General features: G+C 34.2%; 2 protein-coding genes across 2 annotated transcripts; both read right to left on the bottom strand.

Annotated features, from left to right (window-relative positions):
- Positions 1-11,987: 11,987 nt before the first annotated feature.
- LOC149561746 (flavonoid 3'-monooxygenase CYP75B137-like) lies at positions 11,988-14,420 on the bottom strand. The gene is made up of 2 exons (XM_089823833.1): positions 13,325-14,420; positions 11,988-13,127 (listed from the first exon to the last, which is right to left on the bottom strand). Exons 1-2 carry the CDS (start codon positions 14,264-14,266, stop codon positions 12,450-12,452), a joined length of 1,620 nt encoding a protein of 539 aa, XP_089679959.1. The 5' UTR covers positions 14,267-14,420; the 3' UTR covers positions 11,988-12,449.
- Positions 14,421-25,454: 11,034 nt separating this feature from the next.
- Positions 25,455-28,964, bottom strand: LOC149561745 (peroxidase 57-like). Its single transcript, XM_089825288.1, has 4 exons — positions 28,705-28,964; positions 28,007-28,195; positions 26,590-26,752; positions 25,455-26,329 (listed from the first exon to the last, which is right to left on the bottom strand). The coding sequence occupies exons 1-4, from the start codon at positions 28,909-28,911 to the stop codon at positions 25,890-25,892; spliced, it is 999 nt and encodes a 332-aa protein (XP_089681414.1). The 5' UTR covers positions 28,912-28,964; the 3' UTR covers positions 25,455-25,889.
- Between the last annotated feature and the right edge of the window lie 31,984 nt (positions 28,965-60,948).

Below are 60,948 nucleotides of genomic sequence, written 5' to 3'. Positions count from 1 at the left end.
TTTATTCATGTGTTGCATTACCTGAAAAGGCCTCTATAAAACTAGTTGTACTTCATCTAAACAAGACCAAAAACCCTTTGAAGGAAGAAGTTGTGTCATCCAAGTTGTCCATGTATGGCAATTATGTGGGTTTAGAGGAACTAGAAAAGAAGAGGTCTCGGCCATTGTTTTAGAAGGTGTTTGATTTTTTTTTTGAATTCTTGGTTTTCTAATCTAAATGATAGAAATAATAATATAAAGACCCCCACAATGGAAAAAACCAAATTCTAGATGCCAGAAAGAATGTGTATAGAAACAAAGAGAAAAATAGATTAATTTGAGAATAACATGTACATTTGAAAATTACTAATGAAAATAACTAAGAATTTGTAAAGTGTTTGTGAGGAGCTTTCCGACACTTCTTTCAAATCAAAAAATGGAGCTCAAATGAGAAAGTTATGCCCCACAGAATGTAGAAAGTGTAGTGCCTGCCCCTAGATCGCATTTCTGTTATCATTGTCAAATTCCTTAGGCTGATATTATGCATTGATTAGTTTTAGAGATACTAGATTTGTAATATTAAGATATTATTTCATTACTTTGATTACAAATGTATTAGTTATTATTGCTTAGTGGATTTCATTCATTTGTTGTTAATGATATTTTGATGATCCTAGTTAGTAAATGTGGTTTCTTTTATAAAAATGTTAACATGATGTCTTTAATGATGATTATGTTGTATTGATAGAGATGCAATTATTATATGTACGCATTTGATGTTAGACTTGTGATTTTTACGATACTTACCCCATACTTGCATGTGTATGGTGCGCGTGTTTATTTTATCTTTCTGTCTGACGTGTTTGATGTGGTTAAGAGAGGGAGTCGTAGTCACCTGCTAGTCGAGATCTACATGATGAATCACTCCTTGCCATTGTCTGTTTAGTTTAGATATCTTATATACATGTACATGCTCGTCTTTTATGCAAGATGCAGGTACCGGGCATCGACTTCCCTGAATTGCCAGGATGAGCGTGCCCTATTACAAATACTCAAATGGTGAGAATGGGAAGATAATGATCAGTTCCAATCCTAGCCATAGCTTAAAATACTTGTCCTGCAAGGAGGACTTGTAACAGACTGTCAACCCTTTTTATACCCATGAGTATTTTGTGCATATGTTGTTTTGCGAGTCTTTGATGAATTTTCTGTTAATTAAGTCTAATTAAAAGATTAAATTAATGATTTAATTTAATGGAAATTATTATGATATTTTGAATATTTAATTATATTTAATTAATTAAGAAATTAATTAAATATAAAGAATTGAATTTGAAGATAAAAGTTTTAAGAATAAATTTAGAACATGATAATATTTATTTAATTTAATAATAATATATTTAGAGTTCATTTTTAAATAAATGCTAAATATTATTGTTATATAAGTTAATAAATATTTATCAAATTAAACGTTCAAAAATAAATAAATTAAGAAGTTAAAATATATTAATTTATGGAAAAGATTTAAGTTTGCATGAATGAGTTTAAAATATAGAAATTAATTTAAAAGATAAAAAACATGTGAACTTGAATAAAGATATTTTAATAATGTGCGCATGAGATTAAAGTTATAAATTTACTAAAGTAAAGTAAAGTGGAAAATTAAATAAAGTAATTTAATAATTCACTTAAAGTGCATGAAGGAAAAAAATAAAAGAATATCTTAATTAAAAAAAAAATAATTGTGCATGAACGAATTAATTAAATAAAATAATTATAATTTTAGACTGGTGGTGACAAAAACCCTAAAAGGTAATTAGATTCTATATTAGAGGTTTTTTTGGGTCATTATGGGGGACACAAGTTTTCAGACATAGGTTTCAGGGAACACACTTGTGGAAAGGGGAACAAAGAAATCTTTGGAAGCTTGGAAGGGTTTGGATTAGCAAGGGTTTCACCAGACTATTAGCATCAGATCAAGGTAGGGTTTGTGAACCATTCTAGAAACACTTTTGGATCTCTGTCTTCTTCGTGCTTGTTGAAAATTGTTTTCTTAAACTTCGTTGTATGAATCTTGCCACCCTTCATTCTGAATCTTTTGCTATTCGATTTCATCAATGAATCCAATTTTTTTTTAAAACACTATTTAGAAAACCTCGTTCTACAATTGAAAGAAATTAGTATTAAATTGAGATTCGAATGGTTAGTATTATTTTCTTGATCAAATTATAATTGTAAATTTTTAAAAAAAATTAATTAATTAAAAATAAAATTAAAAAAATTATTTATTTATTTAAAATATTATTAATGGAAAACTAAAAATTTATATATATATATATATATATATATATATATATATATATATATATATATATATATATATATATATATAGTGTTTGAATTTAATTTTTATTAAATCTTAATAATACTTTAAAAAATAAAATAAAATTATATATATTAAAAAGGAGATGGTGTTGATTTTAAAAGAATTTTAATATATATATTATTTACTAAATTGGGGGAAACGTTGTTTAAAGTTTTTTTAAATTAAAAATAAAATAAAAATATAATTAACTTGTCCAACTTACCTTATTCCCTCTTGGTGGCAGTTGGCGGCCCCCTCGCGTGACTAACCTGCATTGGGGGGCGGGTTTAAATTAAAACTGCTGCACGGTTTGGCTTTTAAAAGCCTGCGGCAACCTTTTTAAGGTTGACCGCAGGGCTATAAAAAGCCAGCAACTTTATTATATAAAGTGCTTGTTTTTTATTTTATAATTTTGTTTTTAATTATAATTTTATTATTATTAAATTTTAATTAAATTAAAATTTTAAATTATTAAATTTATATTAAATTAATTTTAATTTATTAAATGATTTTTAAATCATTTTAATTTTTTTTATATAAATTATTAGATTTAAATTGTTAAGTTTAGATTATGTTAAATTTAAATTATTATTTGTTAATAATTTTATTGATAAATCTTATTAACATTTAATAATTTAATTAATGATAGTAATATAATTGCTATTTTATTTGAGATTGTTAAATAATGGTAATTATTTAAGAAGATGTGAATTGATTTTATTATTAATTAATGACATTAATTTTTAATAAAATCACAATTATTTTACTTAAAGATCAATAGGTATTGCTGTAATAATTTTAGTAAATAGTTATGCTAAATTATTACTGAAAATTGATTTAAATCAATTAGGGGCAATTCTATACTTTATTCGAATAAATGATTGGGTTAAGTTATAAGGGCGATACTGAGAATCTTGTATACTTGAAAACGTACATTGAAAACAAAACTAAAACTTTACTTGTAACTCAAACTATAAAACTGTATTGTTTTGCTTGTATGGTCCATGCTTTGGGATTTTGGAGTCATTTAGATGTCGACCAGTCTAGAGAGTACACCAGAGGCTTTGTGAGATTTCTTTTATACCATTTTTTGTGGCTGGATGTCATGATGTGTTTTGTGATTCATATTGAAATTATATTTATGAGATTTACTTTGTGGAGCAATTATGTGTACTTGGGTTTGCCATCTTATTTTTGGGTTGCCCGTTAAGGAACCGAGTTTGATCTTTATGAGTGTTGTGGTATGGGACACAACTGTGTTTTTATGTGCTTAGGAGAGGTTGTTTAGGTACGTGACTTGGGAGTGGCTTGCATAGGGGTCCGAGACCCAAAGTGGTCAGTACCAGGGTAACCTAATGCAAGTTATGTAATAAGCAATAATCTAGTAATTAAAACTTTTGGGGGGAAAACACACTAAAACGATAAGTTAGAGATTTTTGATCTACCCATGCCTTGAGCGCTTGTATAGACTAAGGATGGGAATGAGATGAGTGCCTCGTCTTCTTGAGAGGGCTTTCTAGTTTCCATACGTGTGATGTTGAGGGTATGGGGTTCAGAGTAACCAGTCCAGGGTAACTCAACGCTTGAGGGTCCAGGGTCTATTAAGAGATCAATCCAGGGTAACTCAAGTAGCCATGTGATGACACTCCCTGGTATGTAGCCTGAGTCTCCTCTGTAGATTTGTGTACCTCTGGTGGTGTACTTATTGCTGGTGGTGTATTTATTGTTGGATGTGTCTATTATGGTTATTTACTTTCATTGATGATGATTGGTGATTCATGGATGTTGTACTTTTGACATGTGGGTTTTGACTTGTGGTGATCATCTTTCGTTGACTTTATCTTATAATCTTGGTATTTGGTTTATACTTGGTTCGTGTATGATGTTTGGTTATGTGGTGTCGGTATTGGTTTGAGTGTTCTTACTTTTGGATTATTTTATCTTCTTAAATAGCATGTGTTACCTTTGAGGTAGTTTTGGCTATTAGGGGTACCTTGCCTAGGAATGTTTTATATTTGATAGCCGTATGTGGATCGTTCATTATCTTCCCTGCACGGTGGGAGTGGAAGCCTGACTAGGTAACCACGTGGTCGGGAGGTAGTGCCTTCTTACCATTTGGGTTCCCCTTCACATTGCCAGCTATTGGATGTTCGTTGCAGAAGATGTACCTTTATCATTCTTATTTCTTATATTGGAGACTTCTTTTCAGATGATGTATATATGTTATCATGTATTCTGATTTATTGTATCTATTTTCACATACCCTGCGACGTGTGCAGTGGATGTTATTAATTGGATGTACTTTCATTGTGTTAGATATACTTATGCATTTGCTTATGTGATTATGTATCTGTTATTTCTTTATGATCTTGAGACATTGTACTTGGAACTTAAACTAATTAATTTAAAATTATTAAATGTGACTCAACGTAAAGGAATCCTTGAGGAATTGAAACTATATCTGTAATTGCAAATGTGTATTTGATGTGTATGTTCTTATTGCTTCCGCATTAATGTTATCTTGATGTAGTTTAAACTTTAAAAAATAAAAAAAGTTCAGTAAACATTGTAACATGATAGGTTTATTTCTCTTGGGTTCTCGAGCGGGGCGTTACAGAAAGAATCATTGGACTTTGACTAAAAAATGGGTACCAAGAGGAAAAAATTCAAAAAATACCTTCACCACCATGTTGTCTTGGAATCAACTTTTCGACAATATCTCATTTTCGCAAAAACACCTCTAGATGTTCAAGTTAGAGCCAAAAAACCACTAGTAGCCTGAATTTACAAAAAGAAAAATTTGGGCTTATCCTTAAGCCTCCTTGGCTCCCACATGACTACATGCTAAAGTGGGATGAATAGAGAGAAGCAGAGCAACATTTTGAGTGGAGGGTGGTGCTTAGGTGGTGCATGGTCTATGTGTGGATGAAGGGTGTTGCGGTGATGCATCAATGGTGGAAGGGTGGCACACGATGACCACTAGAGTTCAAATAAACCACCAGCGGTTTTGTTAACTACGGCAGTAAAAATAAAACTCCCTACATTTTTTAAAGAATTTTTAAATTTAAATTTATTTTTGTTCCAATTTCTACAAATTTCCATGTCAATTTGCGTGCCAAGGGTCATACGGTTTTGGTAGGCAAATTTTTTTGCCTCAAAATGCAAAGTTGACCAAAATAGGCATGTTTTATATGAAAACGAGGGTTTTGATGTCCTCTAAATCCAACCATGAGGTTTGTTTGACCTTAAAGTGCTCTAAATTGCAAAGAATCCTCTATTTTCACAACAAATACCGGAACATAGCCATATCTGTTCTACCAGACCCTAGTTCCTCTTTTTCTCCAAATAAGAATAAGCTATAGCAGACCCGACTCTAATATCATGAAGGATTTGATGAGAGAAAATCCACATATCCAATAGAATACCTGCATGCAAGAACCTGTCATAGAGAAGAAAAAGACAAGAGAAAGAAAGGGTTTAGCTCTAAAAATATGGAAGGATATATAATCAAATTGAAAAGAATAATTGAAAATACAATGAATCAATCATAATAAAGGAGATTGTAAAACCCTAATAGGGAAACCCTGAAAGGTAAATGACATTTAATTATTAAATAGAAATGCATGTGTGCATAAAGTGAAATCTTAAGAAGGGAGTAAAGGTAATTTAATAAATTAAATTAAATTAATCCTTTACTCTAATAGTTTGTATGCACATGTGGATACAAATGCTTGTGATAAAATATGCAACAAAAAGGAGCATAAGGATGTTTATGATTGCTTGTGAAATAATATAAAATAATATTGAGTATATAATATCCACCACTATAAATTCTATGATTATCAAGTCATAATTAAACTCTATAATATAAGACTACAAGTAATATACATGTTATAATTATTCAAATAATTTGGAACAAGATAAATTCATAATCAATTGATTTATGAAGATTTGCAAATACATAAAATAATACACAATTATATTGACAAAAAAATAAGTTGCCATTATAAAATCTAGTATTATATTTATATTTTATCATTTAAATATATGACCTTACAAAATTGATCATTTTATTTTGTTCAAATAATTTAACAAAAGCTAGATTGATGGCACATTAATTCGTGAAAACCTACCTACACATTAGATGATACACAATGACATTGAGAACAAACCAAGTCATATTGTAAAATTCATTATTATTTTTGTATTTGAATATTAAAATTTGAGACTCTAGCAATAATAGACATTAAAATTGTTCAATTAATGTCGAAGTTAAATTAATGATAGAAAATTGTCTTTCTATTACGCATAATGGAGCCAAAAAGAGAGATTACATCGTTAGTGAGTTCCTAGCTATAAGGCAGTTTACGAGAAACATCATAACCAAATACAAAAATATCATAATAGAACATAACCAGTCACTAGGGTAATACCGTAATCTACCATATTACAGGGAGGCTAACCAAACCATCTACTAGAAAAAAAATCAGAAGGAAGGTAACCAATTCCATCATTCTTATTCTTCTTCATCACCAGAAGGCACAAACTATGAGGTTGTTGGAGAGATCTACTCCCTAGTTGGGATGCTACTTGTTGCCATTTTTCTAGAAGATCAAATGCCCCCCTTCTTCTTCTAGTTTTTCTTGTCTTTGAGTTTCCTTGTGGATTCATTCAAGGTCACATTGAAGTCCTCTTTCTCTTTTCTAACTATAAATTCATAAGTTGCTTCTTTCTTCTCAAATTGTTTGCTTCCATCTGAAAGAAGCTTGATTTAAACATATTCTCCTTTATCTTTGAGAAAAAAAAGTATGTGAAAAGATGAAGTAAGAAGCCTTGGCTTACCTCCCAATATGTCATTTTTCCCCATTTTCTATATCCACCATAATAATAGACAGTATGTGAAAAGATGAAGTAAGAAGTCTTGGCTTACCTTCCAATATGTCATCTTTCCCCATTTTCTATATCCACCATAATAATAGATAGAAAAGAATAGACCAAAAGGTGTTATTAGATTTATTGTTCCTAAAGATACTTATAGAAACTTTACTAACAAGTTCAAAATCAAGGTATGGAGTAATCCCAAATAACTTCTAGTATCCAAAGCTATGGAACAATAAAACAAGACATGATAAAATGACTCTAGCTGGTTACAGAATTTGTAGATGAACGGTTCACCATTACGTTTTTTGAAGGGAATTTTGTGTAGGAGGGAGCACCACATGAAACAAAAGATTTTGGGCTCCACCAGGATTTCTTGAAGCTTAATCAAATTCTTTTTCTAGCTATCTATAGAGAGGTTTAGATTGTAGACTTCATTAAGATGAGAACGAATATCATTATCTTGGGTTAGCCTGTTGTAGACCATTTTAACTATAACATTATGCAAGGGGATAGTGTCTGGAGCCAAAGCAGAGAGAAGGACGATCCATTAGTTTTACAACATCTCATGGGAAGAGCTTTCTTAGAAAAGACATCTCCAACAATGGCATATATTCTCCAATGGGTGGAGGGAATATCAAATTCAGCTTTTAGATCTTCCCAAGGAATCAAATTATTATCTTTTGCAATGTCCTTGAAGGTGCCAATACATTTGGCAGCCCATTTTTTGGGTGAGCAACCTTGTAGGAGTTCCAAGGGTTTATCACTTTTTTGAGATTCCACCTAGAGTGGTTTGTTTCCACACATGAAACCATCTAGTTTAATGCATCCCCTATCCACAAATAAGTGTCTAATTTATTTCCATAGTTTCCAGATAGACTTAAAGACATTAGATCCCTTAACATCAATATTAGCATCAACTGTAAGGAGATCAAGAGTGTTAAAGCCTATGAAATCTTTACCATGGCAGGGTGAAGCCTTAGACAGTTTGTGCATGATAAGTATCTTCAATGGTTCATTGTTGAGTGTGGCCTTCTCTATCTACTTAAAAGCTACAATAATGCCTTGGATCCTAAGACATTTTAGCCCAATACCACCCAATTCATTAGCTTAGGTGATGAAGGAGTATCTTGGGTTTGCTCGATGGCTAATTTGGAGTTCATGGGAGGAGGCTTGGTAGTTGCTTTGGAGGGTTCTTGGACTAATACTCGGTCAAAGAAGAGGTGCTTGGTTGTCAAAGGAGCTTGACATAGCTTGGGACATTCGGTTGTTGAAGGTGCTCGATGATCCTTGTGGGAACGCGACACTCACTAGGAGCTTGGTGAAGCTTGACTGCAATATTTCCCAAGTTGCTCAGTCAATGAAGGGACTCAATTTGCGAAGGAGGAACTTGTCATATACTTGGGAACTTGGCTGGTTTGGTTACTATGTTGATCAAGTGGCTCGGTCAATGAAGGGGCTTAGTTATGCTTGGATGATTTTTTGATGTGCAAAGGTTGTTTCTAACACTCAGTATTTTTGTTGTCCAATTTTTCTATGTTCGGTCTCTAGTGTTATACAACCTTGGTATTTAATTTAGTTATATATATTTAATTTCTACTATGAGGTGGCTTGTGGCTTGCATGGGCATTTAATGTAAGGGTTTATTTAATTTGTAATGGGCTAAGCCAAGCTGTAGCTTAGTTGGGTATAAGTAGCCTGGGGATTTTATGGAGTATTAAGTCATTCATTCAGAGGAGTGAGTTATATTTATTCAAGGAGTGGATCGTAAGTTCAGCATGGAATAGCAGAAGAGAGAAGTTTTCTTAAGTGTCTGGACAAAGCACCAAATATGAGGTAGTTTACACCTAGATCTTGGGTAAATTTTGAGAAAGGCTAGTAACTAAGACTTGGGAAACAAGGATATTTCTTGGTGGGCTTGCGGGCATAAGTTTAGATCTTCTTTGGACATTTCAACTAGAGTGTGAATATTGACTAGCTAGGGTTTGGTTGGATCTTGAGGGATCTTGTAGAAGTGTTACTTTCTTGGTATTTGATCGTAGTCGGGAAGGCCTTATAGCTTGGCATATTGCATGTAAACAATTATTTTATGAATAAAGAGTTGCATTTGGTATCAAATTGTGTATCTTGTGTTGTGTTTTCGTTGTTTGGTTATTTGCAAGGATCCAGATTACCTCTAGTAGGGGTACCCTTGGATTCTCACTACATCAAAAGGAAATTCCTAATAGATTTTTGGAGAATTTCAAACTAATTCATGTTGAATATCCATGTAGAGGAGAAATACATAGAATACGAGGACAAAATCTTTTGACATATTTGAATCCTCCCTACTAGTGAGAGGTATTTACAATCCCATAAATATTAAGTTTGGTTTCAATTTTAGTTTTGATCCAATCCCACATACTCTTTAGATTAGAGTTGATAAGTACATGACTATGTGGCCTAGATCCCCCATTGAATGTCCATATTGCTGCCCAAGTACCTGACGAGCCTTACAACTTAACCTCTTCAATCAGGAGACAACTACTAAGGGGTATCCATTCCACCAAATTCAATTGGGTCACAATCTCAACCTCATCCCTTTTTAATGGCACGACCTTACACTCAATAAGTACCTTTCAACTTCACCAATAGACCGAGGGATCATTGATGATAAATTATATATTATGTTGTAAAGAAACTGAGATATAAGAATATTTTTTAGACTCGCTTTGCAATCCATCATCCCTATAACTTATCAATTAAGATATATACATAATAAATATTTAATAACAATATAAATTTATCAATTTCAAATCATCAAAGACATCATCAATAAAATATGCTTATTAATTATATTATATAAATTCTTAATATTTAGTTGCAATATAAATTACATAGAAGAAATCATCTATACAACTTGTGAAAACTCATGTAAGGTAAAGTTGAAGTTGAGATATCATTTAAAGAAAAAAAATCTTTATATGCATTATACACTTAAGATCACAATAGAAAACAAGTGTCATGGAGTGGCTAAGTACTTGCCTCTAGTTAGACCATTATATAGTATTATAACATATAATATATAAATAAGAAAAATACAATTTTGTATTATTGAATTCATTTGTACAAAGGTGAAATAGAAGTGTGCAAATATTTAAAGTAATGTCATGTGAATGAGAGTTTTATTCAAATAAAAAATAATATTAGATCATGCTAAATAAAATATATTTATAAAATAAATTATTAGCATTAATATTATAAATTACTTTTGGGAAATAAATTAAAAGTTTAAACCAAAAGTTGATTAAAGTATAATACAAATGATCTCTAATGTTCACACTACGATTATTTGCTAATAATTAGGGATACGACATACCCTCTAGAGTGGAATATGAGTTAAAAAAATATTTTCTAAAAATATTATATCTTACATACACACAAATTTGCAATTCATCCAATTAAAAAGAGAAAAATAATATACAAATTATTAAGTTAAAAATTTGGCATGTATATTTTTTTAAAATATAATATTTATAATAAAGTATGTAATATAACTCATTTTAATTGGTCAAGTGATTCATTTAATAACTAGTTAAAATGAGTAAGTCACAAAGTGGTACAATAGTACTTAGCCTTCCAACAAGTACTAATAAAAGAATAAATAAATGTACTAATAAATGAATAAATAAATCTATTGCAATTATCATTTTGAAAATAAATAAAATGAAGCACTCATTCTTAAATATATATTTTTTAATATCACAAGAAAGAAAGAAAAGGATAATATTAGTATACTTCACTGCAAATATTGATAAGGATGAACACCAAAATCTTAATTAAATTTTCTAGATGAAAATAAATTAAAAATTAGTTTGTCAAATATCTTTAAACTTTTGTTGCACTATCTCTATCTTTATATTTCCACTTTTCTTGAGAAAATGAATATGGTAATTCTAACACCCAATTATAATAGACTAAAAGCAATGATACATAAACATAGATACCACTATTAAACAATGATAATATTGTAATATATTTAACATCACTTTCAAAATATTAATAAGGATAATCACCAAAATATAAAAATAAATCAAAAATTGGTTGACAAATATCTTTATATTTTTGTTACAGTATCTCCATCTATCTGTATCTCTATGGAGATATTTCTATTTCCATTTTCTCGAGACAAAATGAATAAAAATCAGTTTGTCAAATATCTTTAGACTTTTGTTGCACTATCTCTATCTTTATATTTCCACTTTTCTTGAGAAAATGAATATGGTAATTCTAACACCCAATTATAATAGACTAAAATCAATGATACATAAACATAGATACAACTATTAAACAATGATGATATTGTGCTAAACTTAACATCACTTTCAAAATATTAATAAGGATAATCACCAAAATATAAAAATAAATCAAAAATTAGTTCGACAAATATCTTTATATTTTTGTTACAGTATCTCCATCTGTATCTCTATGGAGATATTTCTATACTATTTGTATCTCTATGGAGATATTTCTATTTCCATTTTCTCGAGACAAAATGAATAAAAATCAGTTTGTCAAATATCTTTAGACTTTTGTTGCACTATCTCTATCTTTATATTTCCACTTTTCTTGAGAAATTTTAATCAGTTTGTCAAATATCTTAGACTTTTGTTGCACTATTTCTATCTTTATATTTCCACTTTTCTTGAGAAAATGAATATGGTAATTCTAACACCCAATTATAATAGACTAAAAGCAATGATACATAAACATAGATACAACTATTAAACAATGATAATATTGTGATATACTTAACATCACTTTCAAAATATTAATAAGGATAATCATCAAAATATAAAAATAAATCAAAAATTGGTTCGACAAATATCTTTATATTTTTGTCACAGTATCTCCATCTGTATCTCTATGGAAATATTTCTATTCCATCTGTATCTCTATGGAGATATTTCTATTTCCATTTTCTTGAGACAAAATGAATAATAATACTGATTTAAGTACAAACGAACGCTCACAAGAAGTAGATAGACATACATGGCAACGTCTATACAGCCACGAAAATGCACTTTCTTACGAAGGAGAGGACTTTTTTTTGAAAAGTTAGAAAAAGTAATGTAAAGGAAGTGCATTTTCGTGGCTGTATAGCCACGGGCGACATACTACACTAAAACCAATAGGAACAATACATACGTGAGCTTATGAAGTGACGCACGTTGAAAGGAGTGTACAGCTATTGAAAATAAAACATAAACAACTGTACGTGATCCGCTCTTTGTGGACTGTTATAAAGATGAGTCGGAAGACGAGGAGTGGCAAAGAGTTTCAGAGGAACTATCCTGTGAATTGAAACCTCATATTTCTCACCCATGTCCAAATCTTCAGGTTCCTGACCGTGTGGAAGCGACAAATGAAATGCATGAATGAAGCTTGCCAGTGCAAAATGTATCATACGGAGCCCCAGATTATGTCCCGGGCACATTCTTCGCCCTGCGCCGAACGGTATTATTCGAAAATCCCGTCCATCCAGACTCACCGGATTCTCCACAAAGCGATCCGGATCAAACTCCAGCGGCTTCTCCCACGCTTTCGGATCTCTCGCTATGCTCCACACGTTCACCATCACATGCGAATTGGGCGGAATGTAATGCCCCATTATTTCCCGTGATGATTCTGGTGATGTGTGCGGAAGCATCAGCGGCGTTGGCGGGTGCAGACGGAGAGTTTCTGTTACAACCGCTTGTAGATATTTCAGCTGAGGAAGATGCGATTCTGTTACTCTCTCTTCCATTCCGACAATTGAATCCACTTCGTCCCTCACTTTGTTCATCAGATGAGGATGGCGAATCAACTCGGCCATCGCCCATTCGACCGTCCGCGTAGCCGTGTCGGTTCCCGCCGCCATCATGTTCTGCAATTTATCAGGAAAATAAAATAAAATAAAATTTAACGCTCTTCACATAATATAATAGAGTCTACAACATCATGGTAAATTGTGAATCTTTCATGGAAGAAGTTTAGATTTCGAATCTACTCAAGTTAATATATAAGAATAATAATACATAAGAATAATAAATGAATAATAAAAAAATCTAAGCTTGCCCATACAAGTAAGATCCCTTTGATATTAGCCTCGGAAAGTTGTGCTCCCTCTTCGGCAGAAGAAGATTTGAGTTCATAGAGAACTTGCAAGAAGTCCTTGGTGTCATTTTCCTCATCTCTAGAGAGAATGAGGCGCTTCTGTTCAATCATCCTCACGAGAAACTGGTCAAGGCGGATCTTCAAGCTCTTGGCTCGATGAAGAGAGCCGCCCAAGCCAATCCAATCTAAGAAAGGAACGAAATCCCCAATCCTTTGGCTAAAAACTCCTCCACCTTCCGCTAAAAACTCCTCCATCAACACTCTGAAATGAGCCGCCTCTGCATTATTGTCGTCAAACAATCTCATCCTGAACGTCATCTGTCCGATGACATTGGAAGCGAAGACATTAACGAAATCCCCGACGTCTACAGCACGATTATAATTTCCCTGTTTAAAGATGTCGGCGAGCAAGAGCGCCATCTCTTGTTGGCGGAAGTGCTGCCACTTTTGAAGACATTTGGGGGTCAAGAGATGGGAAATGCAAAGCTTTCGGAGCATGGGCCAGTGGGTCTGGGAAGACGTGACTAAATCGTTTCTGTTGTAGAGCAGAATATCCGTAGTTGCTCCCATGTTTTTCGGTCTGTTAGCGAAATCGGAATCGAAGGTCTTGAGAATGGCAGTTGCGGCTTCCTTGGAGGAAGCGATTATGGCCGGTTTGCTCCCCAGTTTGAGAAGCATAAGGCCGCCATAACGCTGGGAAAGAGCGTGGAGAGACTGGTGGGGATTCGAACCGAGGTCCAGCAGGTTGCCCAAAACAGGTAGCCCTCGTGGCCCCGGAGGCGGCCTCTTTAGCTTACCTCCGCTCACTAGTAGTGAGTAGAAACAAGAAGCTATGATCAGAGCCAGGGTTAGGGTTGCAGAAACTGAAAATACCGAGGAAAAATATGAAACAAGCATTAACACACCCATATTGGCACCACTTGTAGCGCTCGGTATATGTAGCTCAAGATACTATGGTCAGTTGCAGACGTACTGAAGCCTCACATGAATTAAGAACAATTGCCCTGGGACTACCTTATATCGACAATTGTTGCTCTTTTTCTTCCACACTTTTAATCATGCACAAGTATTCCACATAACGGAACGTACAGATGATTACTGGATACTACTTTCCAAAATTTTTGAAATTTCTAGAGTTTTATTGACAAAACAGACCAGTATTTTTCTGAAAATATCAACGTGCCTCGAGGATATACTACGGTGTAATATTGGCATGTCGGATGTTTTATAGAAATTATTTGTATCATTGTAATTATGCTTTGGCATGTCATTACACTTCATTTTTGGCTTTAGGGCCTCGGGCGGTTGCTGGCATAGGAATAGAAAATTAGAATAGAAAAATGGAATGGGAATGGAAATGAATAATGGGAATAGAAATAGGCAATTTCAATCATGTTTGGTGCACTTGGAATTCGATTTGGAATATGTTAATCTGTTGTTTGGTTGTACAAAAATAGAATAGGAATAAGGTTAAGTTTTGTATTTTTTAAATTTTTTTTCCTAATTTTTTTTAAAATTTATTATTTTTTTAGTTAATTCATTTTCAGTTTCATTTTTTTTAAAAGATAGATATAATTTTAAAAAATGTTATTAAAATTTTTTTTAAAAAAAAAATTCAAAAAGTAAAAGTAAAAAAAAAAAATTCAAAAAAAAAAAAATCGAAAAAAAAAATTAAAAAATAAAAATTTTTAATGGAAAATTGGAATGGGAATGGAAATGGCCTATTCCAATAACAGATATTTTTTGGCATAGACATATGCTCATTTTAAAGGCAAAATTGGAATATGTCTTCCTATTCCCAATTCCGATTGAGCTTACCAAACAACGAATATAAAACATATTCTAATTTCGTTTTCCTATTCCACTCATATTCCAGCAACCAAACGGGGCCTAAAGGTGCTTTAATTGTTGATATATGTCCTTTGTATGGCAATATCATGGTAATCACCCTTTATACTATTATCTACTCTTGAGAATCATAAACTCGTGTTTATGACACTATGTTACATAATCGTAATGGTAGTATGTTGCAACTCCCTCCAACTATATATATAAGAGTTAAGGTTATTTTTAGGGTTACTTCTTTCATTATAGTTAACATTGGTGTTATTATTACACATCATGTTAGTGCTAGGGTAATTGTCAAGTTATTTTTTTATGTGGGTTAGTGCTATTATAACACCTATAATTAGTGTTATTGGGAGACCTACAACTAATTTTTTTATAGTGTATTCTCTCCCTCCCTCTCTGTCCCTCTCCCATCCCTTCTCTCTGTGTGTGTGTGTGTGTGTGTGTGTGTGCCTCCCTTTTTGATCTCTAGATATGCCCCCCAATCTCTCTCTCTCTCTCTCTCTCTCTCCCCCCTCCCACTTCGTATTAAAAATATAATATTATTGCTAGTTAGTAGTACAAGTATAAATAGGGTTAGGTTAGGTATATAATTTACTAAATCCTCTAGTACAATCTCATATAGAGTTAGGGTTAGAGTTAGAATCCAAGGTTTACAATTTTATTTATATGACACTTAGTGTTATGGTTAGGGTTGAATAAGTTGTTAAGTGTTACACTAAGATAAGGGATGTGGTTAAGTATGAGATTTAGTTGTAGTGTTGGAGTACTTGGAGTAGAACTATGGTCAAAATTGGGATTTAGATTATAAACATAACTTGAATAGTGAATAAAATTTACTTGTATCTTGTACATGAAAGGGGAATTATAAGTCCCAAGACAACTATTTGGATGATGTAAAAAGTGTGAAAGAATACATAAAAATCAACTATATGGAAAATATTTCTCTGTAATTAATTATGTTATAACACCTATGATTAATATATTATGACAGTGAGATTGATTAGATTTCTGTAATCCATGCTAATGCACTTTCAATTTCTAGATTTGATTTTGTATATTTTTTTTATCATCAATGTTTTGGATCTCTCTCTCTCTCTCTCTCTCTCTCTCTCTCTCTCTCTCTCTCTCTCTCTCTCTATATATATATATATATATATATATATATATATATATATATATATATATATATATATATATATATATATATATATATATATAATCCATCATCATGATGTTAGAGAGGAAAGACTCCCTCCCTTTCTCCCTCCATCTCCAAACCCCCTCTCTCTCCTAATCCATAGCTACATTATCCATCATTAGGATGCTAGAGAGAAAAGAGCATATTATGAAACCTACAATTACTCCTTTTATAATGTACTCCCTCCCTCTCTCTCTCCCTCTCCAGACCCTTCTCTCTCTCCTAATCTATAGCTAGATTATCCATCATCAGGATGCCACAAAGAAAATAACATATTATGAAACCTATGATTACTCTTTTTATAATGTTCTCTCTCTCTCTCTCTCTCTCTCTCTCTATATATATATATATATATATATATAATCCATCATCATGATGCTAGAGAGTAAAGAACATATTACGACAACTATGATTACTCTTTTTGTAATGTACTCCCTCCCTTCTCTCCCTCCCTCTCCAAACCCTCTCTCTCTCTCTCTCTCCTAATCTATAACTACACTATCCATCATCAAGATGCTAGAGAGAAAAGAACATATTATGAAACCTACAATTATTCTTTTTATAATGTGCTCCCTCCCTCCCTCTCTCTCTTCCCCTCTCCAGACCCTCCTCTCTCTCTCTCTCTCTCTCTCTCTCTCTCTCTCTCTCTCTCTCTCCTAATCTATAGCTACATTATCCATCAGCAGGATGCCATGGAGAAAATAACATATTATAACACCTAGGATTACTCTTTTTATAATGTACTCTCTCTCTCTCTCTCTCTCTCTCTCTCTCTCTCTCTCTCTCTCTCTCTCTCTAGCTATATTATCCATCATCATGATGCTAGAGAGAAAATAACATATTATGACACCTAGGATTACTCTATTTGTAATGCACTCCCTCCCTCTCTCCCTCCCTCTCCAAACCCTATCTCTCTCTCCTAATCTATAGCTACATTAGCCATCATCAAGATACTAGAGAGAAAAGAACGTATTATGAAACCTACAATTACTCTTTCTATAATGTGCTCCCTCCCTCCCTCTATCTCTCCCTCTCCAGACCCTTCTCTCTCCCCTAATCTATAGCTACATTATCCATCATCAAGATGTCATGGAGAAAATAACATATTATGACACCTATGATTACTCTTTTTATAATGTACTCCCTCCGTCCCTCTCTCCCTCCCTCTCCAAACCCTTTGCTCTCTCTCTCTCTCTCTCTCTCTCTCTCTCTCTCTCTCTCCTCATTAAAAATATAATATTATTGCTACTTAGTAGTACAATTATAGGTAGGGTTAGGGTCAGGTACATAATTTACTAAATGCTTAGTATAATCACATATAGATGTAGGGTTAGAGTTAGTATCCAAGGTTTACAATTTTACTTATATGACACTTAATGCTATGGTGAGGGTTAATAAAGTAATTAAGTGTTACACTAAGATAAGGGATGTGGTTAAGGGAAGTATGAGATTTTGGTGTAGAGTTGGACTATTTGACATAGAACTAGGGTCAAAATTAGGATGTAGGTTTCAAAAATGACATTAATAGTGACAAATATATATTATATCCTATTCATGAAAGGGGAATTATTAGTCCCAAATAAAATAGTTAGATGATGTAATTAGTGTGAAAGAATAGATAAGAATCAACTATATAGAAAATATTTCTCCATTATGATATCAGAACATTAAATATTGTTGAATGTTTAATAATACTACTACATGTTCTATTATATTTCTTACTAATTATATTCAATAAATATGCCTATCATACATCAATGTAAAGTCATCATATTCTGTTAACGTTCGTGAAATAAGGGTTACAGTTGGAGTAAAGATGTTTCTTAGAATTAGAATACGAGGTTTATACTAAATTTAGTATGCATCATATATATCTAAGATGTCATTTTTAATTAACATATTTAGTATCCATGTCTATTTAAGACATAAATCATTTTTCTCTTCTCTTCTTCACAAAGTTACATAGACCAATGGTGTTAGGATCAACCATAGACAAACATAACAATTACATGCAAATATAAAAAATATCATAAAATAATAAACCACATAGAAGATAACACAAGACACAAAGATTTAACATGGTTCACCCAATCCTTGGGCTACATCCACCAACAATAAGTCCAATATTATTATTATTCAGTTATTACAATCTGCAATCCCTTACAACTCAATACTGCTACAAGAAGGTACAATCTCATCATATATATTAAATCCCTAACCCTAGATAATTTATGCAAACTTTTTGCCACTTACAAAACTAAGGCTAGAATAAGTCATCCAATAGAAAAATAAAAACCTAGGCCTTTTACAGTACAGTAAATTCATTTTTGGCTTTGGGGTCATTGCCCCCAAAACTCTCGTAGGGACATTTCCCCTCGACCCACCCTGTACTGCAACAAGGAGCACACCTAAGGCGTTGCCCAACCACCTCGCAAGCGATGCTTCCCCTTGACCTCGTCTTAGGGGCATTGCCCCCAAACCCATATAATAATCTAGAGGGGCAAACACGTTGAATAAATGAGGAAACATTAACCTTCAAGTCTTATTAGGCTCAACGTCACAACAATCTCCCTGTTGGAGACTGATTTGACTACATGCCAATGATCTCTCACTTGGAGGCTGATCATAGCACTACTAAACTTGTAGCTCCCACTAGAATATCAAACCACCCTGGACTCTACTATTATTTTATTCCATTTAGTCTAGAAGACCAACTAAAGCCATTTAGAGGAGTTTAGCTTCTCCCTTGCTAGTACCTTTGTAAACATATCTGGTGGATTATCATCTAATGTATCTTATCTAGCTTTAGTTGGACATCCTCCAAAACTAACTAAATGAAATGGTACCACAACTGTATGTGCTATGTCTTTGAATGTAGAGAAAAATTCTTGGTAAAATGAATGGAACTCTAGCTATTTGCAAACAAATAATTTCCCATCTGAGGGTGTCCCAACTCTTTAATAAAGAATTGAAGCCACATCATCTCCTTGGTTACCTCTATAGCAACAACATACTCTGCCTCTGTAGTGGATAAAGTATCAACCTTCTGCAACCAAGAAATCCAACTCATTATTGTCCCACCAACAATAAATAAATAACCTATAGTACTCTGCCTATATCAATATCCCCCACCAAATCTAAGTCAACATATAACCTTGTAAATCAGTAGTAGAGCCCCCAAAAATGTAAACACTTATTGTATGTTCATCTCAAATATCTAAGAATCCATTTGACTGCAATCCAATACTCAATCTTTGGATGACTCGTATACCTGCTAACAACACCCACTGCATGTGCAATATTTGGCCTAGTACATACCATAGCATACAATAAACTTCCTACAGCTAGAACATAAGGTACCTTGGACATCTTAGCCTCCTCTTCTGATGTCTTTGGACACATATCCTTAGTCAATTTTAAATGACTAGGTAAAGGTGTTTTGACAACTTTAGCATTCTCCATAGAGAAACATTGCAACACCTTCTCAATATAATGAACCTGAGATAATGTTAATTTTCTGTGCTTCCTATCTCTGCAAATTTTCATACCAAGGATTTGTTTTGTTGTCCCCAATTCCTTCATAGAAATTAAATGTGTTGATTTATTTTTTAACCCCTTAATGTGATCCAAGCATATCATCAACATATAAACATAAAATAGTATAACTATGTCATCATCTAACCTCTTATAATGAACACAATAGTCAGAATAACATCGAGTATAACCATGTTCATTCATAATACTATCAAATTTAAGATACTAATTCCAAGGTGTTTGCTTCAAACAAGGACTCATTTGTCATGCCCAAAATAGCAGGGCAAAACACACCAACAATTTTTTCTTTTAAAGATTAATAACACCACTAAGTTTGATATGTTTATCTGCACATGTTAAAGTATAGGTATAAAATAAGATAGATACAGGCTCTCCTAACAATGTCCTGACATTCTATTTAAGTTTAATACTCAACGTGTAGGAATAGGTCATTAAGCTTGAACATACATTATTAAATTGATTTCGATGTTTGTTTCATTATACATTAATTTTAAACAATATATCATTTTGCATATACATTTCAATGACTCATACGTAAACCAACAATCTATTTACTAAAAAACATAATTGGCAACTACCTTACAGTAGCATGAATATGAATGTTATAACATTATTTGGTCCAAATATTAATAACGATATAATTCAATTATTCTAATAACAATATAAGTAATTGTAACTCTTATTATTCGAGACATTTGAAATAAAAAGAACTCTCTAAGAAAAATAACATCTAGCATCCAATCTCTTGACTTGATTTTTATACTAACATAATAATACCATCATTATTCTAACTTATAAGGCTAAATAATAATTCAAATAATACATCTTGACTAATACTCTAACACTATCTAATTGATTAAAATTAAATTAAATATCTAACATTCACTTAACAAAATGTTAACTAATAACAAAATTAACTTATTTAAATATAATCCAACATTACATTATTCTAACTAAAATATACTAAATAGAAAATATACAAAAACATAATAATCAAAATTACTTAAAATTTAGACTAACTAAAAACTTTACTAAATTTGTAACTTATATCTTAACATTAAACTACACTATTAAATCAAAACTAAAACTAAAAAAATCTTTTAAAAACTTTAATCTAATTACTCACTGTACTAAATTACACTTTAAATTGAAATTAAACTAAATTAAATAACACTTTAATTAACACAAACCTAAACTAAAACTAATTAAAATAATCTAACCCACCTACCAAAGAAATCCTAACATATTCTAATTTAACAATTACAACAATCAAAATTCATAAACTTAACTAACCTACAAAACCTACAACTCACCCCTAACTCTACCCATCATATGCTTTTGGAAATTAATATAATATAACATTAACACTCTTAACTAAGACTTATTTAATACTAATCCTAGAATACTTATTAACACTGACCAAATTTATTTTCAAACTTCTTAACTTTTAAACATGACTTAACCAACCACCTAACATACTATCCTATCACTCACTAACCACTAACCTAGCCCTTATCCCTAGCTATCCACTTCCCTCCTATCCTAGCTGCCTCCAAGTGGGGTTATACCTTCCCAAGTAGAGAACCAAGTTGGTGGGGGGTGGGGGAGGGGGGCGGAGGGGCAAAAGGACTACACGTGGTTCAAGGGAAAAACCAAATCAGACTACACACCAACCAAAGGAGATTTGACTAAAAGACTACAAGGTGAAGAGGCTAAAAGACTACAAGGTGAAGAGGTATGTTTTTAAAAATACCAATGTGATGTGACTTAAACCTTCCCCAAAATACATGTTGCACCCAAGGTGAGGAGAGAGGGAGGATGATGTCAGCGCATCATGATGGCACTTTTCATTCAACACCTAGAATGGAGGGAGGATTAAAATTTTAAAGTTTTCTTGGTGAGTAGAAAGGTAAGAACCAAAGGGTTTTTAGAATTTAGGATTTTTTTTTTTGAATAAGATATTTTGAAATATATTTTATGTATTATATATTTTGTTCTTTCATTTTAAAAATATATAATATGCTTAAAGGAATATTTAGAGAATTCTTAAGATTCTCTATTGAAGTGAACAATTAATTTCTTTCCCCATATAAAATCCAGAGCATATTTGGTCTTGGGGAATTTTTTTTTTTTTTTGAAGGCCATTTTTTTTTCCAAGTAAGAAATTTCAAATTTATTTATTAGTCGGGGGTGGGGTGTATTTTTTTTTTGTAAAGTTGATTTATAATGTAGAAGTTAAATGTAATGCTTGAACATTTGAAAAGGAGCTTTATGCTACCTAGTACTCACACAATTTACAAAGTGAAACACCAATCATATCATCGAATTCTCTTTAACATATTTGAACTTTTAATTGCATGATCGTTTATCATCATTTTATCTAATTAAACTAAATCAAATGAATATGATTATAAAACATAAGAATGCCTCTGTAAGGTGAACATCATTGCAACTAATTTATAAGTACATATGCAAAATTGAAACAAACTAGAAATATCATAAGCAAGGATATCACTCAATCATTTTTTATTGACCACCTGATTCAAAAGCTCAGTTGGAAAGAACCAGGAAGAAAAGCCAACATTGTTGTCATTTCCACAATAAGTTAACAATAATATTTTTACACAGGATTTCAATTCTGAGGAGAGATCTCCCAACATAACTGAATATCAATAACAATCTGAATTTCCTTCTTGGCCCTTAACAAGGGATCCATTTCGAATTCTACAATACATCTCGGTGATCATGGAGAGAACAAAAATTGATCGGGAGACAACCAAACATAACATGAAGATGAAATTCAAACATTCACTCCCATCCAGGTTTGCACAATAGGTTCGACATTGAACCAGACTAGGGAGAAGGTGGATTTTCTAACAAGAGACGTCAAAGACAACACCAAAATAGGTGCCCTTTTGGGGCTATAAACTCAAGAACTTTCGTTCTTCCATTTTTACATTCCAAAACTCATACGTGGTTTGTGTTGATGAGTAGGGGTCCATAACACCCTACCCTCTCTCCCTCTTCTTGTCTTGAGAAGAGACTCTACATTGTCAGAGTCCAACTAAAGACCTTCTCCTGTACATGGGCACTTCTGCCCTATCTGAGGGTGAGTAATGCCAATACACCCATACAATCTCTTCAAAAAATCAAAACAAAACACAAAAGAAAGACATTTAAGAAAACCAATTTCCCATCCCTCCCAAACATACTCAACACACACACGTACATACATATGCAATAAAACTGAAACATAAAACACAACATGAACAAAATGAGGTGAAGTATTCCTACCTTCAAAAATTAGGTTATGGCAAATGAACAAATTTGAGATGAGTTTGCTTCCCTCTCCTTCTCCTTCAATTCTGAATTCCACTTTAAAACTAGAGGTTGGGTGAACACCCAAACCCTCTCAAAATCACCTCTAAATAAGATCCTAAATGCAACCACTCTAAAAAGCAATAACTGCCCCACTTGCCTAAAAGTTCTAGAGTCTTCTAACTCAAGTAGACATAGGCTAACCTCAAGGTGGAGTTAAAGTTATCCAATGCATGATGAAATCATTCAATTTTCGCAATAAAGCAAAAATGGGGTTTTTGAGTGACCATAAAAGTCAACAAAAGGGGCTAGGGGGTGGAAAATGCCCCCAACCCATACCCATACCCCTTAGGTACTTAGATTTCATGATTTTTGGTTTTTAGGATTAATTAGGGACCTATCAAAAGCTAGAAAAATTCTAGGACTTTCTAACAACCTTCAAAAATGCAGATTACTCACTAATCCTTATTAGGGTAATTGATCTTGATTACTAACTGATTAGCAAAAAGGTAACTATCCTAATCCAACTTAGATCTTTAGGTTACTCGATTAACCCTACCTATTATGCTAGAATGCATATACAATTTATGAGTGTCAAGCGGCACTGAAAAAATCACTGTTACAAAACATTAACATTTAAAGATTACAAAATGATACATTTATTCATTTCATGACAAAAATTAAATATGAACAACGGGGTCTACATCTTTCATTAGATTCAACCCTAGTTTTCACAATGGTACATAGGGTTTAGTTTGGTTTCTCTGTTAGATTTTCTCTGCTAAAATATCCTACACACTCATTGCACACATCAGTAGCTCAAGAAAATCACATACATATATTCAAAACTTATCTAGATAGTTACATAAATCAAAACATGAATCTTCCATATAATTAACTGTTTAATTCATTTCTACTCACCATTAATCATCAGTAAACACATAGTCAATATAACATAACTTATTCATTAATTCAAATTAAAATACTAGAATAATCATCATTAGGCATGCATATACCTAACATCATAAACATCACCAATTAAAGAATATTGAACTATCTGAAAGCATAAAACCTAATCATCAAGGTACCAAAATCAACACCCTTATCATCAGGTGAAAACGCCTCATATCATTGTTAGTGAAATTTTAATGTTTAACAATCGAGATAATGTAGTAGTTTTTGAATCACTGAGTATTAAAACATGGATGTATCAACTACTCTCAATTTCATTAGGATATTCACAACATAAAACATTTCTTCATATCCGTTCAAATCTCCTACCACATATTTAACAGAGAAAATCATATTTAATAAGTACATGTGAGGAGGGACCTTACATCATTCCACCATTTTGGATAAATACCAAGAATTATTCATCCTTCATCCACATGTTATCAAATTTAAAGGGGCCAAAAAAAAATTGATTTCCCTAAGATGTCCAACTAGATGGGGAAATAGTTAAATCAAAGGTGAAAGTAGTCAAGTCACCTTTCTAGAAGAATTTGTCAAGCTTTTATGCTATGTGGTTGAACCCAAATCTTCTATTATTCCTAAATGTTCCACTTTCGATCTCAACCTCGAGGAGGCTCTCCTTTGTCTCTAACCTTTTAAAGTCAATTTATGGTTGGAATTCTTTTTGAATGCCTCCTCTTTTTTCTGAGATGAACAGTGAGACCCCCACCAATTAGAATGTTCCTTTATGACCATGTTCCAAAAAGGCTACTTATCTCTACCCACACCTCCAATTTCTTCTTTGTCAAGATGAGACCATAAACATTTATTACAAAACTCCAAATTACTAATCAAGCTTTTAATTGTTCCTCCAAGCCAATTGACTTTGTCTTCCAAATTTTGAAAATCAACTCTACCTATATTCCATATAATTATCCCTAAAGACTTTATAACTTCCACTGATTCTACCTCCTAATTGCCTATTGATCTATATTCCATATAATTGCCCCTAGAGACTCTATGGCTTCCATTGATTCTATCTCCTAATTGCCTATTGATCTATTGAATTTTCTAATTGACCATTATTTTGTATAATTCAATTATATTAAAAAATGAATAACATAAAAGATATATTATCTATTATGAAAAGCATACTAATATACAAATGCAATATTTTAATTAATAGAATATAAAATTAAAATTAAAAAAATCACTACTAAACCAGACACACAACATTTAACATTTATTAATAGGGGAAACAACTTTACAAATTACTAGGGATAATCCCTCATCATGGCCTCCCATTTTTTCTAAAGGTATGCTCTGGTTGCCATGTCAACTGCTGTTACGTAACATGGCCGTCCAAATTCAAAAAAGGTTGCAGGCTCAAGACAAACCAATATTCACAGGGAGACAAAGCAATGTCAGAATGGTCACGGGCCACAATTATTTTCACCGCCGCCCAAAAGATATCCAATCACGAGAATCCTCATCAAAATGTCATATCAATCTTTCTGCTGCAATCCATTCCATTTGGGTACCCTTCTCAAGCAAGCAACATCGTAAAACTCTTCGTTTCTTTTCTTTCCTTTTTGGCTTTTTTCAGTGATTATTAGTACTAGAGGTGTTGTTTTCAAGCTTGAGAAGGATACCTAAAGATTACAGTTTTACAACCCTACAGTTTTTCCTGATAGTTCCCTGTGTTCCAGTGAGAACTCCCAAGTTACCCATTTTGACCATGGATTGAGCGAACTGCTGGCTAAAGTTGAGAGAAGGCCGAGAGCCGATTGGGGATCCAGCATAACTTCTGACAATGGCGGTAGTAGTGGTGTCCTCAAACAGTTCTTGATCAATCTGTAGAATGCCTCTCCGGGCTACAATCTGCTTAAAAAAGCTCTCATCAAAAACAGATTGTGTTCCTTGATCCAAAGCAACTGGTGGGTCATCGTTAGAAGTTGAAGTTGCAGGATCAGGACATGTTTTCTTCAGTGTGGCGACCAAGGTTCGATTCATGGTGGGGTCGGGTTTGCCCGTGCCTTGGAAATTGTATAGTCTGTCATTGAAGAAACTACAATGCGTAATGCCAACGGTATGAGCCCCTGCAAAACAGAGCATTCCGTGGGGACATTAATGGCTGTATGTAATGATGCAGGGTAGAAGGGCTGAAGGCGGAAATGTAAATTGAAGCGAAGATAATGGCTTATAATGATAACAGATTTTCACAATCTGTGATATTAAATAAGATTGTGTATAAGTTATTAGTATCAATGTTTTGGATCATATTCAATGATCTGTCATCAGAATGAAAGAAAGAACAAAGAATGAAAAGAAAAGAAATTATTGAAGAGATAGGTAGTACCTAATAGAGTAACGAGGTCAAGAACAGAGAGACCCTTCAAAGCAAAGGCTGCAGAGGATTGTATTGCACTATCCGTGGGGTCTGGAAGAGAATTTGCGTCTCCCACTTTTGACACTGTTCCATCTCTTCTACCTGTTGGAACATCATAACGAGGCCCACCTGCCTGCACATAACACAAATCTCAAATTGTTAGGGTTTTGTTCAAATAGTTATAAGTTAGTGATACGGAGATTTGCACAAAATATTTTCATAATTTATGATAGCAAGATAATGTTGTTTTATTTTTTGGTTTGAAATGTTGCTGAAAAATCATTAATACAATTGAATAACAGCATTACGAAACATAAGCTTCGAAATTATATACAAGAAATGTTATCATTATGGAAATCGAATTATTGGCTATTAGAGGAGGATAAAGATACTATGATTTCTGCAGCTACTTAATACTTTATTTAATATTGATTGTATGGAACATTTCTTTTAGTTTTTATTGCATGAGCATCAGTTTAGCTCATTGGGGTATCAGGTGCATCTGTTTCAGTTGAGTACTAGATTTAAGGGTCTTTATTTTTTGGTTTCAGGATTTTTACATTTCATAAGACTTGATCTTTAGTGAGTTTCTGATAAACCATTCAACTTTATCCATAAATTGAGCTGACACATTGTGACATTAGATACATTTTGTTCAGCTCAGTGTTAGATTTGAGAGGCCATATCCTTCTTGGATGTCAATATCTTTGCAAAGTTTGATCTTTGACAGAATCTTTGTAAACCATTCGACTTCAATAAATTGAAATTAACTAACATCAGATGTGTTGCGTAGTTGATCTTCTTTACTTAAATGATGGGGATAAAGAATCTTTACTCTTTTTTGTTAATGAGATCTTCACTCTACAAAACTTGATCCTTCATAAATAAGCCATTTTATTTCATCAATAAAGTCCTCTTGAGAGGAAGTTTAGTTTAAAGCAAATAGACCTATGTACACAGATAGAGCTGAAAAAATGATTTACAATGTTTGGGTTGCCTATAGTTTATTTAATAGAGGTACTAACAGAGCTCCAGATTATAATAAGCAATGAAAGAGCTGGACTCTACATGTTTGTTCATCCATTCTGAAACTGATTTAACTATATAAGATTACATTTATGACATGCAGTGAATACACCGGTGATTTCATTTATTTGCTATTCTATTCCAGTGACTGATCAAGTTTTGCTCTCTTGTCCATGTCATTTCTTTTACTTCATCCATATTTTACTCAACTGGTACCTTCACTTACAAAACTATTGTATGGGTAAACAACATAAAGAACCAAAACATCGAGAGGAAGACATTGTACTTACAATGCAACTCTAGAAAGAAAGATAAAAGACCTTAAAGATAGAGGGTATACATTAATCTCTATGGTACTTACCAGGGCCACAGCATCTCTTGTAGCAAGAGCAATTATATCAGCACAGGAGACTCTATTAGGACAAACAGCTTCCAGAACCTTCTTAATCTCATCAATGAATTCATATCCTCTCACAGTCTGATTAGGCCCTGCCTCTTTCTCTGAATCGTTGCCACTTGTTGTGTCTATTAGAAGTGATGCATCACACCCCTGCAAAGACACACAAACCCAAACTTTCAGCCCAGCGATAAGGCAAATGGTAGAACAAAGATTTTTGCAATCAATAAAACTTTCCCACTAAATGGCAGATAAGTTGGCTTGAGGTTGTGGGCAGTTCCCCATGATCTCGGGTTCAATTGTCTTCCGGATTTAAGAGATGAGACATCTTGCAGGTGGCTGGTCTCGCCCATAGGGGACTAGTCTGGACCTAGCTTGCATCAACCGCTGGTCATCGCAGGGCTAGGTCATGGGACAGAGTTAACTATTTCAATCACACTTATACTACAATTTGTGACACTATTTTAGCTTACAATTCAATCCATATCGATGTTTAGATTTTCTTTTCTTTATGCACTCTTTCATTCTGATGATGGACAAGGGATTTGCTACACAACAATCACACAATCAAATTCAACTACAGTTACAACCACGGACCAGCACCCTCTTGCTGCTGCTTTTATCAAAAATAACAATTGCAACCCAAAGAAAAATGTACTTACTCTTACAAAACAATCATGAAAATGCATGCGAAGGAGCGCAGGAACAATTGTTTTGTCAGCCTGAAACTTCTTCTGAACCCTCAACTGAACAAGCTTCTCTGCAGAAGGGCAAATCTGTTTGTAGAATCCCACAAGAGTGCCCTGAGCATTGGCTACAGAAATTACTGCCACAACCATTAAGAGCACCACTAGAGGAGAAGTGCTCATATTTGCAGTACAATAATAGACGAGGAATGGGAAACAACTTTCATTTGTTGAAAGGTATGTTACACATTATATAGTGTAGTAAACCAAATCAAACTGTTCCACATGTGATCTAAGGTGGTCAATTCGTAACTACTCTGATTATAATAAAGACTGGCTGTAAGGCAGTAAGCAAGTGGGATATGGGATGTTTTCTTTTGTCCCTCTTCAGTAACATGAGTATCGAGTGCAGTGAACGTTACTCAATTATAGCAAGACTATGTGGTGGAGTCTCTATCGTGGTTGAGCAAGCAGACAAGCGCGCACACTTTATTCTAGTGCATTGGAAAATGCTTCTTCCACAATAAAATATCATTCCAAATGCGCTCCTCTTGTTTCCTTCCTTCCACCTAGTGTGGCTGTGTCTTGATTGTCAAAATAATAAGTCACTTCAATGTCAAAGAGATATATAAATCAACTCAATCGTTAATTATTGTTTCATAAAACATAATAATACAAGGATTAGGCTAACCTATTATAACCTATCTTAATTATATAAATATGTTCGTTGATATATTGGAAAGAGAGAATCATTGCAGGTCTTATAAGAAATAATTATTTCCAAATTGTGTTGGTAAAAATATTATCAATAAATATAATTGTAATCATGAAATTTGTATGTATTTTTTTAATAATGTCTTAATATATTATTTATTGACATAAAGTACAATTGATATGTAGGAAGTATTTTCTACAACAAATACAAATGTGATATTGATTTTGATATTGTTATCATGATTCAATATTATAGTCAAACTCTTTCACCCATGGTTCATAAGTAGTGGTTCACAAGAAATCATCTCTCATTAGGATGAATGAAACACTTATGACTCATTGCAACTAGGTGATGTTAACAAGGGTGAAGTGTCAACTCTTCTCGATAGGTCATTGATCCTAGTATTTCTCTAACTTAAGTGCACTTAATCATAGAGTTTCCTTCAAGGCTAAGCTCACCTAGCTTGCTACCTCTCCTCTAAAACCTTTCAGCAAGAGTTTTGTCAATATTGGGATGGGTGACCTTTCAAGAAGGCTTGGTACTTCAATAGTTGGCATAACTGATCTAGATGAGATGAGTGACTTTGTTGCTAGCTGGATGATATGTTCTGTCAATTATGATGTTGTCATTGATGTCAATTTAGGCATTCTTGGTTGACTATGTTATTAATATACTAAGTCATGATAGAATAGGTGAAGTGAGAGTTATGTTAATAATTATGGTACACAATCGGCCACATAGTCTCTAGAGATGTGTATTGTGCTATATTTGTGATTGTATGTTTGTATGATGAGTTTGACGCAAGTTATAGCCAATTTAGTGAAGACAGGTAATTGGTTCAATAGTCCAAGAACAAAGAAGAAGATTTGATTGGTATGTCCTACATGAATGGAATGAGGTGTTATGATTAGTGGTATTTGATCTTGTGGTGTTATTAAGTTTTTTTTGCAATCACGACAAAATTGGTGATTGGTGGACATAGTTAAAGGATTTTAAAGTTTTAATAGTGAAGAAGTGAAGATAATCAATTAGATTCTTGATCAATGAAGGTTAATCAACTTGTGAAGTCAATTGAGGATTGTAAGATATGTGATGATTTGTCCACAATGATGTGGAATATTAGGTATGATTCTTATTGATCAATTTTATTGAGAATCTATGAAGAGGTGCATGGACCTACATAAGTGTAATAATTTTTACTTTTTCTTGTCAAATTGAAGTGTGATTGGATCCTAATGTTGGTGTGGTATGAACCATTGCACCAAAATCTTGAGGTGCTAGTGAAGACTGCCCACTAGGATTATAACATCCCACCACGCTGTGCAGTCCAGACTCTAGGTTGGATATGCACCCATATTGATGCAGGGTGCTCCCCTTAATACCATAAACTCATAACAGAAACAAAGAAACAACAAAAAATGTGAGAACAAAATATCGACTTCTTATTTGTGCTGCAAATGCGAAATTATAGAATTCATAAGTATAATATGTTAACCCACATGGGCACCTTAGTACAATAATTTTCCAGACAGGTAGTGAACTATCCCCAAAGCTGTTCTAGACAATGTTAGGGCCTTTCTTACATAGGCAGTTGTATGCCACTCGGGAAGGTTCTAGATGCTCAAACTTAATACCTAGGACTGATAGACCCTAACAATACACATAGAGTCATCCAAATACATCTTTGACCTAGGCCAACTTTCGAAGGCCATAACTCACGAACCATTGCTCCAATTGTCTATTATAAGCGCTTTTCGACAATGCCAACTCTTGATCTACAAGCTTGAAATTGCACTAATGCCCTTTTGTTGAGTTTTCAGACCTCATCCGAGCACTCTAAGGCCTCCAACAGTGACCCTAAAGATTTTTGAGCAAATTTTTCCACCGAAAATCTGCAATAACTTCTTCAATACTTATGCTTGAGCAATGAAATTTTTATAATAGGCTTACAACTTTAAAATGAACCTTCCTATGGAAAATGAGAACATTATGAGCTCATATGACAAACTTACTAAAAATAGCAAGTTCTCATAAATAGTAACCACCCTATCCACTAGTCCTTATTAAAATAGAAAAGACTGAAATACAAATATTTTTGGGTGATGCAATATTGCTCTTACACCCAAGATGCTCCTACATCACATATGGTGGTCCTCCCTTGGCCATATGAGCCCCAAATGAACATTGCAATGTCGATGTTGCCACCCAGTTTGAGACTCAAAGATGCGTGGAGGCTCTGATACCACATGGTATGAACCACTGCACCAAAACCCTGCGGTCCTAGTGAAGGCTACCTAGGATCATAACATGGTGTGAGCTAGAAAATGATTCCAACTAGTTTCACAAACTTCTAGGGACTAAAATCTGAATTTTAGATGCAATGTTAAGACAATAGTGTGCACTAATTATTGAGAATGTATTAATATCATTTTATGTATGAATAAAAAAGAGACAGATTAGAGGTCATGTGCATAGTTGTGACATTTCATGAATCAAGAGGTGTGATTTAGAGGAGAAGTTAATCTATATGTGAGGAAGAAGTGTAAGCCTATTTCGATCTATACAAATAGGGCATTGGTGTTACTCTAGATCAACCTTCTTGTTGTTCCCTAATAGTTGTAATGAGCTAAATCCTATAATCAGGTAAATCCTAGTAGATCTTTATCATAAATCTGTCATGTCCCCTTTTCAAATAATTAAAAAATAATAATCTTTGCTAAGGCAGGCAGGCCCAAGAAAGTGAAGTTTCGGAAAAAGGGGGTTAATCTTTGGAAACCGTTGGACTAATAAATGAAAATTATTATTAAAATATGTTTCATTAACCTCTCTTGGACGTGAGTTATAGTTATGCCCTCTTTTAAGGGGTTTGGAGGCATTTTGGGCAGATACTAGAACTTGATTTTTGCTCATTCTTTGTTATTCTTCAGAGGCTGCCAAACCTGTGGAGAAGGAGACCCAAGAACGGGAGTTTGCAGGTTTCCAGGGAGACCCAAGAATGGGAGTTTGCAGGTTTCCAGGAAGGCTAAGGATGGGAGTTTGAAGCCATTCCATGTGCATGCTCATACAGAGTTTGCCTTTGTGCTGAACAGTGCAGATTTGTGAATTTTCGGGTGTGTTTTTGGTATGAGTTTGGTGTTTCCAGTAGAGTATTTCATATCAGTTTGGGTTGCTGCTGTATTTCAGACTTTAAGATATTAAAATAGAGCTGAATATATGTATTGGGACATGATTAAATTCTGAGATAGATTATTAGTATTTTTGTGGTGTTTCCGGGCATATTTTGTGCTATTTCGGGAGCCCGATGAGCATAGTTTTTGTCCTACATTTTTGAGCTGTTGTGTAAAGGCTATACAGATATGGAAATGTCAATTTGTAGGCTGTTATGCTGCTGAAAGTTCTGTAAAAATTTCCATTTTCAGATTTATTGATAATTTGTGAAGTTGTGAAGCTTTTAGCACTATTTTCAGCATACCCGATTTGGGGTTTCTTGAGGAATTTGGTGGATCTTTGGGATATTAGTTGTTTGATCTTAAAGATCTGATTAAAGATTGAAAATATCATACAAAATAAGAAAAGGGAAATTTCAGTGGTATCAGAGCCATGATCTTGCCAGCCTGAGGGTTTGTAGAAGTTGCAGGTCAGTTTTGACAACTACCCAGATCTTGCATGTCAGTTTTGACAACTACCCAGATTTTGCATGTCATAATTTATGGTTGCATGTTTCTTCTAATCAGCTGCATGTTAAAATTTATGGTTACATTCTACTTCTAATCATTTTCATGTTGGTTCTTGGTGAATTTGGTGGTTGTAGAAGTTTGCATGTCAGTTTTGACAACTACCCAGATCTTGCATGTCAGTTTTGACAACTACCTAGATCTTGCATGTTAGTTTTGACAACTACCCAGATCTTGTATGTCAGTTTTGATAACTACCCAAATCTTGCATGTCAAAATTTATGTTTGCATTCTACTTCTAATCATATGCATGTTAGTTCTTGGTGAATTTGGTGGTTGCATGTTGCTTCTAATCAGCTGCATGTCAAAATTTATGGTTGCATGCAACTAAGTGAAAGAGAAAAAAGATATTTGTAGCGAGAAAAGAATAAAAAATTTTTGATCAAACCTCCAGTTGAAAGTAAAAGTACAAAATCCAAGGAAGGAAAAAGTATGGCTGATCCAGATGAGATGGCAAAGAAATTCTTCCAAGACATCCAAAATACTCAGAAGCAAACAGTGGATAGTTTGGCAGAAACTAGAGAGGCTTTGCGAATATTGACAGAAAAACTACAAGGAGTTGCATCTATTAATGAGAAAGGGAGCACTTCAGAGGAGCCAAGAAATCTGAAATCCACACCATCTAAATCAACCAAAACTATTTTCTTGCCTGCAGATGAGCCACCAGTACCAAATCCAGCCATTAATCCTAGGGAAGAGGTTACAGGTAACTTGATTACATTAAGAGCTACTTATAATGGCTTAGATGATGACTTTCGTAGTTCAGTTCCTTTTAGAGAATATGTGGATATGATGAACACTTTGATGCCCAAGAAAGAGTACAGAAGGGAGCATGACATAAGTGGAAGAGAGCTCAAAAATAAAATAAGCAAGTTTATAGCACCTACTTTTGATGGAACAAATAAAATTTCAGCTAGAGCATGGCTACAAAAATTATAGACCTTCTTCACACTTAACCCCATGAAGGAGAGTGATGTTGTTCAAATTGCAAGTCTACACTTGGAAGATGCAGCCTATGATTGGTGGCATCATGGAATGACTACTCAAGGTCATGATCAGGTAACTACATTTGATGATTTTAGTCAAAGAGTGATAGATAGATTTGACCTCAAGGATGATGATTATGAGGATGTTGTTGTGCATGATGGTGAGATACCTGGTGTAGATGAGCAGACATTGAGCATTCATGACTTTTCTGAGAGAGAGTACCAGGCACAGTTAGATGCTTCATCACATGAGGTTGAGGCTAGTAGTACTTCACATGATTTATCCCGCCAGCTGAAGGTGTGTGAAGACAGTATTGTCACTACATTATCTCATCATGACAGGTATGTGGAGTTAGTTGGTATTGGTCATATTACTCAAGTCAAGATTTTTCTTGTGTTACCAGCTAATTCTAGTTTACAGATATGGACTCGAGATTCTTATATTGGCATTTGGGGTTCAGTTGACTGTAAATCATTAACACTTTTTGGTAGCAGTGATTGTTTGGGTGCTACCATGGATTTGATTAGCAAATTGCACGGTGTTGTCTTTTCTTGTGCCAGGAGCTTATCTGATGTTTGTATTAGTTTTTATACATCGGTGTTGGGCTTTGTTCATATATCTAGTCGACCATACTTGCTGGAATGTGTTGATGATATTTCATATTTGGCAGTGTGTACAGATGAGTCCCAGGATCATATTGGCATTGATGACATCCAGGAGGATGTAGTGGGCAGTTTTGAAGACTTAGTTTCCTTGGGTATAGAGGAGTTGGACAGCAGTGCTAATGTTTTTGATACTTTGTATGTTGATATGAGCTTTAGATTTAATTCACCGGGTATGGATTGTAATACTCTAGAGACTAGTGACTTTGAGGATACTCCTTTAGATAGTGCATCAGAGGAGGTTTGTAGGAGACAGTCAAGCCAGTGCCATCATGTGCCTAATCAGTTAAGAGTTAGTGACCGAGACATTGCTATCGCTTGCCAGCATTTTGATGCTGCTCGTCAGTTGTTAGCAGTTTATGGATGGGGTTCTCCTACTAGTGATGAGAAGGAAGGCAGTTATCTTTCCTTGACAGAGATCCACTCTTTATGGGAGGCTATTCAGATTTTGAGACAGAATTATATGCAGCTGGTAGCTGACAGAGATTATCTTATGGAGTGGGGCAGTACAACATATGATGCATTGTTGGCCAAGGAAGATGAGGTGAGTGAGCTTACTGAGCAACTTGAGGTGACTTCTGAGATTCTTGAGAGTACACAGTTGGCTTTCAAGGAGTCACAGTTTCATTTGGCTAAGGCGACCATGGAGTTAGAGTGGCTACAGTCTTTACCTGATTCTATACAGTCACAAGCTATGGTGTTTGGTGATCCGAGGATGTCCATGGCCGAGATTTTTAGAGACAGTGGAGATGGGGATGCATCCATCCTTGATACTAACATTGGCATATCAGGTTCATTCCCACTAGAGTCAGGTTCAGTTGAGTTGGGTTTTGTAGCAAATTGTTGTATGCTTAACATGGTGGTGGCCTCTAGTACTGATGACACAAAGACTAGAGATGTATCAAAGAGCATGTGTGATGTTGGTGATTCGATAGTTGGCATGGTTCCTACTAGTAATACTACTCCCTTGGTGATATCTTCAGAGATAGTAGTCAATTCCAACATGGTTAATGATCAATTGCAGTTAGTTTCATCTGGATTACAGTCTGAGCCACTGACTGAGATTGGCGCATTCTATCGGCATTACACTGTGAGGTACGCTCATCAATTTACCTTTGATGACCATGTTGATGAGATTATGATACAGAGATGTACTTTGGTTCCTAGTGCTTATCATCAGTTATGGATTAGTTTGATGCCTCGGGATGAGAATTGTGATGGGCACGACATGGCGATAGGTCCTGCAGTTGATAGCTTGATAATACATGACTTAGAGCAGGAGTTTTGGAGTGATGCTTCCGCAGGTGTTGTTATTGATTCTACTCCTTTGGCTATGACATCTCTTGACTTAGCTAGTGATCAGCCATAATGGGTTACATCACTTGTTCATGGTGAGCTGTTGACTGAGGTTGGTTTTTTTAATCAACATTATATTGCAGGGTATGTACATCAGTTAGCAATTGATCCTTGTGTTGAGGAGTTGATGGCAGGAAAATTTGGTTTGGGTTCCATTTCTTGTTGTTTATCTTGTGATGGCTTTTCACCATCAGGGGTGCATGGGAGTTATGGTTATGAGACAGTGGCCGATGATCTACAGAGTTGTGTTGACTGTAGGAGTTGTACAGTGTGTGGATTCTCCATACTTGGTATAGTTTCATTTGAGAGCATTCACCATTGTTGCAGAGTTGGATTGTACATTCCGTATAGGCCAGTGGAATGCATTGATGGTATTTACTGTGTTGGTAGTCCACTTTACTTGGGTTTTGATGTTTTAAGAGTTTGTGTCTCATGGGTTTCTGACTGTGGAAGTTGTGATTTTGGAGTTTGGTTGAGTTATAATTGTCAGTTTGATTATGGATTCCTCTTGGTCATATTGCAGAGGATATTGCAGGAGCCTGTGTTAATTGGTAGTAGTATAGTTCATGACTACATTTGGGATCCAGGTGGATTGATTGGTTTATTTTTCAGCCATTGCTTGAGGACAAGCAATGTTTGGGAGGGGAGGACTTGTCATGTCCCCTTTTCAAATAATTAAAAAATAATAATCTTTGCTAAGGCAGGCAGGCCCAAGAAAGTGAAGTTTCGAAAAAAGGGGGTTAATCTTTGGAAACCGTTGGACTAATAAATGAAAATTATTATTAAAATATGTTTCATTAACCTCTCTTGGACGTGAGTTATAGTTATGCCCTCTTTTAAGGGGTTTGGAGGCATTTTGGGCAGATACCAGAACTTGATTTTTGCTCATTCTTTGTTATTCTTCAGAGGCTGCCAAACTTGTGGAGAAGGAGACCCAAGAACGGGAGTTTGCAGGTTTCTAGGGAGACCTAAGAACAGGAGTTTGCAGGTTTCCAGGAAGGCTAAGGATGGGAGTTTGAAGCCATTCCATGTGCATGCTCATACAGAGTTTGCCTTTGTGCTGAACAGTGCAGATTTGTGAATTTTGGGGTGTGTTTTTGGTATGAGTTTGGTGTTTCCAGTAGAGTATTTCATATCAGTTTGGGTTGCTGCTGTATTTTAGACTTTAAGATGTTAAAATAGAGCTGAATATATGTATTGGGACGTGATTAAACTTCTGAGATAGATTATTACTATTTTTGTGGTGTTTTCGGGCATATTTTGTGCTATTTCGGGAGCCCGATGAGCATAGTTTTTGTCCTACATTTTTGAGCTATTGTGTAAAGGCTATACAGATCTGGAAATGTCAATTTGTAGGCTGTTATACTGCTGAAAGTTTTGTAAAAATTTCCATTTTCAGATTTATTAATAATTTGTGAAGTTGTGAAGCTTTTAGCACTATTTTCAGCATACCCGATTTGGGGTTTCTTGAGGAATTTGGTGGATCTTCTGGATATTAGTTTTTTTATCTTAAAGATTTGATTAAAGATTGAAAATATCATACAAAATAAGAAAAGGGACATTTCAAAATCCTTTAACAAAGTAGCACTTAAGCTAGTTTTTAAAGTCCTCTCACAAGGTTACTCCTAACAAGGTAAAGACCCTGACAGGGAATGAGGTAAATCCCTTAACTAGGTAGCTCATAATAGGATCTATCCTTAATAGGACTTTATTGTAAGCTCCTAATAAGGTTAATCTCTTAACTAAGAATACTTCAAAAAAGTGTTTTTTATTGGATCCACAAGTCATAGTGGCATGACATCTATAGGAAGGTAATTCTAACACTTAGCATGTCAATGTGTTGTCCAGGGATAACTTTAGTGGCAAATATTCACCAAATGGTGAATTTTACTCATCGAAGACCTTGAATTTGACAAATTAAAATTAGACTTTCGAGGTGGTCGTATCGCCCACACTTTACAAAAATTGGGTTCCATACTTCGGCCATTTCCCAATAATGATACATAATAATTTTTATTTTGGTGATGACTTCACCAATGTAATCTAATTGTTGCACATGATAAGCTAAATATTTTTGCCCATAAGTTTTGAGGCATATCTTAATAGATGGTCACATTCACCAATCTTTGGTAAAAATTTAAGTCAAGTTATATGTAAAGTACATAGACTTGACAACTATCTCTATTCCAGAGACTTTCCAAGGAAATTTTTATCCTTCTAATATTTGGCCCAAGGTAGAATATATTGTGGAAAAGTGTCATTATTTTGAAATATTTCTCCAAAACTTTTTGTTCTTTAACATTTTAGCCTGAAATAGGATTTATACCATTGATTTAGGATCATCTAATAGTCATTAAAAAGGGTTATTATATCTTGGATGATATAAATTTATGGTTTCTAGGTCTTTTTTACTTTTAGGTGTGATTTTGTGAAATAATTAAAGATTTTCCAGGGTTTTACGAAATTTTCATACGATGGAAAGAAAATCACCAATAAAACTAATTTTTTTCCTATTTTCAAAAAAATGCCAATACAAATTAATTTTTTTGCCCCTAAAATAATATTGGATTTGCCACAATTTTATACATTTTTCCAAAAGGGGGGTTTCTTAAAGTTATCCCTAGTGTTGTCATTGATTTTCAACCAATCGTGGATGATCAAAGAGTTGCAAAAGAGAAAATGCAACCACTGGTAAAAGAGTGCATTTATTAACATGTGTATGGTTGATGTAGTGCAAGGTCAAGTGAAAACCCAATAGAGCTGACCAAGCCCCCAAAAAACTATCAAACAATGGAAACACAACACAAGATACAATATCTAATAGAAAATCCAACTTTTTATTCATCAACAACTAGTTACATGCCATATGTCAGGTTGTAAGGCCTTCCTCATTATGACCAATTACAAAGCAATTATAGTAAAATTTTTGCAAGACCTCACAAGATCCTACCAAATGCTAGCTAGCCCGGATCTATAATAGCACTACAATCTAATAGAAACTCCAAGCAAGATCTAAACTTGTGTTTGCAAGCCACCAAGCAACATTCTTGTTTTCTAAGCCCACACTAAGCTACCAACTTTGCTAAACTTTGTTCCTCTAGATTCGTTCATGAATCTTTACTTTTCAATGCATGCCTAAAACTCTACCCAACCCTTCCTTTTAGACTTGCATGGCCACAAGTCAACCTGATACAAATAGGATAATCTATAACCCAAATAAACATAACATGCCTTAGTCAGCTTACAACAATAATTAAATATACATAGGAGAAATAAACAATACCTAGATAGGTCCACACTATCCCATAATTGATCCACATCATGATCACACTATACATATTAAATGCACCAAGTCGGCTGATCGAATCTCCCAAGAACATCCAATCAATGTGCCAAACCATCAAGCATGAGCAACAACCACTGAACACACCAACTATCACCAAGCACACCTAGCAAGCACATCACTAAGCTCCCACAAGCATCACTGAGCACTAGTTCCACCAAGAATAATATTAACTAAGCACCACACACATCACTGAGCACCTTCTATCAGCGTACTCCTCAGGTAAAACTATACCCAGGAACTACCCTAGTAATGATCATACATCACCTCCTTACAATCGAGTCCACTAACTCGAAGGTCAAAACCACTCCATCATAGAAGATTCCAACTACCCTAGGATAATCCTACATCAGACACCCTAGGTGCAAAAAGATATACTTAATAATTGGAAGAACATCTTTCAAGATTCAGTACATAAATCCCAAAGTGGTTCTTCACACACGTGTTTTCCAAGTTATCAATGTGTACACTCTTGCCTTTGTTCCACTTCTTACAATTCTTTCCTACAACAAACAACTACTTACTTTTCCTCTTCACATCCTTCCTCAATGTACCATAGGTCTTTTTTGTACACTAGTCTCTACTCCTTTCAGAATCCTTCAACTCAACTCTCCTACTGAAAATTAGGTTCCTCCTACCAAGTTCTTCATTCTATAAAGGAATTAGGGAAAATGACTTGACACCCTTCTCAATAGTGAATACATTCTTGACACAATTGTGCACTTCCTTACAACCATATTGTCAAGGTCTACCAAGCAATATGTGACAAGTACTCATGTCAACAATATCATACAACACTTGATCCACATACTACCCAATCTAAAAATTAACAAGACATTGCCTCCACTTCCAAAGCATGTTCTTCTTGCAACCAATTGGTACTATAAGGACAAGGGTGTCTCACTTTCTTCAAACCAAGTTTATGAACCATCTCCTCAACACCTAGGTTATCACTACTACCACTATCCACAATCAAATTTTGATAATGACCTCCATACCTACATTAACTCCTAAACAAATTTATTCTTTGAAAAGGTTCTAGCACCTTCTTACCAAAAAATACTCATCAAGCCAATAAGTTATCTTCCACCTTTGGCTCATTCACCAAGTCACCATTCTCATTCACTACAACAACTCTTTTATCACCCACCTTCTTTTCAACATTGGGAAATTCAAATGATCTATTTCCTTCTTAACCACATCTATAGTAAGTACCTTTAAATCGACCTCTACCTATTTTTTCCTATATTCAACAAGTTTTACATCATCCTTGGTAATCTATTTATCCTTCACTAAGATGATTATACTTCTCTTTCCCTCAAGAATTACCTTGATGTCTTCTCTTTGGCTTATTTTCTTCCTTCAGAGCATATTGATAATCATCCTTAATCACTTCATCATCAATCTCATCTTGAATATTGAATTTCAAACCATTAATATATCTAGCCACCTTTCCCTTGGAAAGTTCTCTATGTCTAGATAAAATATTCAACTTGTAAAACTCCACAATATAATCCTTCACAAACATATCCTTCTATTTTGGGTTTTTTAACCTCTTTAGAAAATCAAGCTCATAATCAACATGATTGAACATATCCTTCAATTTTGTCACCATCAATCTCCATCTAGTGATTTCATTTCACCTTCCTCTTCTCTATCTCTCTGCAATTCTTTCCACCATAAAGTAGCATTTCCTTTTAACTTAGTCTGTGCCAACCTTACTTTGAATGGATCTCCAATATCCTCTAACTTAAAGTTGTTTTCCAATTCAACATTCCAATCAATCAAGTCTTCGGGATTTAAAGTACCTAAGAAATAAGAAACATCCATCTTGTGCTTTTGCTTCAATCAAGCTTCAAACCTATCCAAAAAATTAGTTCTATCATCCATAGATCTCTCCATCTAATCATCTCTACCTTCATCACTACATCAAGTAACCTAAAAGTCTTTAGAAGCTTCGTCATAATCATCTTTTGAGTCCATGCTCCTTGGTACACTAGTTATAGCCATCATGATCTTCGTGACCATATGATTCTTCATCAACTCCATCTTAGATCTGAAATCCAGTCTAACCTTCTCTAAAATCTTAATCTTCACAACATCACAAAGATCTGCAATCACCTTAGGATCCGATCTTCTTGGAGGCATCTTACAAGATCTTCAAAAACCCAAAGCAAAAAATTACCCACTACATCAAACCTATACTTTGATACCACCTAATGTATTGCAAGACTAAGTGAACCACCAATGGAGGTGACAAAGCCCACAAAAAACTATCACAGAATGGAAACACGATACAAGATACAAAATCTGATAGAAAATCTAACTCTTTATTTATCAAAAACTAATTACATGCAATGTGTCAAGTTGTAGATCTTCCTAATTATGACCAATTACAAAGAAATTACACTATAATTTGACACAGTGCAAGGTAGGAGAATCCCCAAAGAAAATGTCTAAACCCTTAGCAAACAACCACACAGTGAAAATACAACAATACAACAACAATAATGCAAGATCTTGATACAGAATCAAAAAATCTATATTCATAGATATAACCGATTACATGCAATATGCTCGACTATAAGGCCTTCTGGGTTAGGGCCAAATACAAATAGCGATTACAATACCAGTTCTGCAAGATCTAACAAGATCCACTTACAAACTTGATTCCAACCAGTCCAGATCCACACTTGGATAAGAACAACAAGAAAATCCACGCTTGTACCCTCAAGTCCACCAAGAAAGTTCTCTGTTTCTCAAGCCACAAGCCTAGCTCTTCAAAATTTGCATCTACACTTCATCCCCTTCCCAAGGTGGAATGATCACTTCTCATCATCATGCCTAAAGACTACATAAAACCCCTTACTTATACCCAACTAAGCCACTAGTCAGCCCAATTCATTACAAACTAAATTAAATTCCATACATTAAATATAGGTCAAGCCACAAGTTAGCTACAACACTAGCTTAAATTCTGATACATATTAAATTCCAAAATTTGGCTCATAAACAACTCGACACCCAAAGGAAACAAGACCAAACCAAGTGTCAACAATACCAAGCTGAGCACCAGTAAATTCCCAAGCATCACAGAGCTTGTAGTGCAAACCAAGCACCATAAACCATGGCAAGCTCCAAGACCATGTCAAGCTCCAAGAGCATGCCAAGCTCTAAGAGCATGCCGAGCAACATAGTGCAAACTAAGCTCAAAGAGTATGTTGAGCTCCCAGGCATAAACTATACCCAATAGTGACCAAGCACCACTTCTTTGGTGACTGAGTCCACAACTCGAAAGCCAAACTCCCTCAACATGCAAGATTGAAAGAAAGACTAGGATGCTTCTGCATCATAGTTCTACAAGCCCTCACAATATCCTATTGAACCCTAGCTAGCCCAAATCTATAACAATACAACAATGCGGTAGAAAGTCCAAGCAAGATCTAAACTTGTGCTCGCAAGCCATTAAGCAACCACCTTATTTTTTAATCCCACTCTCAACTACTAGCTCTACTAAACTTCTATCCTCTAGATTTCTTCCCAAATCTCTACTTCTCGATGTGTGTCTACAACTCTTCTCAACCCTTCCTTTTATACTTGCATGGTCACAAGTTGGCTTGATACAAATAAAATCATCTAGAACCCAAATAAACATACATGCCTTAGTCATCTTACAATAATCATTAAATTCACATAGGAGAATGAACCAAGACCCTAAATAGGTCTACACCTATCCCATGATCGATCCACATCACAATCATGCTACACATATTAAATGCATCAAGTTAGTAGATCGAATCTTCCAAGAATATCTATCTACTCATTTTTTTCCCATTTTTTATTGCTTTATAGTTGGAGGATGAGAAATAGTATTCCCCTCCATTTTATAAGTTAATTTTCCTTAGTTGGGTGGGAATGAGTAACTAGGGCTTTTCTGTTTTAAATTAGAAGTTCATACTTTTATGCTAGTCATTTTTTCCTATGAACTTGGAAGTTAGTTTTTATTTGGAATTTTGGAGGTTTTACCCCCATTTGAGAAAAGGGTTTTAATTTTGTCAATTTTTAACAACCTTCATTTTTGATAAATTTTACATCACCTCATTTTGCGTGTTATCTAGCCTTCATAGGTATGTCTTGGCAATTGATTTTCTCATGCATTTAGAATGAATGCTAGGCTTCCAATCTGACTGTGGTTTTACTTTGTTTACATTGGGATTTATGCCAAATCTATATTCCTGACATTATGCTTACCTAAGAGTGTTTTACACTTGGTATTCTCTTGTTTCATTTGTTATTGTTCTCATATCCAACCCTTACATTGGTATTATGTGATTACATTCATGAATTTGGTTGTTCTCACACATGAGCACATGTATGTGCATATGATGGGATCTTGCAAGACCTGAACTTCTGAATATAGGTTGGTTGAGGTATTATTCGTTTGAGGGTTAGGTTGGCAACTTACATTTCCCTTGGACACTCATTATGTGATGAGCATGGGGATGTAGGTTAGGTGGTGGACTAGATTCCCTCATGTACCTTGGTGTATATTCCAACAAGGTAGAATGAAGAAGTTATAGCAAGTGATAAATAGATTAATAAATGAGTGATAAAACTTAATGATAAGGTAGGAGAGAACCTGTGTCATTAATTCAAGGGTGTGTGCCTATGTGACTAATTTGGGGGAAAGATATGATGGTTTCCTAAGGGGTTCATTCCATACCAGTGTGATGGTTTCCTGAGGCATTCATTCTACACCATATATAGCTTAGGCTTTCCAATTCCAAGTGACATACACTCCTCTTGAGTTCCTACATAGTTATCTTGTAATGGGTCTAACTAGTGACCTAATGTACTGTATTGTCTTCATGATCATATAGACATTGGTATCATACTTATTGGTGTGTGTATTGTCCATGGGTGTTTTTCTTATGTGATTTCACCATGGTCAGGTCATTATCTCCATGAGCACGATGGGAGTGGGTCTGTGGGTACCACGCGGTTGGGAGGCATAGCTACCTATACCATTGTTGGATATTAATGTATAGAGATGGTCTACTTCTTGTTTGAGGTTGATATTGGATATTTAGTTGGTACTTTGGTACATCCAAAACATGTTTTCTTATGATTTATGCTTTATAATGGATGCATTTGATATTAATTTTAGGTGATGCTTATTATGTTACTCAATGCATTCCTTTATCATGATGTTGTACCATATTTCTTAGTTGAGATTTCTTACCACTCCTTTGGATTAGTGATGCTATTGATAGATTAGCAAGTTATATGTTTCTTGTTTCATATAATGTTATTGGATGGCTTGGTGGTAAGAAATATCTCATGAGACAACTCCAATGATCTTGATGGAAAATTGAGATTCATGTTTAGGGGTATAGTTAGGATCCTTCAGATCCCATGATGTCATTATGGTAGGGAGGAAATGAGCACAATTGAATTGAGTTGGTTATATCACATGCATGTTCTTTCCTTTTCACTGTGATGTTGCTCATTCTCATTTTGTAGATTGATTATGTTGATCAGATGAATGTATGTTATTGTAATGTGTATTTTATCTTTATCCATGTTCTTAGATTTACTTTTATGATCTTGAGTTATCATACCTCGATTTACATGGATCAGGTACTCCCTAGTGTGGAGGTTTCATGTTCTTACATATTTCTTCTTTCTTTGGTTTTGTGCTATCAATTTTCTATTGCTTGGGAAGGGCATCCTCTCACATGACTAAGAAAATTATCACACGAGTATGTACTTACTCTTATGGTAGAGAAAAGTTTTACACAAGCTTCGTGGGGCAACTTGCATGATTTGTGGGAAAATATTGTATGAGGATGGTTGCGTTTTATCATGTGACAAACAAAGGGCATTTAAACTTTTCTTCTATAAGTTTGAATGTTGGTTTTGAATACCCTTCTGGTTTTTGCATCTTCCTAGATCAAAATAGATCAGTTTTAGGGTGTATAAAATATATCGTTTAAGTATTAGTTTATACTTAAGATTTATTTTATATATGTGATGATTATTTTGAGATAATTTCCAACCCTCTATGAGTTAAGATAAATATTCTAGGAAATTTTAAGGCTTCATGATATAAGATTTAGTCAAACTTTAATTAGGGCTTTAGGATTTCAGACTGAGCCAAATTTTAGGGTTCAACATTTGTCTTTCAGCATGGTGTCTAGTAGATGAATGGATGTAACCTCCAATCTTTATCTTGTGGATGACTATTTGAGGGTATCTGCTTACTATTTTTTATTATGTTATAGTTAGCTGGTAATAGACATGTATGTTTAACCATGCTAGAGACTTTTGCTTTGGGTTTAAAAAGAACATCTTCTTTGAGTATTCTCATGATTCATGCCATCTTTGATCATAAGGTCATAAGTAGTGACATTTGGGGATCTTTGGTGTTAGTTTATGCTAGTCTTCTATTTCTTTCTAGTGTAAGTTATTGTTGTTGTTGTTGCATCTTACCTATAAAATATTTAAATATTAGCCTTTGTTTGTCCTTGTTCCAAGGATCTTTAGCTGGGGAATTACATTTTTCTTTTTAGTAATACTATTTTTTTGAGGTGTTCTTGGTGTTGTCATCTTTCTTTTAATTACATTTTCTTCACAATATTTATTGAAATTATTGGATGTGAACTCTCCTCCTCAATCTGATTTAAGACACTTTAAAGTTATTCCAATTTCTTTTTCCACCCTAACTGCTATGCCCTTGGTGTATATGGGGTTATGAATAGTCGACTTGTGGCTATCTTAATCCTTAATTAAGTCATGTTATAATTATTATATTATTATTTAGGTAGGTAGGTCAGCCTAGGTGTTATGTAGGGTTGTTTCTATTCAACCTAAGCATAATTAGGTATATATAGGAGGTTGTGAGTCTTATTTAAACATCATATTTTGAAGTGTGTTCTCATTGGAGATATTTGAAGGTTTCCCTCTCAAAGTGGTCTATTACTCTCAATTATTATCAATTATTTATATAATATTTCATATTATTTCTTCTATAGTACAAGTTATTTCATTACAAGTGGTATCAGAGCATGATCTTGGCAGGCAAGATTTTTTCTCAACATTGGGGCAATTTTGGGAAGAGTATAACTTTTAGATTTTAGCAATTTTTTCAAAATTTTTTAAAGGGTTTTTGAAGACCATATTAAAGAAGCTATAATCCAAAATTCAGAGGAATTGGAGCAAATTTTAGAAAATTAGTACAAAATTACTATTTCTACACAATTTATTAAGATCTTCATATCTCTCATATCCTACCAAATTGGAGTATAACTTGTATTGGGTTTTTGAATACATATTAGAGGAGCCTAAATTTAAAAGCTTGGAGAAATTGAAGAAAAAATAAGCAAGATATTGAAAAATTAGGAAAATTCTCTCTCAAGGGAGAAAAATTGTTATAAAAAAAATTTGGATTTTTTTTCAAGTAAGAGTATCTTGGCTGTAGTAAGTTACAATAATAAATAAATAAATAAATCAGAGAATTTACATTTCATTTGTGTGAAATATTGGTTTCCATCATGATAGAGCCTTCAACAAGATGCAAAATGAATGCTACTATACTGAGGAAATCCTCTAATTAAGATTGGGAAGCAACAAAGGATAGAAATCCCAATGTGGAACTTAGTAAGTTCAAGGAAGAGGCTAAGAGGGATATGAGTACCCTACAAGGAGATATATTAGATATATGAAGCATGTTAAGAACCTATATGAATGAAACATGGAAGAAGCTCTCAAGCAATCAAGGTGAAACCTTCAAGTTGACTAATAATGACACAAATTTTATTAATCCTACAGGATCTAGAATTTTTTTTTCCAAAGGTGGATATGTGCAAATTTTATGGCAAGGAACCTCTAACATGGATAAATCAAATGGAGAATTATTTTGAAGTACATAAAATCCCATATGGAAAAAAGTTCATGATGGCTTCCTTATATCTAGAACCAGATCAATTTATTTGGTATCATTGGCTTTGTACTCATAGGAGGAAAAAGGGTATCAATATATCATGATCAATTTTTATAGAACTCCAAGCACAATATAGCAATAGTGTGACAGAAAACTTCTTTAGTGAACTTGTTAGGCTTCAACGAATAGGATTAATTAAGTATTATATTCAAAAAATTCCAAAATCTATCTTAAAGAGTGGATACAATTACAAAGGAGAACTTGAATGATTTATTCTTGGGTGGTCTCAACGATCACATTCAACATGAGGCGTGCATGTTTTGTCCCACCTTAGTCAATGAGTCTTTTATATTGGCACGCAAGGTAGAGGAGAAGTTCTTGATTCCTAGAAAGAAAGGGGCTAATGTGACAAGAGACAAAGGATATTCAACACCTTCTCTTCGGCAACCTACTAGGTTGACTCCACAACAAATTGAGGAGAAAAGAGAAAAAGGGTTATGTTTCAATTGCGATAACAAATATAGTCGAGGACATAAATGTAGTGAAATGAAATTGTTCTATATTGAAGGTCCAAATGAGGAAGAAGAGGATGAGCCCATATTAGAGGAGGATAGGGATTCAAGTGAGGAGTCGCATGATTCTCAATCGATCATTTCTTGTAATGCACTTTCAGGTTTCAATACACCAAAAACTCTCAAGGTAGTGGGTTTGTTAAAGAAGTAGAAAGCAACAGTGTTGATCGACTCAGGTAGTACTCATAATTTCATCAACAAAAAGTTGGCAACTCTTATAAATTGTTTTATATATCTAGCCCTAGAGTTTTTGGTTTTGATTATAGATGGGGACATAGTTAGTTGTTTAGGGAAGTGTCATAGCATCAAATTATTCATGGGAGATTATCAAATTGATACCCCAATATATGTGATATCCATGGGTGTAATGGATATTATTTTGGGACTATAATGGCTTACTACATTGGGAACAATTGAGATGAACTTCCAAGAACTATTCATGTGATTTCAATCAAAAGGAAAGGTAATAGAGCTAAGGGGATTGAAGGAAAAATCCCCAGAGATGGTAAGCCCTCATTAAATGCAAAATTTTCTTAAGAAAGGTGCAAATGGATTTGTGGCCTAGCTATGTTCATTAGAAGTCTCTCAATCTAATGCTCTTACTCATCCAGATTTACAAGAAATAATTGATCATCACTCAATGATTCTTGGAGATATGCCTAGAGGACTTCCTCCCAAGAGGGATCATGACCATGCCATACAACTAGTTCTAGGGACCCAACCACCAAACATTATGCCTCATAGGTACTCACACATACAAAAAAGTGAGATAGAAAAAAATGATGAGGAAATGCTATAGGCAAGAATTATCAGGCATAGCCAAAGTGCTTACTCCTCACCTATTGTGATGGTATGTAAGAAGGATAAAACCTAGTGCATGTGTCCAGATTATAGAGTGCTCAACAAGTACACCATTAAAGAGAAGTTTCCTATTCCAATCATCAATGATCTTCTAGATGAATTAAATGGAGCTATGTATTTTATCAAGTTAGATCTTAAATCATGTTATCACCAAATTTGGATTAAGGAGAAAGATATTTATAAGACAACATTTCAAACTCATGGGGGTCATTATGATTTTTTGGTGATGTCATTTGGTCTTACAATGCACCATCTACATTCCAAATTTTGATGAATTCAATTTTTAAGAAGTTCTTTAGAAAGTTTGTGTTAGTGTTTTTCGATGATATATTAATTTATAGCAAGACTTGGGAAGAACATTTGCAACATGTAGATCAAGCATTAAAATTACTCAAAGATCATCAACTCTATGCTAAGCCATCCAAGTGTGCTTTTGGTCTTAAGGAGGTGGAGTATTTGGGACACATAGTTTCACATGGAGTAAAGGTGGACCATTACAAAATTAAGGCTATCATGGAATGACCTATTCCAAAAACTATTAAGAAGATGAGGGATTTCTTGTAATTGATACGATACCATAGAAGATTTGTGAAGAATTATGGTCATATAGCACCACCTCTTACCACTCTATTGAAGAAGAATTCTTTTCATTGGAATGAATCTACTAATGTATCATTTGAGCAATTGAAGAAGGCTATGTGTACAACTCTAATGCTTTTCATTCCAGAATTCACCAAGGAATTCATTGTGGAATGTGTCGCTTCTAGAAATGGGATAGCAAAAATTTTGATGTAAGAAGGTCAACCAACTTCTTTTGAGACTCATCAATTAAAAGGTAACAATCAACTCAAACCTAGTTACAAGAAGGAAATACTAGCAATCCTTCATGCAGTTAAAAAATGGAGGCCTTATTTAATGGGTTGACACTTCAAGGTTAAGATAGATCATGATAGCCTAAAATATTTTTTGGAACTAAGATTATCATTAGAAGAGCAACAAAAATGGGTCACTAAGATGTTGGGATATGACTTTGAAATTGTATACAAGAAAGGGAAGGAAAATATTACACCCAATGCACTTTCCAGGAAGGATGAAAATGATGAAGCCTTATTGTCTTCCCTTTCAATATTACAATAAAATTGGGTGTTAGTAGCCAAAGAAGAGTGGATAAATGATGTTGCAACAAGTAATCTCATCTAGCAAATAAAAAGTGACCCTAGTAGTTCAGATAAGTTTTGTTTAAAGAGGGATTTTCTTTGGTATAAAGAGCACTTGTATCTCTACAAGAATTCCACTCTTAAACACAAGATTCTCAAAAAACTACATGAGTCCCCAATTGGTGGTCATTTAGGATTTTTGAAGACATATCATTGGGTCAAGCAAGATTTTTTTTTGGAAGGGCTAAAAGGTGATGTTCAAAAATTTGTTGCTAAATGTTTGGTTTGTCAAAGAAATAAATGGGAAACAATTAAGATACCAGGCCTCTTGCAACCTTTATCTATTCCTAGCCAACATTGGGAAGAGGTATCCATGGACTTCATCATAGGGATTTCCAAATCTAAAGGTCATAATGCCATCATAGTAGTAGTTGATCGCCTCACTAAATATGCACATTTCATTTCATTATCACATCCTTTTACAACAAGTATAGTGGCACACGTTTTCTTGAAGAATATCCAAAAGCTACATGGTACACCTAAGGTTATTGTTAGTGATCATGATCCTATCTTTATGAGTCACTTTTGGAAAGATTTATTCTCATGTTTGGGTACTCAATTGGGTCATAGTTCTTCATACCATCCTCAATCAAATGGGAAAATTGAGGTTTTTAATAAATGTTTGGAAGGATATCTACATTGTTTCACTTTAGAAAAACAATCTCAATGGGTAGATTGGATACCTATTACAGAATGGTGGTACAATACTTCTTTTCATAGCTCATCAAAAATGTCTTCATTTTTGGCACTTTATGGATATCATCCTCCTTCCATCACATTATCATTAAAGGTGTCACTAAGAGTTTAGGCAATAGAGGAACACTTGCTTCATCAAAAATAGGTAATTTTAGGACTCAAGAAGAATTTAGATATGGCACAAAATCAAATGAAACAATAAGTGAACCAACATCATAGTGAAAGAAATTTTGAAGTTGGGGACTAGGTCTTCTTGAGATTGTAGCCTTATAAAAAAATCTCAATGAAGCAAGAAAAAATAATAATAAGTTGTCTTCAAGATATTATGGACCATACCAAATCATGCAAAAGATTGGTAATGTTGCCTACAAACTTGAGCTATCACCAACAACAAAGATACACCCAATTTTTCATGTTTCTTGTTTGAAAAAGGTAAATGGGCAGAATATTCCTACTCAAATAGTACTACTAGAACTTGATGAAGAAAGAAGAATAATTTTGGAACCAAAGTGCATTCTTCAAACACACATGAAGAAGCTGAGGAATAGAACCCTAACTCATTATCTCATCTAATGGAAGAACTTACTAGTTGAAGAGGCCACATGGGAGGATGTAGAGTTCATTCCAAAGAACCCACATGAATAGTAAACTTGTGGCTATCTCAATCCTTAATTAAGTCATTTTATCATTATTATATTATTATTTAGGTAGGTAGGTTGGCCTAGGTGTTATGTAGGGTTGTGTCTATTCAATCTAAAGATAATTAGGCATATATAGGAGGTTGTGAGTCTTATTTAAAGATCATATTATGAAGTGTGTTCTTATTGGAGATATTTGGGGGTTGGCCCCTCGAAGTGGTCTACTACTCTTAGTTATTATCAAGTATTTATATAATATTTCATAGTATTTCTTCTATTGTGCAAGTTATTTTATTACACTAGATTTATACTTTTTGAACATATCAAATTCTTCTAAATTTTTCTTTCAAGAACATAATAGACATCATCCTTCAATAGTCATCAACAAACAATATAAAGAATTTATCTCTATGATAGTTTTTAGGACTAATATGACCACATAGATTTATGTGAACTAAATCCAATATGTTTTGAGTTGAATATTCCTTACTTGAAATGTTTGAGCATGTAATTTTACCAAATTCACTTTCCTTACATACAACATTTTCCGGTTTGTTAACTATTAGCATTCCCCTCACACTTTTATTTTTTCATACTTTTTCTAAATTGTCAAAGCTTATATGACATGTTCTCTTATATGATAACAAGATTTCTTCTATTTTAGCAATCAAACAATGACCTAGTGAGGTATGCAACTTGGAAATATTACCTTTAGTATGTTCACCAATAGCAAGTAACTTTCCACTCTTTTAAAATATTTTTATTTTCCATTAATAAATTCAAACTTAAAGCCTTTGTTTTTGTACCATCTTAAATTGGAAGTACTCCAATTTAACAAATGTTTAGAACATATTTAATGCAAGATTATGAATCTTCCTCCCGCTGTAATTTATTCTTCCCTTTTTGGTCCCTTCTCCTAGGTGGAATTGGGGTAAAACCTAATAGATCCTAATTAAAGCTCCTATTTTCATGGTGATAAGTTTGAGGTCAGATTTATTTCCCCTAGGTCCTTCCTTTACATCTACCTTTCCACTTGGAATCTACTCATGGAAATGAAATATGATTTCCTCTTAATTTGGACCTAATTTCTAGGCTCTAAGACATATTTTATCCTCCCTAGATTATCCCCAAGGTTTGTGCACTTGACAATTAGGGACAAATTGTGCCCATGATTTTTCAAGGGTGCACTACACCCTTGATAGGCCAATCAAGGGCACATTGTGCCCCTGATGAGGCCCTATTTTGGTTATTTTTGTTAGGATCCTATGTTATTGATAATCAAGTGTTGACTTCTATGACAGCCGTGTTGTAGGAGTTAGTTGATTCTCATATCTATATAAACCCCTTTTTTTTCTCCATTTCTCATCCAAGATCATATCCAAGCATCCATAGGTTCAACCATAAATTTTTCAAGTTCTCTCCAAGCATTCAAGGAATTCAAGGTATCTTCCATTAAAGATCAAGGATTTATGCACTCAAGCCATTGGAGGAGTTTATGCTAGATCTTTGATTATATTTTCAACATTCAAAATCTCCCTTCATACATTCAAGGTCCTTTGTTGTATGTTCTTTCATGATCTACAAAGACATGTTCCAAGCACATACATTTAAGAAGGTTTTGGTTTTGCTTTGATTTCCTTTCTAGGGTTTTTGAAGTTGAGTCAAGGCTATTGCATCCACATAATTGATAGCATTCCAAATTCATGTTCAAAATTTAAGAGAATATTCATATGTTTACATTACTTCATGTTAGATCTATCACTACCACTTTCTAGCATTCTATTTCAATCATTTTGATTCAAGGTTGATTCTTAAATTAGGGTTTGACTAAGGAAAACACCCCCAAAAAACAAAGTAGAAATCCCTTTATTTTGTAGGTTTCAAATATTGAATTGACAAATAGGTTCAATATTTGTATACCCTTTTTGTCTTTCTTTGGAACTAAGAAATTATAATCAACATCGCTCACCATCTATCAAGGTCACACTACTAATTTGCCTCTAACAAATCGTTAAAAGATTTCTCAGGTTTTATTGTCTTGCATAATTTTTCCTAGATCTTGGATTATAGAACCTTCCCACATCATTCAACAACATATTTTCAGCTTCTTTTTCTACAAGGTATTATCTTCTCTCTTCTATTTTCATACTTTTCCATTTCAACAATTCTTTATTTGTGTATCTTTACCCAAATCCTCTTAAGGTGGGGATGAGAGGGAAGTAAATCTGAGTCACTCATTCCCTTATCCATTAGGTTTTATATTGATACTGCTCCTTGTGTTAAAAAAATCAAATTTAAAAAAGGGTGGATCTTAGTATTTCCCCTTCCCATTTATATAGGGAGGGCGTTCTTCCATTCTCTTACCCTATGTTAATTGGTAAACTAGATGCACTCTTTTTTAATCTTGGATTTTCATTATTACATTTCATCTTCTTTTCTAGGAGTTAGATCCTTCTTGGTCATCTTTTTCCTTATTATTACTTTCGATTTAGATTTTTCTTTGGGTTTCATACATCTTTCATGAGGAAGATGTTAGAAAGGATAGGATTAGCTTTGCACAAAAAAGATTAACCTGTTAATGCCTGCCACAACCAATAGTCTTCTAGAACCATAAGAGGTGGTTAAGCCATGCCTCGAACCTTGCAAGGGATGTTGGACCATTACTAATAATTCCCCTCCCAACATCACTCACCATGGCTTGCAAGATTGAAACTTGTGACCAAGCTTTGATATCAATTGTTAGAAAGGATAGGGTTTCTATTGCACCAAAATATCGACATGTTAATGATCGATACAACCAATAGTCTTATAGAACCACAGGAGGTGGTTAAGCCATGTCATGAAATTTGTGATGGATGTTGGGCCACTACCAATAGATCTTTTTTTGTATGGTTATCTTTTTTAACATTCTCTTTCTTTCATCATTTTATAGTGCTTATGATGTTTATGAGAGTGTTATACATTTTATAATGTTTGTGTCTATTCATGCTTTCCTTGCCTATGTTATTGTGATAATGACAACTATAACTTTTCCTTCTTTCAAAATAGTACTCAGCTCTATATGTGGTTGGCTCATTACCTCATTGGATATTGTGAAACCATTAGTTGAGGATGTTCCACCTCCTAGTCATCGTAACTCCTTCTCCTTCTTCATCTCATAGTACTTGTCCCACATATGTACAAACCAAAAATTTAGTTCATAATGAGGACATTTCTACATTCCTTGAGGAGCATACGTCTTCTCCTATTATTTATAATAGGGGAAAGTGTAAGGCCCCTTTTGTTCCTCTTCCTAATGTTATAATTCTTTAGAATAACTGAGGGGGGGGGGGGGGGGGGGGGGTGAATCAGTTATCCAAGGTCTAAATTCTCTAATAATACTTTCTCACAAATTATAGTGAGCCAATAAAATTTTCATCCATCCAAACTTAAATCAATCATCTTAGCAAGTTACAACAAATCAACATGCAGGGATAAAACATACAAGATCAACTCATGACACAATGATTTATGTGAAAAACCAATTTGGGAAAAACCACTAGTAACATGCTACTTAATTCTCACTCTTCTAAAGTGATGCCCTGTTAAAAGCCTACCCTGTTAAAGGCTTACAACACACTGTTAAATGTGACCTTGTTAGAGGATTTCACCATACTATTAGGAATGGACCTGGTCAAAGGACTGTAGAACATTCACTTGGAATGTCACCCTGTTAAAGGATTTACAACATGGCTATTGAACCAACCTAAGTACATAGGATTTAAACTAACTGTTACAATTGCTAAAGAGTAACAATAATGGCTTTTTGATTTGATACAACTTACAACATATTTTGCAGATTATAGATCACACTTCAGTTCAATCCTTTCCTTGGCTTTTAATCACTTCAGCTCTGATAGCTTGTCATCTCAAGCTTCATCTCCTTGAGTCTTCTTACTCATTATACCAATGCAACCATATCTGTGGTCATTTGTTGAAGCAAAGTAACTGTGCTCTCTTACTCCTTAGCACCTCCTTCAGTACTCTATGCTTTCATACTTGACCTCCTCCTATTTTGCTTCGTGACCTCATGACTCCTTAAATAGAATTCTTGAGTCCCTTTCTCGCTCGATTCTTCCTCTCCAATTTTAGGGTTTCAGGTAGGATACAATGTATCTACCCACATCTTGCTCTTATCTAGAAAATTCATCTAGAGTCTAGTTGTATTTTCCAAAAATATTTTACATGATGTTCTATGCCACTAGCTCATCATTCTTATCTTCTATTTGATTCACAGAATTCTAGATAACAACCTTATCGGCCCAGATCTGGTGAATCTTCAATCTTTGAAATAATGCAACAACTCGGCATTATTGTTTTACTGATGCTCGACACCTCTATGTTATTCGACACTTGTATCTGCTCGACACCTGATCCTTGCTTGACATTTATTCTTTACTCGGCATCTGATCTTTACTCGGCATCTAAAGATCACTCGACATTTGATCTTCACTTGACATCTGATCTTTACTCGGCATTTGAAGATCACTCGACATCTGATCTTCACTCGGCACATACTAAAGTTGAACTTTGCTTGGCTTCAATTAGGAATCTGTTCGGTACTAACTAGCTTGCTTGACTCTCTCTCTAATAAACTTAGTTAGGCTTTACAAATGACTTAGCTAAAACCTTACATCTTTGATGTGTTTTAGTGTGCCCATTCTCTGTGTCTTAGAGTATGTCATCAATACACTAGTTCATCAATGGCTTAGCTGATCCTTGTACTTCATTCCAACATCATAACTTCAACCTTTCTCTAGGTGTTCTAGTTACATCTTTATTGATTGCCTCCTCCTTGTCAATCAACCAATTGATAGTATTTGGATCACTAAAGCAATTGTCATTCCTGCAAGTAGCAAGTTTGACATCAATGACAAAACGATGATTGAGAACATTCTTTACCAGTTCCATTACTTTTTATGTATGATCTTTTCAATCATTTCCAACAATCTCCCTCTTTGGTATTGATGGCAAACCAAATTGATCAATTGATTAACTTAATTACCACCAAAATTTATATACATTTTCAGCTTCTTTCTATTTCTTCCTCTTGACTGCTGCATCTGCATCCTTACTACTGATCTCATATCTTTTAGTTTCTCCATAAATCTCCCCCTTTCATATATATTTCCCTCTTGCTTTCTTTTGATCAGTTATTAGTTTCTGCATATATCTCCCTCTTTGACATAAATGCCAAAGATGTAGCATCTTTAACATGCGAAATATAAGCTTTGCATCTCATGTTTTCTCCCTTTGTCACCATGCTTGTGACTGATTTGGAGTTTTTTTCTCCTACTGTCATTCTCTGCATCATTCTTTAGGTATATCAATGATTTGTTCCTATTGATGCAGGGAAACTTCCTTGTTGCTTTAAACTGCTTGTGTTAGGGGCATTACCCCCAACTTTCCTCTAAGATATTCATAAGCATCCTTGAGCAATGGTTTGTGAAGATATCTGCAATTTGTTCCTTTGTGTGAATGTACTCCAACTTCACTTGTTTGTCTTCTACCAATTCTCTGACATAGTGATATTTGATTGCAATATGCTTGGTTTTTGCATGCATAACTTGATTCTTGGATATGTTTATAGCACTTGTATTATCACAATACAATATCTCAAGTTGGGTTACCTCTTCTTTCATTCATTTCAATAGATGTGTGAGCCACACAATGTTTGTGCAATTGATTGCTACTGCCACATATTTTGATTCTGCAGTGGACTGGGATGTGCATGTTTGTTTCTTGATAGTCCAAGTAACTAGCCTTTTACCTAAAAATAATGCACCTCCACTTGTGCTTTTTCTATCATCAATGTTGCCTCCCCAATCTACATCTGTATATGCATTGAGCTCAAACTTCTCATTCTTTTTGTAATATAGACCAAAGTTATTAGTTCCTTTAAGATACCTCATTATTCTTTTTACTACTATGAGATGATTTTCTTTGGGATTAGCAGAGAATCTATCCACTATTCCAACTGCTAATGCTATGTCTGGCCTGCTATGCACAACATATTGTAGTTTTCCAATCATGGATCTGTACATTGTTTGATTGACTTTAGTTGATACATCATTTTTGGATAGCTTATTTCCTATTGCCATTGGTGTGCTGACTAGTTTAGATTCTTCCAATCTAAACGTTTTGAGTATCTCTTTGATATAATTTGATTGTGTCACAAATATACCATGCTTTAGTTGATGTACTTGCAATCTAACAAAAAATTTGATTTCTCCAAACATAGACATCTCAAACTCATGTTTCATTTTGTCAGAAAAGCCTTTGCAAAGCACTTCCTTTCCTCCAAAAGCTATGTCATCCACAAAGATTTTAGATACAATAATATCTTTACCTTCTTCTGATTTGATGTACATGTTGCTGTTATCATCAGTTCTTTCAAATCCTATTTGCACTAGATATTTGTGAAGTCTCTCATACCATGCTCTGGGTGCTTGTTTCAGACCATAGAGTGCTTTATGTAATTTACAAACCATATCCCTATTTTTCTTATCAACAAATCCCTCTAGTTGTTCAATATAGACTTCTTCTTCCAATATACCATTTAAAAAGGCAGACTTTACATTCATCTGATAGACTTTAAAACCTTTATATGCAGCATATGCAAGTAAAGTTCTTACTCCTTCCATTCTAGCAACATGGGCGAATGTTTTACCATAATCTAATCCTTCTTCTTGAGCATAACCCTTGCATACTAGTCTAGCTTTGTTTCTAGTAATCTCGCCATTCTCATCTAACTTGTTTCTGAATACCTGCTTAGTGCCAATCACATTTTTGTCAACTAGTCTAGGAACTAAACTCCAAGTTTTGTTCTTCTTTATTTGATCAATCTCTTCTTCCATAGCTTTATACCAGTCATCATCTTGTAATGCACCATTTACTATCTTAGGTTCAAATTTGTTGATTAGACATGATTCATGTCTTAGTCTATTCCTTGTCATTGGTATTGCATCTTTGTCACCAATCATCTGTTCAACAGGGTGATGTCTTTTTACATATTTGGATAATCTTGGTTCTGTCCTTGTTGCCATGTTTGATCTTTCAGATTCAAGGTCACTATGCACTGAGTTGTTAGGTTGTTCTTCATCTCTTTCATGTGTACTATTTTCAGGATTAGATTGTGCATTTCTTTCATTCTGCAACTTGGCTTCTGAATGTAACTCGACATTCACTAGTTGTGACTCGACTGAAACTAAAACTTGTTGTTGAATCCCAATTTGATTGACAATGTCCTTTTCAAGAGGCATTCCTTCATAAGAATGCACAAAGGTTATGTATTTATCCTTTCTCTTTGGTTCTTCAACTTGGACTTCTATATGCTCATCAAAGTTTACATGTGCAGTTTCCACAATTTTGTTAGTGTTAGTATTCAAATACTTATATGCTTTACTTCTAGTGGAGTAACCAAAGAATATGCTTTCATTACCTTTTGCATCAAATTTTTCATTTCTAGCATCTTTAAGGACAAATTATTTGCAACAAAATACTTTGAAATGTTTTACATTGGGTGAGTGACCATACCATAATTCAAAAGGTGTTGTATTTGTACCTTTCTTGACTTGTACACGATTCAATGTATGAACAGCTACACTCACAGCTTCTCTCCAGTATTTTAGAGCAATAGTATTTTTCATCATTAATGTTCTGATATAGTCAATCATAGATCTATTTCTTCTTTCAACAATTCCATTCTGTGGGGGAGTTCTAGGAGTTGACGTTTGTCTTTTGATTCCTTTGTCATTACAAAATATCTCAAATTTGTTTGATGTGAATTCACCACCTTTGTCTGATCTCAGGCATTTCAAACTCTTTCCTTTTTTCCTTTTCAACTCTAGCCACATACCACTTAAACATTTGAAAAGCATCAGATTTTTGCTTTAAGAACATAATAGTCATCATCCTGGAATAGTCATCAACAAACAACATTATATATTTATCTCCTTTGTAGCGTTGTACTTCCATTGGACCACATAAGTCAGTATGAACTAACTCAAGTACTTCTTTAGATGTATAGTTTTTACTTTTGAAACTTGACTTTGTCACCTTTCCTAGCTGACATTGTTTGCACATGATATTGTTAGACTTCTTCAATTTAGGTAAACTTTTGACTTTCTTCATTTTACTAATATTGACCAGATTGTCAAAGTTGACATGACATAGCCTTCTATGCCATAACCATTCATCATCAAATTTTGCAACAAAATAAGAAACATCATCCATATCAAGGCAAAACAGATTACTTCTTGTTTGATCTCCTTTTCTTATCAGTTTACGATCAGTATCATAGATTTTTGCAATTTTGTTTCCAAATTCTACTTTGCATCCTACATTGCCTAACTGTGGGACACTCAACAAATTGTAGTTTAGTCCTTCAACATAGTATGCATTATCACATGAAATTTGCTCTGTAAGCTTAATGGAGCATTTTCCTTTTATTTGACATGGAGCATCATTACCAAATCTAACACTATTTCCATCATACTGTGTAAAGTTAACAAACTTACTTTTGTCTCCTGTCATGTGATGTGAGTATCCACTATCTATGATCCGTCTATTATTCTTGTTCATATATGTTACCAGTTCTATAGGCTCTTCTTCATCAGGCTGGTCCTTCATGGCTACATAAACAACTTCATCGTCATTATTATCAGAATTCTCTTCAACAATATAGCACTTCTTGCCTTTGTCTTTGTAATCTCTCTTATCATCTTCTGTTCTGTATTTGTACTTGTTGCCTTCCTTGTAATCCTTTTTCTGTGTACACCTTGCAACAATATGTCATACTTCATTGCAATTGAAACACATGATAGGCATCTTACCTTTGAATTTTCTTTTGCCTCTGTGAAATCTTCTAGCTAGCAATGCTTCCAATTGTTCCACATCTTCCTCATCAGTGCTACTATCACTGGATACATATTTCATTTTTTTTCCCTTTCTTTGATTTCACCTATTTAGCATCTTTCGATGATAGCTTGGCTTTGAAAGTAGATTCAACATTCTCATGTTTGTAGTTATCAAAGTTAGATAACTCAAATGCAGTGAGTCTACCTACTATACCTTCAAAACTTAGATTGTTTCCTGGTACACATCTTAGTTCCTGTATTGCTGATACTCTAATAGCATAGATAGGGAGCTAGGTTCTTAAGAACTTGCTATTAATAGTATCTTCATCCAATTGACCACTCCAACATCTTATTGCACATACCATTTCCTTTATTCTGGTTCCATACTGAGCAACATTCTCACTTTCCTTCATTTTCATATCATCAAGCTTTCCTCTAAGGCTTTCTCTTTTTTCTCTTTGGACATTTTGATCTCCTCCATAGATGTCTGATAGGGTTTTCCACATTTTGAATGCAGTGTCACATCCTTTGATATCATCAAATTCAGCATAGTTGAGTGCAGAAGCAATCTCCAACATTGTCTGATTGTGTTCCTGTTTG

The sequence above is a fragment of the Cupressus sempervirens genome, chromosome 4, assembly GCF_028749045.1.
Source record: "Cupressus sempervirens isolate cs-2001-9-10 chromosome 4, ASM2874904v1, whole genome shotgun sequence".
NCBI classification, from domain to species: domain Eukaryota; kingdom Viridiplantae; phylum Streptophyta; class Pinopsida; order Cupressales; family Cupressaceae; genus Cupressus; species Cupressus sempervirens.
Note: the sequence above shows the minus strand (reverse complement) of the source record. Positions and strands in the feature narration are given on the sequence as shown.

Bases quoted from the DNA above. Each gene is read 5' to 3' on its own strand.
- LOC149561745 (XM_089825288.1), bottom strand. From the start codon at position 28,911: ATGAGCACTTCTCCTCTAGTGGTGCTCTTAATGGTTGTGGCAGTAATT. The intron at 26,753-28,006 runs GTAAGTACCATA...TGTTATGTGCAG, and splicing joins CAAGAGATGCTGTGGCCCTG to GCAGGTGGGCCTCGTTATGA. The intron at 26,330-26,589 runs GTACTACCTATC...TCTGTTTTGCAG, and splicing joins TGACCTCGTTACTCTATTAG to GGGCTCATACCGTTGGCATT.
- LOC149561746 (XM_089823833.1), bottom strand. From the start codon at position 14,266: ATGGGTGTGTTAATGCTTGTTTCATATTTTTCCTCGGTATTTTCAGTT. The intron at 13,128-13,324 runs GTATGGGCAAGC...GATAAATTGCAG, and splicing joins ATATCAAAGGGATCTTACTT to AACATGATGGCGGCGGGAAC.